Below are 70,951 nucleotides of genomic sequence, written 5' to 3'. Positions count from 1 at the left end.
GACAGAAACCGCGTGATTATCTCAACAGATGCAGAAAAGGCCTTTGACAAAATTCAACAGCCTTTCATGCCAAAAACTCTCAATAAATTAGGTACTGATGGGACATACCTCAAAATAATAAGGGCTATTTAGGGCAAACCCACAGCCAATATCATACTGAATGGGCAAAAAGTGGAAGCATTCCCTTTGCAAACTGCCACAAGACAGGGGTGCCCTCTCTCACCACTCCTATTCAACATAGTGTTGGAACTTCTGGCCAGGGCAATCAGGCAGGAGAAAGAAATAAAGAGTAATCAATTAGGAAAAGAGGAAGTCAAATTGTCCCTGTTTGTAGATGACACGATTGAATATTTAGAAAACCCCATCGTCTCAGCCCAAAATCTCCTTAAGCTGATAAGCAACTTCAGCAAAGTCTCAGGATACAAAATCGATGTGCAAAAATCACAAGCATTCTCATACACCAATAACAGGCAAACAGAGAGCCAAATCATGACTGAGCTCCCATTCACAATTGCTTCAAAGAGAATAAAATACTGAGGAATCCAACTAACAAGGGATGCGATGTGCGAAGGACCTCTTCAAGGAGAACTACAAACCACTGCTCCACGAAATAAAAGAGGACACAAACCAATGGAAGAATATTCCATGCTCACGGTTAGGAAGAATCAGTATCGTGAAAATGGCCATACTGCCCAAGGTATATTATAGATCCAATGCCATCCCCATCAAGCTACCAAGGACTTTCTTCACAGAATTGGAAAAAACTACTTGAAAGTTTACATGGAACCACAAAAGGGCCCCCACTGCCAAGATAATCCTAAGCCAAAAGAACAAAGGTGGAGGCATCAAGCTACCCGACTTCAAACTACACTACAAGCCTACAGTAACCAAACAGCATGCTGTTGGTTGCCTTTTTGGTTACTGTAGACCAATGGAACAGAATAGAGCCCTCAGAAATAATACGACACATCTACAACCGTCGGATCTTTGACAAACCTGACAAAAACAAGAAATGGGGAAAGGATTCCCTATTTAATAAATGGTGCTGGGAAAACTGGCTAGCCATATGTCCGAAGGTGAAATTGGATCCCTTCCTTACACCTTATGCAAAAGTTTATTCAAGACGGATGAAAGACTTAAATGTTACATCTTAAGCCATACAAACCCTAGGAGAAAACCTAGGCAATACCATTCAGGACATAGGCATGGGCAAGGACCTCATGTCTAAAACGCCAAAAGCAAAGGCAACAAAAGCCAATATTGACAAACGGCATCTAATTACACTAAAGAGTTTCTGCACAGCTAAAGAAACTCCCATCAGAGTGAACAGGCATGCTACAGAAAGGGAGAAAATTTTTGCAATCTACTCATCTGACAAAGGGCTAATATCCAGAATCTACTAAGAACTCAAACAGAGTTACAAGAAAATCCAAACAACCCCATCAACAAGTGCGGGAAGGATATGAAGAGACACTTCTAAAAAGAAGACATTTATGCAGCCAACAGACACATGAAAAAATGCTCATCAACACTGGTCATCAGAGAAATGCAAATCAAATCCGCAAAGAGATATCGTCTCACACCAGTTACAATAGCGATCAATAAAAAAGTCAAGAAACAACAGGTGCTGGAGAGGTAGTGGAGAAATAGGGACACTTTTACACTGCTGGTGGGACTGTAAACCAGTTCAGCGGTTGTGGAAGATAGTGTGGCGAATCCTCAAGGATCTAGAATTAGAAATACCATTTGACCCAGCCGTCCCATTACTGGGTATACACCCATAGGACTATAAATCATGCTGCTAAAAGGACACACGCAGACGTATGTTTATTGCGGCACCGTTCACAGTAGCAAAGACTTGGAACCAGCCCAGATGTCCATCAATGATAGACTGGATTAAGGAAACGTGGCACAAATACACCGTGGAATACTATGCAGCCATAAAAAAGCATGTGTTCATGCCCTTCGGAGGGACACGGATGAAGCTGGAAACCATCATTCTTAGCAAACTATCGCAAGGACAAAAAAACCAAACACCGCGTGATCCCACTCATAGGTGGGAATTGAACTAGGAGAACACTTGGACGCAGAAAGGGGAACATCACACACCGGGGCCTGTCATGGGCGGGGGGAGGGGGAGGGATAACATTAAGAGATATACCTAATGTAAATGACTAGTGAATGGGTGCAGCACACCAACATGGCACGTGCTTACATACGTAATAAACCTGCACGTTGTGCACATGTACCCTAGTAATTAAAGTATAATTTAAAAAAAAATGGAAAACGAAAGTGTGATCCTAATGTCATGGTGCGGACTGAATGAAGCAGCACATGGCAAGCCTTAAAACGATCGCACATAGTAGGTGTTCAATTAATGTTAACTATATTTCTTTTCTATAATAGTTTATAAAGGGAATTCATGAACACTATGTGATTAATCCTTGGAACAACCCAACAGGTAGGTAAATAAAGCCTAATTTTATACCTAAAGAAACCATGCGGCTTAACTTGCCCAAAATAATAATGATTGTAATGAGCACTGGCTGTTGGTTTCTTATGTACTTGGTACTTTGCACGTATTAACCCAGTCTGTCCTCCTAACAGTTGTGAGAGAGATAGCATTCTTATCCCCATTTTACAGATGAGGAACCTGAAGCCCAGGTGATAAGTAGTTTATCCAAGGTATCATAGCTAGAAGTCGGGTGCAGGCAGTCTGGCTCCAGAGCCCCTGCTCTGTCCGCTGACCTAGCTGACTTCCCAAGAGTCAAAGTGGATTCTTCCCCAAGACCAACCAATTACAATGACTGAATCAGTCAGTCAACTTCGAACTGGGCTCCAAGAGAGAACGAACCATCATGCCTCTCTAAATCCTCATTTCTAGTTTGAATCTTCAAGGAGAGATAGACACTAAGTAGCTAGTTTTGCTGGAATGGCTGATTTTATCAATGTTTTCGGTGTGTGAGTGTGTGTGTGTGTATATGTATAGAACTAAATTAAACTGATAATTTGAATGCTTACACTTCCATTAGTTCAATTTGTGTATGTGAGCCCTGACACACATACATACACACACACAAACTGTTCCAGAACAGTGACTTAGTGAAAAACTGGATTTCCACTCTGTCAGACAAATTTCGGAAAGCACTGAAGTAGGGCATTTCTGATTGATTTTACCGTTCCCGGAATTTTATTTTCCTTTATCACTTAGACCCTTTCTGTGGGGATTTAATAAATAAACGTCTTTTGTAGTGTATGTTATTTCATTTTATTTTTATAATTTATATGAATTTTAATTTTAACTTGACAAATAAAAATTATATATATTTATGGCATACAACATGATGTTTCATACGTGTATACATTGTGGAATGACAAAATCAAGCTAATTAACACACTCGTTTCCTCACATACTGATTTTAATGTGATGAGGACATGTCTAAAATCTACTCTTATAGCAATTTTCAAGTATACAATACATACTTATACACTGTAGATGCCAGGCTGTTCAATAGATCTCTAGAACCATTCCTCTCTGAAATTTTGTATCATGAGACTATCATCTCTCCAGTCCCTCCCTGACCCCTGCCTCGGGTAACCACCGTTCTGCTCTCTACAGCTATGAGTTGCATTGTTTGAGATTGCACATATAAGTGAGATCATGCAGTATTTGTCTTTTTGTGCTTGCTTTTTAAATTTTATTATGTAATTATTTATTTTTTGAGACAGGGTCTCAGTCTGTCACCCAGGCTGGAGTACAGTGACACAAACACGGCTCACTCACCCACCACGGCCTCCACCTCCCGGGGTCGAGAGTTCCTCCCGCTTCAGCCTCCTGAATAGCTAGGACTACAGGCGTCCAACGCCACACTTGGCTAATTTTTGTGTTTCTTTTAGAGATGGGGTTTCACCATGTTGCCCAGGTTCATCTCCAACTCCTGGGCTCAACGCTTCCACCTGCCTTGGCCTCCCAAAGTACTGGGATTACAGGCATGAGCCACCGTGCCTGGCCTTTGCTTTCTTTCACTCAGTGTACCATCCTCTAGGCTCATTCGTGTTGCCAATGAGATGATTTCTTTCTTTTTTAAGGCTGAATTGTGTTCTATTGGGAATATGTACCGCTTTTCTTTTTATGTTTAATTTTTTTTGGTTTTTTGAGACAGAGTTTCGCTCGCGTCGCCCAGGCTGGAGTGCAGTGGCGTGATTTCGAGTCACTACAACCTCTGCCTCCCAGGTTGAAGTGATTCTCCTGCCTCACCTGAGATTAGAGGCATGTACCGGCATGTCCGGCTAATTTTGTGTTTCTAGTAGAGATGGGGTTTCACCATGTTGGCCAGGCTGGTCTTGAACTCCAACAATTCTAATTCAACTAATTTATTTTATAGAAATATTTATGTGTGAGAAACAATATTTTCAAGAGTCAAAGATTTAAAACTGCTTAATTGTACATCACTAAGTGGCTGGCTAATAAATTATAGTACGTTCATCCTTACGGAAGAATACTTTGCAGCTAAAACAGAACGAAAGAGAGGAAACTCTTCAAAATGTTAACTGGGAATGACGTTCAAGACTTATTGTTAAATAAAACAAATTGAGAAGAAGAGTCGTTTATTGGTACTAAATTTGTGTCAGTAAAAATGGATTCTATACGTGGGATGGTTTATAAGTATGTGGAAAAATTCTTTGATGGTTTTTCCTTGAAAAAGTGAAACCTAAATCCACTCCGTTTGGATGTGGGCCTATTTACGGTTGTTGCTTCCTAAACATAAACTACGTTTAGGCTGATATTTCAGACAATGAAACCTTTCAGTGCCCGTAGCGGGAAGATCTCGGTTGCTGAGTGCAGGGAAGGAGGATGTAATTCCATCATATATACTCTCTGTGCCTACCGCATTTGGAACCATGCGAGTGATACGTATTTATAAAATAACATAAACCAAGCACAAGTACGAACTTAGCAACACTATATTGAGTTAATAGAACGGTATCTTGTATTTCTTCTGTCCAGGTATACTTATAAATGCCTGCAGGGATTTCACCACCTCAGGGTGGAGAGACTCAATGCTTGTGAGGCAATTAGGATGGTGGAATATTGGTGTTACCAGGGAAGGGGGCGGGATGTTTGAAAATGCTATGTTTACTCGTTCTTGGGTTCCAATAAAGGAGAAACAGGGCACAGGAGTCGGAAGGACTAGTGGCAATAGTGATGAAAGGACCTCCTTATCATGCTGGCTATGTTAATTACCCAGGTGTAGGAAGCCATACACTGAGGCGGAAGATCGCAAGTCAGAGTGGCCGGCAGGCACAACCTCCTGGCACACCAGAGGCAGGTCTTCAATACCCACTGGTTTCCCCAACAGGCTGCGTAAGGGACCCTGAGCCACAGTGAGTTGGTCAAATGCTCCTGACAGTGTGGAGAAACCAACAGGCAAAACGTGGGTGCAAAAGTGATGAGACCCCACACTTTACACTCGTGGTGACAATGAAGCTATTAAGTAACAGCTTCTCAACCTATGCTGTTTCCTGTTGGATGCACATAATCCATTTGCACTGCAGACAATTTTAGGATGTGGTTTACAGTAAGGTGGATGGTACCTTATGGCAAAAATCTCTCAGAAATTTATGTGTGGTTTTAAAGTCATTCCAGTCCTAGCACGTTGTGCTTTTCAGAGACGCCATAGCTGTTTTTCCCTTTGTAATATCAAAGCAGTAATATGTTCTCTGGAGGCCTGTTGGGTGAATTTAATGGAATCAAGTTAAGTAGGTGCCAGAACCATTGCTGTTTTCCCTCCATAGCCCTGCCACCCACTGTAAAAAGGTTGATGAGATTACTTAATGATTTCCAATTAAGTTGTATTTCCAAATATCATGATTTCCATTTTAATGTAGTTGGTATGGAGCTCTGTGAGTGTGTGCTTCTTTTATTATGGATCACGTTCAGCTTCTTTTTATTTGCCTCCTAGTCATAATAGTAAAACTCTACTCCTCTACTCCGAGGAGTCCCTACCACCCATCTCATCACTTTCCAGCCCAGCACTCTTCATGCTCATTCATTTAAAGCATTCAACATTGTGTAAATGAATCTTGGAAGGCCAAAGCTACTGAATTTAGCGAATTTGTGGAGGCATTGCCACAAATCAGCCAGGTGAAGTTTCACACAATCGAAGACTGCACAACTCCTAGAAGGCAGCACTATGCTGCAAACCCAGACGGCCACTCTTCTCACCCCTCGTCCGTTTGCTGTTCTGGATAATGAGGTTCAAAAGCAACCTAGGCAACTGCCAAAATAGCTGAAATGGAGAAAGGGCTTCAGGCTGGTGACTAGCAGAGGTCCACCTGACCCCCGTAAGCTGCTGAACAAGTAGGGCTGCCAGAAATGTCCCACTAGGGAATTTGGTAGAGACGAAGACATGCTCACCGGACAAGGGTTCCTCCCAGGATACGCCCGAGCGGAAGAAGCGGGCTCTGAGCCACGCCCTTTCACCCTCCTCTACCCCGCCCTGGGCTGGTGAAGGTGCGCGCCAGGATGTGGACTACTGAGCCCTGAAGAAATAAGTCCTTCCACTTTGACCCCATGGAGGATTGCCTGTGAGGAACTTAAACGAGTCTACCAGTGTCTAGACACGGGGGCAGGTCTGTCCGGCACAGCAGCTCCCTCAAGGAGGAGAAGAGTGAGGAGAAAGGAAACTCAAGTCTCACCATTCTGTCCTGGGAGAGAAGAGGAGGATCTCATCTCTCATCTGTCCAAACAAGGCAAGGAGACTTTCTCTCATCTTTCCAAGCAAGGCAAGGAGACTTTTTATCATTAGGAAACAAAAAGAATTTAGAAGGAATGAAAGCAGCCCGTAAGGTGAATTCCTAAGGACTGCCCATTGAAACTGACAAAATTGCCCTTGTTTGATGAGAGGAATGAGCAGAGCATTGATGTGGTGAACAAGGATCTAGTGAGACTTTCCCAGCATGTTTCTACCAAAGCTTTATCTAAGCTTCTCAGAACACTCTCCTAATAAGCAGATGTTTGGCCTTTCAGAAAGTCAACAAGCAAAATGCCTTGAGTGTCCCAAAACACTGATGCCATGATGTGGGCTCCTGACTGGCCTCCTTTTCCTTTGACTGGACCACTGCCACCTCTTGGTAGCCATCGCTTTCATGATGCTTTGCCTTGGCGATCATATTGGTGAAGCCATGTTCCAACTGCCGCTTACAATTTGTCAGAGGGATGCGTCAGGATCGTGATCCCTCCTGTTTAAAATTTCCACTGATAGCTCTCGTCGTAACTGCAGCTGATCTGGGCACAGTGGTTTTCACAGCCACTGCAGGATTCATCTTCCACATCTTCTCACCTCTTCTTGAAACAAGCTATACATTCGTAAAGAGTTCATTTCTTTGGGGTAGTGTCCTTACAAGCTTTTCTTAAAACGTCAATGATTTCTTCAATCTTCCACCCAAGCTTCACCATAAATTTGATGTTTCCTCTTGCTGCAATTTTCGTGGAATTCATGTTGCTCTGATGGGAGTCCTTTTCAGTGGATGTCTCATCCTTCTTAGTGCCTCAAACTAGATCTAGTTCAGAAAGGTTATCAGAAGTTAGGACAAGTTTATTTTAGTGCAAACCAGTGGAAATCCATGCATAGTTTCTTCACCATGTGCATTTTCTATGAACCTTTGGAAGACCACCTGTGTTGAACATTGCCCAAGTCCTGGGAGAGAAGTGGGTGCGGTCCGCTTCCTGTCCTCAATTTGCCCGCAGCGGCGGAGTGCACAGAGCAGGGAAAGGCAGCCCCAGAGGGATCCCGCCCTCCAGCATGCAGCAGACTGCTGGCCCAGTCCTGGCTCCAAGGAGTGCTGTGTGGGCCCAAGCAAGTTGACCAACCTCCCTGAACCTTAATTTAATCCTAGGTAGCCCAATTCCAGTAGCCATTATAGGACTGCCCTGCAGGGACAGTTACTTAACTCAGGAAAAGCAACCTAGCTCCAAGTTTAGCAACCGGGAGTTCCAGTTGATTCCATTAGCGCACCCCCTGAGGCATTCCCAAGCTGGAGTCTGGTGGAAGATGAGGCTCAGTGTGATTGGACTGAAGCACCAACCTATCAAGGAGAAGTCCCACCCAGTCTGCCCTGTGCCTATATAAAGGCGACAAGTGGCGGCCGCAGCACTCATTGAAGCCGCCAGTTGGGAGAGGAGCAGAGCCAGGCCGGTGCTCCCGAAGGCAGCAAGATGTTGCGAGCCACAGCTCCCTGCTGGTTCCCCCCTGGATACCCAGAAGCTAAGAAGGTGGCCGAGGAGGCGGCCCTGGAGGCAAGCCGCCATTTGGGAGGGGAGCAGAGCCAGGCCGGTGCTCCCGAAGGCAGCAAGATGTTGCGAGCCACAGCTCCCTGCTGGTTCCGCCCTGGATACCCAGAAGCTAAGAAGGTGGCCAAGGAGGCGGCCCCGGAGGCAAGCCGCCATTTGGGAGCGGAGCAGAGCCCGGCCGGTGCTCCCGAAGGCAGCAAGATGTTGCGAGCCACAGCTCCCTGCTGGTTCCCACCTGGATACCCAGAAGCTAAGAAGGTGGCCGAGGAGGCGGCCCTCGAGGCTCCAGAATTCCCACTGCCCTCTCATCAGCCTGCCCAGAGCTTCGGGCTCTGGGTGCCCCAGATGCACAAGCAGGCCTCAGCATTTGTGGACATCCAGGCGGAGCCCCAGAACAGGGGTCCGGCGGTGCCCCCAGCGTGGCCCAAGATGGTGACGGAGTCGTGCTACTTCCCTGCGCAGAGGGGATCGGCCTGCCGCTTGCCAGCCGCCCCAAGGCTGACAGAGAGGCCCTCGGGAGTCCGCATCTCAGCCCCCAGGAAGAGGAAGACGATCGCCCACTCTTCCAGCCCTTGCTTGGTCACAGGTTACACAGATGCCAAGAGAACCCGGGTGGCCAGCAGCAGCCAACGCTCCCGTGGCTCCAAGGTCGGCAGACAGCCAGGGAAGACGCGCAACAGGTCAGGGATGGCATGCAAGACCACCGCCACCACCAGCTCTAAGCGAATCGTCCGTCGTGCATCCTTACCGAGTTTGAGTTTGAAGAAACCCATTATCCTCCGAAGCTCTGGGTGCCAAGTCCCCACCGTCCTCCGCCGAGGCTATCTCCAGCTGTTCACCGAAGAGTGTCTCAAGTTCTGCGCCTCCAAGCAGGAGGCCGAGGAGAAGGCGCTGAACGAGGAGAAGGTGGCCTACGACTGCAGCCCCAACAAGAACAGGTACCTGAACGTGGTCCTGAACACCCTCAAGAGACTGAAGGGCCTGACCCCCAGCTCCATGCCCGGCCTCAGCAGGGCCGCCCTGTACAGCCGCCTCCAGGAGTTCCTGCTCACCCAGGACCAGCTCAAGGAGAACGGCTACCCCTTCCCGCACCCCGAGCGGCCCGGAGGCGCCGTCCTCTTCACTGGCCAGGGGAAGGGGCCCGGCGACTCCTCCTGCAGGGTCTGCTGCCGTTGTGGCACCGAGTACCTGGTGTCCTCCTCGGGCCGCTGTGTACGCGACCAGTTGTGTTATTATCACTGGGGGCGGGTCCGCTCGAGCCAGGTGGCTGGAGGCCGGGTTAGCCAGTACACCTGCTGTGCAGCTGCTCCTGGCTCTGTGGGCTGCCAGGTGGCAAAGCAGCACGTGCGGGACGGCCGCAAGGAGAGCCTCGATGGCTTCGTGGAGACCTTCAAGAAAGAGTTGTCCAGAGACGCTTATCCAGGAATCTACGCCTTGGACTGTGAGATGTGCTACACCACGCATGGCCTAGAGCTGACCCGCGTCACCGTGGTGGACGCCGACATGCGAGTGGTGTACGACACCTTCGTCAAGCCCGACAACGAGATCGTGGACTACAACACCAGGTTTTCCGGAGTCACCGAGGCCGACGTCGCCAAGACGAGCATCACGTTGCCCCAAGTCCAAGCCATCCTGCTGAGCTTTTTCAGCGCCCAAACCATCCTCATCGGGCACAGCCTGGAGAGCGACCTGCTGGCCCTGAAGCTCATCCACAGCACCGTGGTGGACACGGCCGTGCTCTTCCCGCACTACCTGGGTTTCCCCTACAAGCGCTCCCTCAGGAATCTCGCGGCCGACTACCTGGCACAGATCATCCAGGACAGCCAGGACGGCCACAACTCCAGCGAGGACGCAAACGCCTGCCTGCAGCTGGTGATGTGGAAGGTCCGACAGCGCGCCCAGATCCAGCCACGCCACCGGTCCGCCTCTCCCGCCGCCCTGGCCTGTCCTTAGCCCCAGGCCTCTTCCAAAACCGCCATCAGTCCCGAGAGCTCACCCTGCCCACCTCGCCGCAAAGCGAAAGAAACTGGAGCAGCCGGCGGCAGGAGAGGGCAAAAAGCCAAGAGTAACCCCAACCCCCCACTCCCGGTCCCCCGGAATCCCTGCCGCGGCCCCTCGGGCCTGTCCACATCCCTCTGCCCCTCCCAGACCTCTGTCCTTCCACCAATCGCCTCCCGCAGCCCCGAGCCGCCACTCCCAGTCCCCCGAGTCCCTGCCGCGCGCCCTCGCGCCTGTCCACATCCCTCTGCCCATCCGAGACCTCTGTCCTTACACCACTAGCCACCCCACGTGGGACTTCCATGGCTTCTGAGTACAAGGCCAGCCCCCCGGCCCACCAGCTTTCGGAATGCCTGCTTACCTCTTTTTCTGTAGAGGCACCACAGGGAGGTGGGTGAAGCACTTCGGCTCTGGAGTTACAGATCTGGGTTCAAGGCCAAATTCCACCACTTACTAGGTTTGTAATATTGGACAGATAACGTCTTTGCGCTTCTACCTTTTGGTCTTTAAAGTGTGATCAAAAGAGACTTAGACTCCCACATAGTAATAATAATAATAATGGCAAACTTAACACCCCACTGTCAACATTAGACACACCAACGAGACAGAAAGTTAAAAAAGGATATCCGGGAATTGAGCTCAGCTCTGCACCAAGCGGACCTAGGAGACATCTACAGAACGCTCCACCCCAAATCAACAGAATATACATTCTTCTCAGCACCACATCACACTTATTTCCACATTGACCACATAGTTGGAAGTAAAGCACTCCTCAGTAAAAGTAAAATAACAGAAATTATTACAAACGGTCTCTCAGACCACATTGCAATCACACTAGACCTCAGGATTGAGAAACTCACTCAAAACCGCACAACTGCATGGAAACCGGACAAGCTGTTCCTGAATGAGTACTGGGTACATAACGAAATGAAGGCAGAAATAAAGATATTCTCTGAAAGCAATGAGAACAAAGACACAACATACCAGAATCTCTGGGACACATTTAAAGCAGTGTGTAGAGGGAAATTTATAGCACTAAATGCCCACAAGGGAAAGGAGGAAAGATCAAAAATGCATACCCTAACATCACCATTAAAAGGATGAGAGAAGCAAGAGCAAACACATTCAAAAGCTAGCAGAAGGCAAGAAATAACTAAGATCCGAGCAGAATTGAAGGAGATAGAGACCCAAAAAACCCTTCAAAAAATCAATGAATCCAGGAGCGGGTTTTTTGAAACCATCAACAAAATTGATAGACCACTAGCAAGACTATTAAAGAATGAAAGGAAGAAGAATCAAGCAGATGCAATAAAAAATGATAAAGGGGATATCACCACTGATCCCACAGAAGTACAAACTACCATGAGAGAATACTGTCAACACCTCTAGGCAAACAAACTCGGAAATCTAGAAGAAATGAATAAATTCCTGGACACATGCAACCTCCCCAGAGTAAACCAGGAAGAAGTTGAATGCCTGAATAGACCAATAACAGGCTCTGAAATTGAGGCAATAATTAATAGCCTATCAAGCAATAAAACTCCAGGACCAGACGGATTCACAGCCGAATTCTACCAGAAGTACAAGGAGGAGCTGGTACCATTCCTTCGGAAACTATTCCAATCAACAGAAAAAGAGGGAATCCTCCCTATCTCATTTTATGAGGCCAGCATCATCCTGATCCCAAAGGCTGAGAGAGACACAACCAACAAAGAGAATTTTCGGCCCATATCCCTGAGGAACACCGATGGAAAAATCCTCCATAAAATGCTGGCAAACCGAATCCAGCAGCACATCAAAGAGCTTATCCATTATGATCAAGTGGGCTTCATCCCTGACATGCAAGGCTGGTCCAACATATGCAAATCAATAAACATAATCCAGCATATAATCGGAACCAAAGACAGAAACCGCGTGATTATCTCAACAGATGCAGAAAAGGCCTTTGACAAAATTCAACAGCCTTTCATGCCAAAAACTCTCAATAAATTAGGTACTGATGGGACATACCTCAAAATAATAAGGGCTATTTAGGGCAAACCCACAGCCAATATCATACTGAATGGGCAAAAAGTGGAAGCATTCCCTTTGCAAACTGCCACAAGACAGGGGTGCCCTCTCTCACCACTCCTATTCAACATAGTGTTGGAACTTCTGGCCAGGGCAATCAGGCAGGAGAAAGAAATAAAGAGTAATCAATTAGGAAAAGAGGAAGTCAAATTGTCCCTGTTTGTAGATGACATGATTGAATATTTAGAAAAACCCATCGTCTCAGCCCAAAATCTCCTTAAGCTGATAAGCAACTTCAGCAAAGTCTCAGGATACAAAATCGATGTGCAAAAATCACAAGCATTCTTATACACCAATAACAGGCAAACAGAGAGCCAAATCATGACTGAGCTCCCATTCACAATTGCTTCAAAGAGAATAAAATACTGAGGAATCCAACTAACAAGGGATGCGATGTGCGAAGGACCTCTTCAAGGAGAACTACAAACCACTGCTCCACGAAATAAAAGAGGACACAAACCAATGGAAGAATATTCCATGCTCACGGTTAGGAAGAATCAGTATCGTGAAAATGGCCATACTGCCCAAGGTATATTATAGATCCAATGCCATCCCCATCAAGCTACCAAGGACTTTCTTCACAGAATTGGAAAAAACTACTTGAAAGTTTACATGGAACCACAAAAGGGCCCCCACTGCCAAGATAATCCTAAGCCAAAAGAACAAAGTTGGAGGCATCAAGCTACCCGACTTCAAACTACACTACAAGCCTACAGTAACCAAACAGCATGCTGTTGGCTGCCTTTTTGGTTACTGTAGACCAATGGAACAGAATAGAGCCCTCAGAAATAATACGACACATCTACAACCATCGGATCTTTGACAAACCTGACAAAAACAAGAAATGGGGAAAGGATTCCCTATTTAATAAATGGTGCTGGGAAAACTGGCTAGCCATATGTCCGAAGGTGAAATTGGATCCCTTCCTTACACCTTATACAAAAGTTTATTCAAGACGGATGAAAGACTTAAATGTTACATCTTAAGCCATACAAACCCTAGGAGAAAACCTAGGCAATACCATTCAGGACATAGGCATGGGCAAGGACCTCATGTCTAAAACGCCAAAAGCAAAGGCAACAAAAGCCAATATTGACAAACGGCATCTAATTACACTAAAGAGTTTCTGCACAGCTAAAGAAACTCCCATCAGAGTGAACAGGCATGCTACAGAAAGGGAGAAAATTTTTGCAATCTACTCATCTGACAAAGGGCTAATATCCAGAATCTACTAAGAACTCAAACAGAGTTACAAGAAAAACCAAACAACCCCATCAACAAGTGCAGGAAGGATATGAAGAGACACTTCTAAAAAGAAGACATTTATGCAGCCAACAGACACATGAAAAAATGCTCATCAACACTGGTCATCAGAGAAATGCAAATCAAATCCGCAAAGAGATATCGTCTCACACCAGTTAGAATAGCGATCAATAAAAAAGTCAGGAAACAACAGGTGCTGGAGAGGTAGTGGAGAAATAGGGACACTTTTAAACTGCTGGTGGGACTGTAAACCAGTTCAGCGGTTGTGGAAGATAGTGTGGCGAATCCTCAAGGATCTAGAATTAGAAATACCATTTGACCCAGCCGTCCCATTACTGGGTATACACCCATAGGACTATAAATCATGCTGCTAAAAGGACACACGCAGACGTATGTTTATTGCGGCACCGTTCACAGTAGCAAAGACTTGGAACCAGCCCAGATGTCCATCAATGATAGACTGGATTAAGGAAACGTGGCACAAATACACCGTGGAATACTATGCAGCCATAAAAAAGCATGTGTTCATGCCCTTCGGAGGGACACGGATGAAGCTGGAAACCATCATTCTTAGCAAACTATCGCAAGGACAAAAAAACCAAACACCGCGTGATCCCACTCATAGGTGGGAATTGAACTAGGAGAACACTTGGACGCAGAAAGGGGAACATCACACACCGGGGCCTGTCATGGGCGGGGGGAGGGGGAGGGATAACATTAAGAGATATACCTAATGTAAATGACTAGTGAATGGGTGCAGCACACCAACATGGCACGTGCTTACATACGTAATAAACCTGCACGTTGTGCACATGTACCCTAGTAATTAAAGTATAATTTAAAAAAAAATGGAAAACGAAAGTGTGATCCTAATGTCATGGTGCGGACTGAATGAAGCAGCACATGGCAAGCCTTAAAACGATCGCACATAGTAGGTGTTCAATTAATGTTAACTATATTTCTTTTCTATAATAGTTTATAAAGGGAATTCATGAACACTATGTGATTAATCCTTGGAACAACCCAACAGGTAGGTAAATAAAGCCTAATTTTATACCTAAAGAAACCATGCGGCTTAACTTGCCCAAAATAATAATGATTGTAATGAGCACTGGCTGTTGGTTTCTTATGTACTTGGTACTTTGCACGTATTAACCCAGTCAGTCCTCCTAATAGTTGTGAGAGAGATAGCATTCTTATCCCCATTTTACAGATGAGGAACCTGAAGCCCAGGTGATAAGTAGTTTATCCAAGGTATCATAGCTAGAAGTCGGGTGCAGGCAGTCTGGCTCCAGAGCCCCTGCTCTGTCCGCTGACCTAGCTGACTTCCCAAGAGTCAAAGTGGATTCTTCCCCAAGACCAACCAATTACAATGACTGAATCAGTCAGTCAACTTCGAACTGGGCTCCAAGAGAGAACGAACCATCATGCCTCTCTAAATCCTCATTTCTAGTTTGAATCTTCAAGGAGAGATAGACACTAAGTAGCTAGTTTTGCTGGAATGGCTGATTTTATCAATGTTTTCGGTGTGTGAGTGTGTGTGTGTGTATATGTATAGAACTAAATTAAACTGATAATTTGAATGCTTACACTTCCATTAGTTCAATTTGTGTATGTGAGCCCTCACACACATACATACACACACACAAACTGTTCCAGAACAGTGACTTAGTGAAAAACTGGATTTCCACTCTGTCAGACAAATTTCGGAAAGCACTGAAGTAGGGCATTTCTGATTGATTTTACCGTTCCCGGAATTTTATTTTCCTTTATCACTTAGACCCCTTCTGTGGGGATTTAATAAATAAACGTCTTTTGTAGTGTATGTTATTTCATTTTATTTTTATAATTTATATGAATTTTAATTTTAACTTGACAAATAAAAATTATATATATTTATGGCATACAACATGATGTTTCATATGTGTATACATTGTGGAATGACAAAATCAAGCTAATTAACACACTCGTTTCCTCACATACTGATTTTAATGTGATGAGGACATGTCTAAAATCTACTCTTATAGCAATTTTCAAGTATACAATACATACTTATACACTGTAGATGCCAGGCTGTTCAATAGATCTCTAGAACCATTCCTCTCTGAAATTTTGTATCATGAGACTATCATCTCTCCAGTCCCTCCCTGACCCCTGCCTCGGGTAACCACCGTTCTGCTCTCTACAGCTATGAGTTGCATTGTTTGAGATTGCACATATAAGTGAGATCATGCAGTATTTGTCTTTTTGTGCTTGCTTTTTAAATCTTTATTATGTAATTATTTATTTTTTGAGACAGGGTCTCAGTCTGTCACCCAGGCTGGAGTACAGTGACACAAACACGGCTCACTCACCACGGCCTCCACCTCCCGGGGTCGAGAGTTCCTCCCGCTTCAGCCTCCTGAATAGCTAGGACTACAGGCGTCCAACGCCACACTTGGCTAATTTTTGTGTTTCTTTTAGAGATGGGGTTTCACCATGTTGCCCAGGTTCATCTCCAACTCCTGGGCTCAACGCTTCCACCTGCCTTGGCCTCCCAAAGTACTGGGATTACAGGCATGAGCCACCGTGCCTGGCCTTTGCTTTCTTTCACTCAGTGTACCATCCTCTAGGCTCATTCGTGTTGCCAATGAGATGATTTCTTTCTTTTTTAAGGCTGAATTGTGTTCTATTGGGTATATGTACCGCTTTTCTTTTTATGTTTAATTTTTTTTGGTTTTTTGAGACAGAGTTTCGCTCGCGTCGCCCAGGCTGGAGTGCAGTGGCGTGATTTCGAGTCACTACAACCTCTGCCTCCCAGGTTGAAGTGATTCTCCTGCCTCACCTGAGATTAGAGGCATGTACCGGCATGTCCGGCTAATTTTGTGTTTCTAGTAGAGATGGGGTTTCACCATGTTGGCCAGGCTGGTCTTGAACTCCAACAATTCTAATTCAACTAATTTATTTTATAGAAATATTTATGTGTGAGAAACAATATTTTCAAGAGTCAAAGATTTAAAACTGCTTAATTGTACATCACTAAGTGGCTGGCTAATAAATTATAGTACGTTCATCCTTACGGAAGAATACTTTGCAGCTAAAACAGAACGAAAGAGAGGAAACTCTTCAAAATGTTAACTGGGAATGACGTTCAAGACTTATTGTTAAATAAAACAAATTGAGAAGAAGAGTCGTTTATTGGTACTAAATTTGTGTCAGTAAAAATGGATTCTATACGTGGGATGGTTTATAAGTATGTGGAAAAATTCTTTGATGGTTTTTCCTTGAAAAAGTGAAACCTAAATCCACTCCGTTTGGATGTGGGCCCATTTACGGTTGTTGCTTCCTAAACATAAACTACGTTTAGGCTGATATTTCAGACAATGAAACCTTTGAGTGCCTGTAGCGGGAAGATCTCGGTTGCTGAGTGCAGGGAAGGAGGATGTAATTCCATCATATATACTCTCTGTGCCTACCGCATTTGGAACCATGCGAGTGATACCTATTTATAAAATAACATAAACCAAGCAAAAGTACGAACTTAGCAACACTATATTGAGTTAATAGAACGGTATCTTGTATTTCTTCTGTCCAGGTATACTTATAAATGCCTGCAGGGATTTCACCACCTCAGGGTGGAGAGACTGAATGCTTGTGAGGGAATTAGGATGGTGGAATATTGGTGTTACCAGGGAAGGGGGCGGGATGTTTGAAAATGCTATGTTTACTCGTTCTTGGGTTCCAATAAAGGAGAAACAGGGCACAGGAGTCGGAAGGATTAGTGGCAATAGTGATGAAAGGACCTCCTTATCATGCTGGCAATGTTAATTACCCAGGTGTAGGAAGCCATACACTGAGGCGGAAGATCGCAAGTCAGAGTGGCCGGCAGGCACAACCTCCTGGCACACCAGAGGCAGGTCTTCAATACCCACTGGTTTCCCCAACAGGCTGCGTAAGGGACCCTGAGCCACAGTGAGTTGGTCAAATGCTCCTGACAGTGTGGAGAAACCAACAGGCAAAACGTGGGTGCAAAAGTGAGGAGACCCCGCACTTTACACTCGTGGTGACAATGAAGCTATTAAGTAACAGCTTCTCAACCTATGCTGTTTCCTGTTGGATGCACATAATCCATTTGCACTGCAGACAATTTTAGGATGTGGTTTACAGTAAGGTGGATGGTACCTTATGGCAAAAATCTCTCAGAAATTTATGTGTGGTTTTAAAGTCATTCCAGTCCTAGCACGTTGTGCTTTTCAGAGACGCCATAGCTGTTTTTCCCTTTGTAATATCAAAGCAGTAATATGTTCTCTGGAGGCCTGTTGGGTGAATTTAATGGAATCAAGTTAAGTAGGTGCCAGAACCATTGCTGTTTTCCCTCCATAGCCCTGCCACCCACTGTAAAAAGGTTGATGAGATTACTTAATGATTTCCAATTAAGTTGTATTTCCAAATATCATGATTTCCATTTTAATGTAGTTGGTATGGAGCTCTGTGAGTGTGTGCTTCTTTTATTATGGATCACGTTCAGCTTCTTTTTATTTGCCTCCTAGTCATAATAGTAAAACTCTACTCCTCTACTCCGAGGAGTCCCTACCACCCATCTCATCACTTTCCAGCCCAGCACTCTTCATGCTCATTCATTTAAAGCATTCAACATTGTGTAAATGAATCTTGGAAGGCAAAAGCTACTGAATTTAGCGAATTTGTGGAGGCATTGCCACAAATCAGCCAGGTGAAGTTTCACACAATCGAAGACTGCACAACTCCTAGAAGGCAGCACTATGCTGCAAACCCAGACGGCCACTCTTCTCACCCCTCGTCCGTTTGCTGTTCTGGATAATGAGGTTCAAAAGTCACCTAGGCAACTGCCAAAATAGCTGAAATGGAGAAAGGGCTTCAGGCTGGTGACTAGCAGAGGTCCACCTGACCCCCGTAAGCTGCTGAACAAGTAGGGCTGCCAGAAATGTCCCACTAGGGAATTTGGTAGAGACGAAGACATGCTCACCGGACAAGGGTTCCTCCCAGGATACGCCCGAGCGGAAGAAGCGGGCTCTGAGCCACGCCCTTTCACCCTCCTCTACCCCGCCCTGGGCTGGTGAAGGTGCGCGCCAGGATGTGGACTACTGAGCCCTGAAGAAATAAGTCCTTCCACTTTGACCCCATGGAGGATTGCCTGTGAGGAACTTAAACGAGTCTACCAGTGTCTAGACACGGGGGCAGGTCTGTCCGGCACAGCAGCTCCCTCAAGGAGGAGAAGAGTGAGGAGAAAGGAAACTCAAGTCTCACCATTCTGTCCTGGGAGAGAAGAGGAGGATCTCATCTCTCATCTGTCCAAACAAGGCAAGGAGACTTTCTCTCATCTTTCCAAGCAAGGCAAGGAGACTTTTTATCATTAGGAAACAAAAAGAATTTAGAAGGAATGAAAGCAGCCCGTAAGGTGAATTCCTAAGGACTGCCCATTGAAACTGACAAAATTGCCCTTGTTTGATGAGAGGAATGAGCAGAGCATTGATGTGGTGAACAAGGATCTAGTGAGACTTTCCCAGCATGTTTCTACCAAAGCTTTATCTAAGCTTCTCAGAACACTCTCCTAATAAGCAGATGTTTGGCCTTTCAGAAAGTCAACAAGCAAAATGCCTTGAGTGTCCCAAAACACTGATGCCATGATGTGGGCTCCTGACTGGCCTCCTTTTCCTTTGACTGGACCACTGCCACCTCTTGGTAGCCATCGCTTTCATGATGCTTTGCCTTGGCGATCATATTGGTGAAGCCATGTTCCAACTTCCGCTTACAATTTGTCAGAGGGATGCGTCAGGATCGTGATCCCTCCTGTTTAAAATTTCCACTGATAGCTCTCGTCGTAACTGCAGCTGATCTGGGCACAGTGGTTTTCACAGCCACTGCAGGTTGAAGTGATTCTCCTGCCTCACCTGAGATTAGAGGCATGTACCGGCATGTCCGGCTAATTTTGTGTTTCTAGTAGAGATGGGGTTTCACCATGTTGGCCAGGCTGGTCTTGAACTCCAACAATTCTAATTCAACTAATTTATTTTATAGAAATATTTATGTGTGAGAAACAATATTTTCAAGAGTCAAAGATTTAAAACTGCTTAATTGTACATCACTAAGTGGCTGGCTAATAAATTATAGTACGTTCATCCTTACGGAAGAATACTTTGCAGCTAAAACAGAACGAAAGATAGGAAACTCTTCAAAATGTTAACTGGGAATGACGTTCAAGACTTATTGTTAAATAAAACAAATTGAGAAGAAGAGTCGTTTATTGGTACTAAATTTGTGTCAGTAAAAATGGATTCTATACGTGGGATGGTTTATAAGTATGTGGAAAAATTCTTTGATGGTTTTTCCTTGAAAAAGTGAAACCTAAATCCACTCCGTTTGGATGTGGGACTATTTACGGTTGTTGCTTCCTAAACATAAACTACGTTTAGGCTGATATTTCAGACAATGAAACCTTTGAGTGCCCGTAGCGGGATGATCTCGGTTGGTGAGTGCAGGGAAGGAGGATGTAATTCCATCATATATACTCTCTGTGCCTACCGCATTTGGAACCATGCGAGTGATACGTATTTATAAAATAAAATAAAACAAGCACAAGTACGAACTTAGCAACACTATATTGAGTTAATAGAACGGTATCTTGTATTTCTTCTGTCCAGGTATACTTATAAATGCCTGCAGGGATTTCACCACCTCAGGGTGGAGAGACTGAATGCTTGTGAGGGAATTAGGATGGTGGAATATTGGTGTTACCAGGGAAGGGGGCGGGATGTTTGAAAATGCTATGTTTACTCGTTCTTGGGTTCCAATAAAGGAGAAACAGGGCACAGGAGTCGGAAGGACTAGTGGCAATAGTGATGAAAGGACCTCCTTATCATGCTGGCAATGTTAATTACCCAGGTGTAGGAAGCCATACACTGAGGCGGAAGATCACAAGTCAGAGTGGCCGGCAGGCACAACCTCCTGGCACACCAGAGGCAGGTCTTCAATACCCACTGGTTTCCCCAACAGGCTGCGTAAGGGATCCTGAGCCACAGTGAGTTGGTCAAATGCTCCTGACAGTGTGGAGAAACCAACAGGCAAAACGTGGGTGCAAAAGTGATGAGACCCCACACTTTACACTCGTGGTGACAATGAAGCTATTAAGTAACAGCTTCTCAACCTATGCTGTTTCCTGTTGGATGCACATAATCCATTTGCACTGCAGACAATTTTAGGATGTGGTTTACAGTAAGGTGGATGGTACCTTACGGCAAAAATCTCTCAGAAATTTATGTGTGGTTTTAAAGTCATTCCAGTCCTAGCACGTTGTGCTTTTCAGAGACGCCATAGCTGTTTTTCCCTTTGTAATATCAAAGCAGTAATATGTTCTCTGGAGGCCTGTTGGGTGAATTTAATGGAATCAAGTTAAGTAGGTGCCAGAACCATTGCTGTTTTCCCTCCATAGCCCTGCCACCCACTGTAAAAAGGTTGATGAGATTACTTAATGATTTCCAATTAAGTTGTATTTCCAAATATCATGATTTCCATTTTAATGTAGTTGGTATGGAGCTCTGTGAGTGTGTGCTTCTTTTATTATGGATCACGTTCAGCTTCTTTTTATTTGCCTCCTAGTCATAATAGTAAAACTCTACTCCTCTACTCCGAGGAGTCCCTACCACCCATCTCATCACTTTCCAGCCCAGCACTCTTCATGCTCATTCATTTAAAGCATTCAACATTGTGTAAATGAATCTTGGAAGGCAAAAGCTACTGAATTTAGCGAATTTGTGGAGGCATTGCCACAAATCAGCCAGGTGAAGTTTCACACAATCGAAGACTGCACAACTCCTAGAAGGCAGCACTATGCTGCAAACCCAGACGGCCACTCTTCTCACCCCTCGTCCGTTTGCTGTTCTGGATAATGAGGTTCAAAAGTCACCTAGGCAACTGCCAAAATAGCTGAAATGGAGAAAGGGCTTCAGGCTGGTGACTAGCAGAGGTCCACCTGACCCCCGTAAGCTGCTGAACAAGTAGGGCTGCCAGAAATGTCCCACTAGGGAATTTGGTAGAGACGAAGACATGCTCACCGGACAAGGGTTCCTCCCAGGATACGCCCGAGCGGAAGAAGCGGGCTCTGAGCCACGCCCTTTCACCCTCCTCTACCCCGCCCTGGGCTGGTGAAGGTGCGCGCCAGGATGTGGACTACTGAGCCCTGAAGAAATAAGTCCTTCCACTTTGACCCCATGGAGGATTGCCTGTGAGGAACTTAAACGAGTCTACCAGTGTCTAGACACGGGGGCAGGTCTGTCCGGCACAGCAGCTCCCTCAAGGAGGAGAAGAGTGAGGAGAAAGGAAACTCAAGTCTCACCATTCTGTCCTGGGAGAGAAGAGGAGGATCTCATCTCTCATCTGTCCAAACAAGGCAAGGAGACTTTCTCTCATCTTTCCAAGCAAGGCAAGGAGACTTTTTATCATTAGGAAACAAAAAGAATTTAGAAGGAATGAAAGCAGCCCGTAAGGTGAATTCCTAAGGACTGCCCATTGAAACTGACAAAATTGCCCTTGTTTGATGAGAGGAATGAGCAGAGCATTGATGTGGTGAACAAGGATCTAGTGAGACTTTCCCAGCATGTTTCTACCAAAGCTTTATCTAAGCTTCTCAGAACACTCTCCTAATAAGCAGATGTTTGGCCTTTCAGAAAGTCAACAAGCAAAATGCGTTGAGTGTCCCAAAACACTGATGCCATGATGTGGGCTCCTGACTGGCCTCCTTTTCCTTTGACTGGACCACTGCCACCTCTTGGTAGCCATCGCTTTCATGATGCTTTGCCTTGGCGATCATATTGGTGAAGCCATGTTCCAACTGCCGCTTACAATTTGTCAGAGGGATGCGTCAGGATCGTGATCCCTCCTGTTTAAAATTTCCACTGATAGCTCTCGTCGTAACTGCAGCTGATCTGGGCACAGTGGTTTTCACAGCCACTGCAGGATTCATCTTCCACATCTTCTCACCTCTTCTTGAAACAAGCTATACATTCGTAAAGAGTTCATTTCTTTGGGGTAGTGTCCTTACAAGCTTTTCTTAAAACGTCAATGATTTCTTCAATCTTCCACCCAAGCTTCACCATAAATTTGATGTTTCCTCTTGCTGCAATTTTCGTGGAATTCATGTTGCTCTGATGGGAGTCCTTTTCAGTGGATGTCTCATCCTTCTTAGTGCCTCAAACTAGATCTAGTTCAGAAAGGTTATCAGAAGTTAGGACAAGTTTATTTTAGTGCAAACCAGTGGAAATCCATGCATAGTTTCTTCACCATGTGCATTTTCTATGAACCTTTGGAAGACCACCTGTGTTGAACATTGCCCAAGTCCTGGGAGAGAAGTGGGTGCGGTCCGCTTCCTGTCCTCAATTTGCCCGCAGCGGCGGAGTGCACAGAGCAGGGAAAGGCAGCCCCAGAGGGATCCCGCCCTCCAGCATGCAGCAGACTGCTGGCCCAGTCCTGGCTCCAAGGAGTGCTGTGTGGGCCCAAGCAAGTTGACCAACCTCCCTGAACCTTAATTTAATCCTAGGTAGCCCAATTCCAGTAGCCATTATAGGACTGCCCTGCAGGGACAGTTACTTAACTCAGGAAAAGCAACCTAGCTCCAAGTTTAGCAACCGGGAGTTCCAGTTGATTCCATTAGCGCACCCCCTGAGGCATTCCCAAGCTGGAGTCTGGTGGAAGATGAGGCTCAGTGTGATTGGACTGAAGCACCAACCTATCAAGGAGAAGTCCCACCCAGTCTGCCCTGTGCCTATATAAAGGCGACAAGTGGCGGCCGCAGCACTCATTGAAGCCGCCAGTTGGGAGAGGAGCAGAGCCAGGCCGGTGCTCCCGAAGGCAGCAAGATGTTGCGAGCCACAGCTCCCTGCTGGTTCCCCCCTGGATACCCAGAAGCTAAGAAGGTGGCCGAGGAGGCGGCCCTGGAGGCAAGCCGCCATTTGGGAGGGGAGCAGAGCCAGGCCGGTGCTCCCGAAGGCAGCAAGATGTTGCGAGCCACAGCTCCCTGCTGGTTCCGCCCTGGATACCCAGAAGCTAAGAAGGTGGCCAAGGAGGCGGCCCCGGAGGCAAGCCGCCATTTGGGAGCGGAGCAGAGCCCGGCCGGTGCTCCCGAAGGCAGCAAGATGTTGCGAGCCACAGCTCCCTGCTGGTTCCCACCTGGATACCCAGAAGCTAAGAAGGTGGCCGAGGAGGCGGCCCTCGAGGCTCCAGAATTCCCACTGCCCTCTCATCAGCCTGCCCAGAGCTTCGGGCTCTGGGTGCCCCAGATGCACAAGCAGGCCTCAGCATTTGTGGACATCCAGGCGGAGCCCCAGAACAGGGGTCCGGCGGTGCCCCCAGCGTGGCCCAAGATGGTGACGGAGTCGTGCTACTTCCCTGCGCAGAGGGGATCGGCCTGCCGCTTGCCAGCCGCCCCAAGGCTGACAGAGAGGCCCTCGGGAGTCCGCATCTCAGCCCCCAGGAAGAGGAAGACGATCGCCCACTCTTCCAGCCCTTGCTTGGTCACAGGTTACACAGATGCCAAGAGAACCCGGGTGGCCAGCAGCAGCCAACGCTCCCGTGGCTCCAAGGTCGGCAGACAGCCAGGGAAGACGCGCAACAGGTCAGGGATGGCATGCAAGACCACCGCCACCACCAGCTCTAAGCGAATCGTCCGTCGTGCATCCTTACCGAGTTTGAGTTTGAAGAAACCCATTATCCTCCGAAGCTCTGGGTGCCAAGTCCCCACCGTCCTCCGCCGAGGCTATCTCCAACTGTTCACCGAAGAGTGTCTCAAGTTCTGCGCCTCCAAGCAGGAGGCCGAGGAGAAGGCGCTGAACGAGGAGAAGGTGGCCTACGACTGCAGCCCCAACAAGAACAGGTACCTGAACGTGGTCCTGAACACCCTCAAGAGACTGAAGGGCCTGACCCCCAGCTCCATGCCCGGCCTCAGCAGGGCCGCCCTGTACAGCCGCCTCCAGGAGTTCCTGCTCACCCAGGACCAGCTCAAGGAGAACGGCTACCCCTTCCCGCACCCCGAGCGGCCCGGAGGCGCCGTCCTCTTCACTGGCCAGGGGAAGGGGCCCGGCGACTCCTCCTGCAGGGTCTGCTGCCGTTGTGGCACCGAGTACCTGGTGTCCTCCTCGGGCCGCTGTGTACGCGACCAGTTGTGTTATTATCACTGGGGGCGGGTCCGCTCGAGCCAGGTGGCTGGAGGCCGGGTTAGCCAGTACACCTGCTGTGCAGCTGCTCCTGGCTCTGTGGGCTGCCAGGTGGCAAAGCAGCACGTGCGGGACGGCCGCAAGGAGAGCCTCGATGGCTTCGTGGAGACCTTCAAGAAAGAGTTGTCCAGAGACGCTTATCCAGGAATCTACGCCTTGGACTGTGAGATGTGCTACACCACGCATGGCCTAGAGCTGACCCGCGTCACCGTGGTGGACGCCGACATGCGAGTGGTGTACGACACCTTCGTCAAGCCCGACAACGAGATCGTGGACTACAACACCAGGTTTTCCGGAGTCACCGAGGCCGACGTCGCCAAGACGAGCATCACGTTGCCCCAAGTCCAAGCCATCCTGCTGAGCTTTTTCAGCGCCCAAACCATCCTCATCGGGCACAGCCTGGAGAGCGACCTGCTGGCCCTGAAGCTCATCCACAGCACCGTGGTGGACACGGCCGTGCTCTTCCCGCACTACCTGGGTTTCCCCTACAAGCGCTCCCTCAGGAATCTCGCGGCCGACTACCTGGCACAGATCATCCAGGACAGCCAGGACGGCCACAACTCCAGCGAGGACGCAAACGCCTGCCTGCAGCTGGTGATGTGGAAGGTCCGACAGCGCGCCCAGATCCAGCCACGCCACCGGTCCGCCTCTCCCGCCGCCCTGGCCTGTCCTTAGCCCCAGGCCTCTTCCAAAACCGCCATCAGTCCCGAGAGCTCACCCTGCCCACCTCGCCGCAAAGCGAAAGAAACTGGAGCAGCCGGCGGCAGGAGAGGGCAAAAAGCCAAGAGTAACCCCAACCCCCCACTCCCGGTCCCCCGGAATCCCTGCCGCGGCCCCTCGGGCCTGTCCACATCCCTCTGCCCCTCCCAGACCTCTGTCCTTCCACCAATCGCCTCCCGCAGCCCCGAGCCGCCACTCCCAGTCCCCCGAGTCCCTGCCGCGCGCCCTCGCGCCTGTCCACATCCCTCTGCCCATCCGAGACCTCTGTCCTTACACCACTAGCCACCCCACGTGGGACTTCCATGGCTTCTGAGTACAAGGCCAGCCCCCCGGCCCACCAGCTTTCGGAATGCCTGCTTACCTCTTTTTCTGTAGAGGCACCACAGGGAGGTGGGTGAAGCACTTCGGCTCTGGAGTTACAGATCTGGGTTCAAGGCCAAATTCCACCACTTACTAGGTTTGTAATATTGGACAGATAACGTCTTTGCGCTTCTACCTTTTGGTCTTTAAAGTGTGATCAAAAGAGACTTAGACTCCCACATAATAATAATAATAATAATGGCAAACTTAACACCCCACTGTCAACATTAGACACACCAACGAGACAGAAAGTTAAAAAAGGATATCCGGGAATTGAGCTCAGCTCTGCACCAAGCGGACCTAGGAGACATGTACAGAACGCTCCACCCCAAATCAACAGAATATACATTCTTCTCAGCACCACATCACACTTATTTCCACATTGACCACATAGTTGGAAGTAAAGCACTCCTCAGTAAAAGTAAAATTACAGAAATTATTACAAACGGTCTCTCAGACCACATTGCAATCACACTAGACCTCAGGATTGAGAAACTCACTCAAAACCGCTCAACTGCATGGAAACCGGACAAGCTGCTCCTGAATGAGTACTGGGTACATAACGAAATGAAGGCAGAAATAAAGATATTCTCTGAAAGCAATGAGAACAAAGACACAACATACCAGAATCTCTGGGACACATTTAAAGCAGTGTGTAGAGGGAAATTTATAGCACTAAATGCCCACAAGGGAAAGCAGGAAAGATCAAAAATGCATACCCTAACATCACCATTAAAAGGATGAGAGAAGCAAGAGCAAACACATTCAAAAGCTAGCAGAAGGCAAGAAATAACTAAGATCCGAGCAGAACTGAAGGAGATAGAGACCCAAAAAACCCTTCAAAAAATCAATGAATCCAGGAGCGGGTTTTTTGAAACCATCAACAAAATTGATAGACCACTAGCAAGACTATTAAAGAATGAAAGAAAGAAGAATCAAGCAGATGCAATAAAAAATGATAAAGGGGATATCACCACTGATCCCACAGAAGTACAAACTACCATGAGAGAATACTGTCAACACCTCTAGGCAAACAAACTCGGAAATCTAGAAGAAATGAATAAATTCCTGGACACATGCAACCTCCCCAGAGTAAACCAGGAAGAAGTTGAATGCCTGAATAGACCAATAACAGGCTCTGAAATTGAGGCAATAATTAATAGCCTATCAAGCAATAAAACTCCAGGACCAGACGGATTCACAGCCGAATTCTACCAGAAGTACAAGGAGGAGCTGGTACCATTCCTTCGGAAACTATTCCAATCAACAGAAAAAGAGGGAATCCTCCCTATCTCATTTTATGAGGCCAGCATCATCCTGATCCCAAAGGCTGAGAGAGACACAACCAACAAAGAGAATTTTCGGCCCATATCCCTGAGGAACACCGATGGAAAAATCCTCCATAAAATGCTGGCAAACCGAATCCAGCAGCACATCAAAGAGCTTATCCATTATGATCAAGTGGGCTTCATCCCTGACATGCAAGGCTGGTCCAACATATGCAAATCAATAAACATAATCCAGCATATAATCGGAACCAAAGACAGAAACCGCGTGATTATCTCAACAGATGCAGAAAAGGCCTTTGACAAAATTCAACAGCCTTTCATGCCAAAAACTCTCAATAAATTAGGTACTGATGGGACATACCTCAAAATAATAAGGGCTATTTAGGGCAAACCCACAGCCAATATCATACTGAATGGGCAAAAAGTGGAAGCATTCCCTTTGCAAACTGCCACAAGACAGGGGTGCCCTCTCTCACCACTCCTATTCAACATAGTGTTGGAACTTCTGGCCAGGGCAATCAGGCAGGAGAAAGAAATAAAGAGTAATCAATTAGGAAAAGAGGAAGTCAAATTGTCCCTGTTTGTAGATGACATGATTGAATATTTAGAAAAACCCATCGTCTCAGCCCAAAATCTCCTTAAGCTGATAAGCAACTTCAGCAAAGTCTCAGGATACAAAATCGATGTGCAAAAATCACAAGCATTCTTATACACCAATAACAGGCAAACAGAGAGCCAAATCATGACTGAGCTCCCATTCACAATTGCTTCAAAGAGAATAAAATACTGAGGAATCCAACTAACAAGGGATGCGATGTGCGAAGGACCTCTTCAAGGAGAACTACAAACCACTGCTCCACGAAATAAAAGAGGACACAAACCAATGGAAGAATATTCCATGCTCACGGTTAGGAAGAATCAGTATCGTGAAAATGGCCATACTGCCCAAGGTATATTATAGATCCAATGCCATCCCCATCAAGCTACCAAGGACTTTCTTCACAGAATTGGAAAAAACTACTTGAAAGTTTACATGGAACCACAAAAGGGCCCCCACTGCCAAGATAATCCTAAGCCAAAAGAACAAAGTTGGAGGCATCAAGCTACCCGACTTCAAACTACACTACAAGCCTACAGTAACCAAACAGCATGCTGTTGGTTGCCTTTTTGGTTACTGTAGACCAATGGAACAGAATAGAGCCCTCAGAAATAATACGACACATCTACAACCATCGGATCTTTGACAAACCTGACAAAAACAAGAAATGGGGAAAGGATTCCCTATTTAATAAATGGTGCTGGGAAAACTGGCTAGCCATATGTCCGAAGGTGAAATTGGATCCCTTCCTTACACCTTATACAAAAGTTTATTCAAGACGGATGAAAGACTTAAATGTTACATCTTAAGCCATACGAACCCTAGGAGAAAACCTAGGCAATACCATTCAGGACATAGGCATGGGCAAGGACCTCATGTCTAAAACGCCAAAAGCAAAGACAACAAAAGCCTATATTGACAAACGGCATCTAATTACACTAAAGAGTTTCTGCACAGCTAAAGAAACTCCCATCAGAGTGAACAGGCATGCTACAGAAAGGGAGAAAATTTTTGCAATCTACTCATCTGACAAAGGGCTAATATCCAGAATCTACTAAGAACTCAAACAGAGTTACAAGAAAAACCAAACAACCCCATCAACAAGTGCGGGAAGGATATGAAGAGACACTTTTAAAAAGAAGACATTTATGCAGCCAACAGACACATGAAAAAATGCTCATCAACACTGGTCATCAGAGAAATGCAAATCAAATCCGCAAAGAGATATCGTCTCACACCAGTTACAATAGCGATCAATAAAAAAGTCAGGAAACAACAGGTGCTGGAGAGGTAGTGGAGAAATAGGGACACTTTTACACTGCTGGTGGGACTGTAAACCAGTTCAGCGGTTGTGGAAGATAGTGTGGCGAATCCTCAAGGATCTAGAGTTAGAAATACCATTTGACCCAGCCGTCCCATTACTGGGTATACACCCATAGGACTATAAATCATGCTGCTAAAAGGACACACGCAGACGTATGTTTATTGCGGCACCGTTCACAGTAGCAAAGACTTGGAACCAGCCCAGATGTCCATCAATGATAGACTGGATTAAGGAAACGTGGCACAAATACACCGTGGAATACTATGCAGCCATAAAAAAGCATGTGTTCATGCCCTTCGGAGGGACACGGATGAAGCTGGAAACCATCATTCTTAGCAAACTATCGCAAGGACAAAAAAACCAAACACCGCGTGATCCCACTCATAGGTGGGAATTGAACTAGGAGAACACTTGGACGCAGAAAGGGGAACATCACACACCGGGGCCTGTCATGGGCGGGGGGAGGGGGAGGGATAACATTAAGAGATATACCTAATGTAAATGACTAGTGAATGGGTGCAGCACACCAACATGGCACGTGCTTACATACGTAATAAACCTGCACGTTGTGCACATGTACCCTAGTAATTAAAGTATAATTTAAAAAAAAATGGAAAACGAAAGTGTGATCCTAATGTCATGGTGCGGACTGAATGAAGCAGCACATGGCAAGCCTTAAAACGATCGCACATAGTAGGTGTTCAATTAATGTTAACTATATTTCTTTTCTATAATAGTTTATAAAGGGAATTCATGAACACTATGTGATTAATCCTTGGAACAACCCAACAGGTAGGTAAATAAAGCCTAATTTTATACCTAAAGAAACCATGCGGCTTAACTTGCCCAAAATAATAATGATTGTAATGAGCACTGGCTGTTGGTTTCTTATGTACTTGGTACTTTGCACGTATTAACCCAGTCAGTCCTCCTAATAGTTGTGAGAGAGATAGCATTCTTATCCCCATTTTACAGATGAGGAACCTGAAGCCCAGGTGATAAGTAGTTTATCCAAGGTATCATAGCTAGAAGTCGGGTGCAGGCAGTCTGGCTCCAGAGCCCCTGCTCTGTCCGCTGACCTAGCTGACTTCCCAAGAGTCAAAGTGGATTCTTCCCCAAGACCAACCAATTACAATGACTGAATCAGTCAGTCAACTTCGAACTGGGCTCCAAGAGAGAACGAACCATCATGCCTCTCTAAATCCTCATTTCTAGTTTGAATCTTCAAGGAGAGATAGACACTAAGTAGCTAGTTTTGCTGGAATGGCTGATTTTATCAATGTTTTCGGTGTGTGAGTGTGTGTGTGTGTATATGTATAGAACTAAATTAAACTGATAATTTGAATGCTTACACTTCCATTAGTTCAATTTGTGTATGTGAGCCCTCACACACATACATACACACACACAAACTGTTCCAGAACAGTGACTTAGTGAAAAACTGGATTTCCACTCTGTCAGACAAATTTCGGAAAGCACTGAAGTAGGGCATTTCTGATTGATTTTACCGTTCCCGGAATTTTATTTTCCTTTATCACTTAGACCCCTTCTGTGGGGATTTAATAAATAAACGTCTTTTGTAGTGTATGTTATTTCATTTTATTTTTATAATTTATATGAATTTTAATTTTAACTTGACAAATAAAAATTATATATATTTATGGCATACAACATGATGTTTCATACGTGTATACATTGTGGAATGACAAAATCAAGCTAATTAACACACTCGTTTCCTCACATACTGATTTTAATGTGATGAGGACATGTCTAAAATCTACTCTTATAGCAATTTTCAAGTATACAATACATAGTTATACACTGTAGATGCCAGGCTGTTCAATAGATCTCTAGAACCATTCCTCTCTGAAATTTTGTATCATGAGACTATCATCTCTCCAGTCCCTCCCTGACCCCTGCCTCGGGTAACCACCGTTCTGCTCTCTACAGCTATGAGTTGCATTGTTTGAGATTGCACATATAAGTGAGATCATGCAGTATTTGTCTTTTTGTGCTTGCTTTTTAAATTTTATTATGTAATTATTTATTTTTTGAGACAGGGTCTCAGTCTGTCACCCAGGCTGGAGTACAGTGACACAAACACGGCTCACTCACCCACCACGGCCTCCACCTCCCGGGGTCGAGAGTTCCTCCCGCTTCAGCCTCCTGAATAGCTAGGACTACAGGCGTCCAACGCCACACTTGGCTAATTTTTGTGTTTCTTTTAGAGATGGGGTTTCACCATGTTGCCCAGGTTCATCTCCAACTCCTGGGCTCAACGCTTCCACCTGCCTTGGCCTCCCAAAGTACTGGGATTACAGGCATGAGCCACCGTGCCTGGCCTTTGCTTTCTTTCACTCAGTGTACCATCCTCTAGGCTCATTCGTGTTGCCAATGAGATGATTTCTTTCTTTTTTAAGGCTGAATTGTGTTCTATTGGGAATATGTACCGCTTTTCTTTTTATGTTTAATTTTTTTTGGTTTTTTGAGACAGAGTTTCGCTCGCGTCGCCCAGGCTGGAGTGCAGTGGCGTGATTTCGAGTCACTACAACCTCTGCCTCCCAGGTTGAAGTGATTCTCCTGCCTCACCTGAGATTAGAGGCATGTACCGGCATGTCCGGCTAATTTTGTGTTTCTAGTAGAGATGGGGTTTCACCATGTTGGCCAGGCTGGTCTTGAACTCCAACAATTCTAATTCAACTAATTTATTTTATAGAAATATTTATGTGTGAGAAACAATATTTTCAAGAGTCAAAGATTTAAAACTGCTTAATTGTACATCACTAAGTGGCTGGCTAATAAATTATAGTACGTTCATCCTTACGGAAGAATACTTTGCAGCTAAAACAGAACGAAAGAGAGGAAACTCTTCAAAATGTTAACTGGGAATGACGTTCAAGACTTATTGTTAAATAAAACAAATTGAGAAGAAGAGTCGTTTATTGGTACTAAATTTGTGTCAGTAAAAATGGATTCTATACGTGGGATGCTTTATAAGTATGTGGAAAAATTCTTTGATGGTTTTTCCTTGAAAAAGTGAAACCTAAATCCACTCCGTTTGGATGTGGGCCTATTTACGGTTGTTGCTTCCTAAACATAAACTACGTTTAGGCTGATATTTCAGACAATGAAACCTTTGAGTGCCCGTAGCGGGAAGATCTCGGTTGCTGAGTGCAGGGAAGGAGGATGTAATTCCATCATATATACTCTCTGTGCCTACCGCATTTGGAACCATGCGAGTGATACGTATTTATAAAATAACATAAACCAAGCACAAGTACGAACTTAGCAACACTATATTGAGTTAATAGAACGGTATCTTGTATTTCTTCTGTCCAGGTATACTTATAAATGCCTGCAGGGATTTCACCACCTCAGGGTGGAGAGACTGAATGCTTGTGAGGGAATTAGGATGGTGGAATATTGGTGTTACCAGGGAAGGGGGCGGGATGTTTGAAAATGCTATGTTTACTCGTTCTTGGGTTCCAATAAAGGAGAAACAGGGCACAGGAGTCGGAAGGATTAGTGGCAATAGTGATGAAAGGACCTCCTTATCATGCTGGCAATGTTAATTACCCAGGTGTAGGAAGCCATACACTGAGGCGGAAGATCGCAAGTCAGAGTGGCCGGCAGGCACAACCTCCTGGCACACCAGAGGCAGGTCTTCAATACCCACTGGTTTCCCCAACAGGCTGCGTAAGGGACCCTGAGCCACAGTGAGTTGGTCAAATGCTCCTGACAGTGTGGAGAAACCAACAGGCAAAACGTGGGTGCAAAAGTGAGGAGACCCCGCACTTTACACTCGTGGTGACAATGAAGCTATTAAGTAACAGCTTCTCAACCTATGCTGTTTCCTGTTGGATGCACATAATCCATTTGCACTGCAGACAATTTTAGGATGTGGTTTACAGTAAGGTGGATGGTACCTTATGGCAAAAATCTCTCAGAAATTTATGTGTGGTTTTAAAGTCATTCCAGTCCTAGCACGTTGTGCTTTTCAGAGACGCCATAGCTGTTTTTCCCTTTGTAATATCAAAGCAGTAATATGTTCTCTGGAGGCCTGTTGGGTGAATTTAATGGAATCAAGTTAAGTAGGTGCCAGAACCATTGCTGTTTTCCCTCCATAGCCCTGCCACCCACTGTAAAAAGGTTGATGAGATTACTTAATGATTTCCAATTAAGTTGTATTTCCAAATATCATGATTTCCATTTTAATGTAGTTGGTATGGAGCTCTGTGAGTGTGTGCTTCTTTTATTATGGATCACGTTCAGCTTCTTTTTATTTGCCTCCTAGTCATAATAGTAAAACTCTACTCCTCTACTCCGAGGAGTCCCTACCACCCATCTCATCACTTTCCAGCCCAGCACTCTTCATGCTCATTCATTTAAAGCATTCAACATTGTGTAAATGAATCTTGGAAGGCAAAAGCTACTGAATTTAGCGAATTTGTGGAGGCATTGCCACAAATCAGCCAGGTGAAGTTTCACACAATCGAAGACTGCACAACTCCTAGAAGGCAGCACTATGCTGCAAACCCAGACGGCCACTCTTCTCACCCCTCGTCCGTTTGCTGTTCTGGATAATGAGGTTCAAAAGTCACCTAGGCAACTGCCAAAATAGCTGAAATGGAGAAAGGGCTTCAGGCTGGTGACTAGCAGAGGTCCACCTGACCCCCGTAAGCTGCTGAAGAAGTAGGGCTGCCAGAAATGTCCCACTAGGGAATTTGGTAGAGACGAAGACATGCTCACCGGACAAGGGTTCCTCCCAGGATACGCCCGAGCGGAAGAAGCGGGCTCTGAGCCACGCCCTTTCACCCTCCTCTACCCCGCCCTGGGCTGGTGAAGGTGCACGCCAGGATGTGGACTACTGAGCCCTCAAGAAATAAGTCCTTCCACTTTGACCCCATGGAGGATTGCCTGTGAGGAACTTAAACGAGTCTACCAGTGTCTAGACACGGGGGCAGGTCTGTCCGGCACAGCAGCTCCCTCAAGGAGGAGAAGAGTGAGGAGAAAGGAAACTCAAGTCTCACCATTCTGTCCTGGGAGAGAAGAGGAGGATCTCATCTCTCATCTGTCCAAACAAGGCAAGGAGACTTTCTCTCATCTTTCCAAGCAAGGCAAGGAGACTTTTTATCATTAGGAAACAAAAAGAATTTAGAAGGAATGAAAGCAGCCCGTAAGGTGAATTCCTAAGGACTGCCCATTGAAACTGACAAAATTGCCCTTGTTTGATGAGAGGAATGAGCAGAGAATTGATGTGGTGAACAAGGATCTAGTGAGACTTTCCCAGCATGTTTCTACCAAAGCTTTATCTAAGCTTCTCAGAACACTCTCCTAATAAGCAGATGTTTGGCCTTTCAGAAAGTCAACAAGCAAAATGCCTTGAGTGTCCCAAAACACTGATGCCATGATGTGGGCTCCTGACTGGCCTCCTTTTCCTTTGACTGGACCACTGCCACCTCTTGGTAGCCATCGCTTTCATGATGCTTTGCCTTCGAGATCATATTGGTGAAGCCATGTTCCAACTGCCGCTTACAATTTGTCAGAGGGATGCGTCAGGATCGTGATCCCTCCTGCTTAAAATTTCCACTGATAGCTCTCGTCGTAACTGCAGCTGATCTGGGCACAGTGGTTTTCACAGCCACTGAAGGATTCATCTTCCACATCTTCTCACCTCTTCTTGAAACAAGCTATACATTCGTAAAGAGTTCATTTCTTTGGGGTAGTGTCCTTACAAGCTTTTCTTAAAACGTCAATGATTTCTTCAATCTTCCACCCAAGCTTCACCATAAATTTGATGTTTCCTCTTGCTGCAATTTTCGTGGAATTCATGTTGCTCTGATGGGAGTCCTTTTCAGTGGATGTCTCATCCTTCTTAGTGCCTCAAACTAGATCTAGTTCAGAAAGGTTATCAGAAGTTAGGACAAGTTTATTTTAGTGCAAACCAGTGGAAATCCATGCATAGTTTCTTCACCATGTGCATTTTCTATGAACCTTTGGAAGACCACCTGTGTTGAACATTGCCCAAGTCCTGGGAGAGAAGTGGGTGCGGTCCGCTTCCTGTCCTCAATTTGCCCGCAGCGGCGGAGTGCACAGAGCAGGGAAAGGCAGCCCCAGAGGGATCCCGCCCTCCAGCATGCAGCAGACTGCTGGCCCAGTCCTGGCTCCAAGGGGTGCTGTGTGGGCCCAAGCAAGTTGACCAACCTCCCTGAACCTTAATTTAATCCTAGGTAGCCCAATTCCAGTAGCCATTATAGGACTGCCTTGCAGGGACAGTTACTTAACTCAGGAAAAGCAACCTAGCTCCAAGTTTAGCAACCGGGAGTTCCAGTTGATTCCATTAGCGCACCCCCTGAGGCATTCCCAAGCTGGAGTCTGGTGGAAGATGAGGCTCAGTGTGATTGGACTGAAGCACCAACCTATCAAGGAGAAGTCCCACCCAGTCTGCCCTGTGCCTATATAAAGGCGACAAGTGGCGGCCGCAGCACTCATTGAAGCCGCCAGTTGGGAGAGGAGCAGAGCCAGGCCGGTGCTCCCGAAGGCAGCAAGATGTTGCGAGCCACAGCTCCCTGCTGGTTCCCCCCTGGATACCCAGAAGCTAAGAAGGTGGCCGAGGAGGCGGCCCTGGAGGCAAGCCGCCATTTGGGAGGGGAGCAGAGCCAGGCCGGTGCTCCCGAAGGCAGCAAGATGTTGCGAGCCACAGCTCCCTGCTGGTTCCGCCCTGGATACCCAGAAGCTAAGAAGGTGGCCAAGGAGGCGGCCCCGGAGGCAAGCCGCCATTTGGGAGCGGAGCAGAGCCCGGCCGGTGCTCCCGAAGGCAGCAAGATGTTGCGAGCCACAGCTCCCTGCTGGTTCCCACCTGGATACCCAGAAGCTAAGAAGGTGGCCGAGGAGGCGGCCCTCGAGGCTCCAGAATTCCCACTGCCCTCTCATCAGCCTGCCCAGAGCTTCGGGCTCTGGGTGCCCCAGATGCACAAGCAGGCCTCAGCATTTGTGGACATCCAGGCGGAGCCCCAGAACAGGGGTCCGGCGGTGCCCCCAGCGTGGCCCAAGATGGTGACGGAGTCGTGCTACTTCCCTGCACAGAGGGGATCGGCCTGCCGCTTGCCAGCCACCCCAAGGCTGACAGAGAGGCCCTCGGGAGTCCGCATCTCAGCCCCCAGGAAGAGGAAGACGATCGCCCACTCCTTCCAGCCCTTGCTTGGTCACAGGTTACACAGATGCCAAGAGAACCCGGGTGGCCAGCAGCAGCCAACGGTCCCGTGGCTCCAAGGTCGGCAGACAGCCAGGGAAGACGCGCAACAGGTCAGGGATGGCATGCAAGACCACCGCCACCACCAGCTCTAAGCGAATCGTCCGTCGTGCATCCTTACCGAGTTTGAGTTTGAAGAAACCCATTATCCTCCGAAGCTCTGGGTGCCAAGTCCCCACCGTCCTCCGCCGAGGCTATCTCCAGCTGTTCACCGAAGAGTGTCTCAAGTTCTGCGCCTCCAAGCAGGAGGCCGAGGAGAAGGCGCTGAACGAGGAGAAGGTGGCCTACGACTGCAGCCCCAACAAGAACAGGTACCTGAACGTGGTCCTGAACACCCTCAAGAGACTGAAGGGCCTGACCCCCAGCTCCATGCCCGGCCTCAGCAGGGCCGCCCTGTACAGCCGCCTCCAGGAGTTCCTGCTCACCCAGGACCAGCTCAAGGAGAACGGCTACCCCTTCCCGCACCCCGAGCGGCCCGGAGGCGCCGTCCTCTTCACTGGCCAGGGGAAGGGGCCCGGCGACTCCTCCTGCAGGGTCTGCTGCCGTTGTGGCACCGAGTACCTGGTGTCCTCCTCGGGCCGCTGTGTACGCGACCAGTTGTGTTATTATCACTGGGGGCGGGTCCGCTCGAGCCAGGTGGCTGGAGGCCGGGTTAGCCAGTACACCTGCTGTGCAGCTGCTCCTGGCTCTGTGGGCTGCCAGGTGGCAAAGCAGCACGTGCGGGACGGCCCGCAAGGAGAGCCTCGATGGCTTCGTGGAGACCTTCAAGAAAGAGTTGTCCAGAGACGCTTATCCAGGAATCTACGCCTTGGACTGTGAGATGTGCTACACCACGCATGGCCTAGAGCTGACCCGCGTCACCGTGGTGGACGCCGACATGCGAGTGGTGTACGACACCTTCGTCAAGCCCGACAACGAGATCGTGGACTACAACACCAGGTTTTCCGGAGTCACCGAGGCCGACGTCGCCAAGACGAGCATCACGTTGCCCCAAGTCCAAGCCATCCTGCTGAGCTTTTTCAGCGCCCAAACCATCCTCATCGGGCACAGCCTGGAGAGCGACCTGCTGGCCCTGAAGCTCATCCACAGCACCGTGGTGGACACGGCCGTGCTCTTCCCGCACTACCTGGGTTTCCCCTACAAGCGCTCCCTCAGGAATCTCGCGGCCGACTACCTGGCACAGATCATCCAGGACAGCCAGGACGGCCACAACTCCAGCGAGGACGCAAACGCCTGCCTGCAGCTGGTGATGTGGAAGGTCCGACAGCGCGCCCAGATCCAGCCACGCCACCGGTCCGCCTCTCCCGCCGCCCTGGCCTGTCCTTAGCCCCAGGCCTCTTCCAAAACCGCCATCAGTCCCGAGAGCTCACCCTGCCCACCTCGCCGCAAGCGAAAGAAACTGGAGCAGCCGGCGGCAGGAGAGGGCAAAAAGCCAAGAGTAACCCCAACCCCCCACTCCCGGTCCCCCGGAATCCCTGCCGCGGCCCCTCGGGCCTGTCCACATCCCTCTGCCCCTCCCAGACCTCTGTCCTTCCACCAATCGCCTCCCGCAGCCCCGAGCCGCCACTCCCAGTCCCCCGAGTCCCTGCCGCGCGCCCTCGCGCCTGTCCACATCCCTCTGCCCATCCGAGACCTCTGTCCTTACACCACTAGCCACCCCACGTGGGACTTCCATGGCTTCTGAGTACAAGGCCAGCCCCCCGGCCCACCAGCTTTCGGAATGCCTGCTTACCTCTTTTTCTGTAGAGGCACCACAGGGAGGTGGGTGAAGCACTTCGGCTCTGGAGTTACAGATCTGGGTTCAAGGCCAAATTCCACCACTTACTAGGTTTGTAATATTGGACAGATAACGTCTTTGCGCTTCTACCTTTTGGTCTTTAAAGTGTGATCAAAAGAGACTTAGACTCCCACATAGTAATAATAATAATAATGGCAAACTTAACACCCCACTGTCAACATTAGACACACCAACGAGACAGAAAGTTAAAAAAGGATATCCGGGAATTGAGCTCAGCTCTGCACCAAGCGGACCTAGGAGACATCTACAGAACGCTCCACCCCAAATCAACAGAATATACATTCTTCTCAGCACCACATCACACTTATTTCCACATTGACCACATAGTTGGAAGTAAAGCACTCCTCAGTAAAAGTAAAATAACAGAAATTATTACAAACGGTCTCTCAGACCACATTGCAATCACACTAGACCTCAGGATTGAGAAACTCACTCAAAACCGCACAACTGCATGGAAACCGGACAAGCTGTTCCTGAATGAGTACTGGGTACATAACGAAATGAAGGCAGAAATAAAGATATTCTCTGAAAGCAATGAGAACAAAGACACAACATACCAGAATCTCTGGGACACATTTAAAGCAGTGTGTAGAGGGAAATTTATAGCACTAAATGCCCACAAGGGAAAGGAGGAAAGATCAAAAATGCATACCCTAACATCACCATTAAAAGGATGAGAGAAGCAAGAGCAAACACATTCAAAAGCTAGCAGAAGGCAAGAAATAACTAAGATCCGAGCAGAATTGAAGGAGATAGAGACCCAAAAAACCCTTCAAAAAATCAATGAATCCAGGAGCGGGTTTTTTGAAACCATCAACAAAATTGATAGACCACTAGCAAGACTATTAAAGAATGAAAGGAAGAAGAATCAAGCAGATGCAATAAAAAATGATAAAGGGGATATCACCACTGATCCCACAGAAGTACAAACTACCATGAGAGAATACTGTCAACACCTCTAGGCAAACAAACTCGGAAATCTAGAAGAAATGAATAAATTCCTGGACACATGCAACCTCCCCAGAGTAAACCAGGAAGAAGTTGAATGCCTGAATAGACCAATAACAGGCTCTGAAATTGAGGCAATAATTAATAGCCTATCAAGCAATAAAACTCCAGGACCAGACGGATTCACAGCCGAATTCTACCAGAAGTACAAGGAGGAGCTGGTACCATTCCTTCGGAAACTATTCCAATCAACAGAAAAAGAGGGAATCCTCCCTATCTCATTTTATGAGGCCAGCATCATCCTGATCCCAAAGGCTGAGAGAGACACAACCAACAAAGAGAATTTTCGGCCCATATCCCTGAGGAACACCGATGGAAAAATCCTCCATAAAATGCTGGCAAACCGAATCCAGCAGCACATCAAAGAGCTTATCCATTATGATCAAGTGGGCTTCATCCCTGACATGCAAGGCTGGTCCAACATATGCAAATCAATAAACATAATCCAGCATATAATCGGAACCAAAGACAGAAACCGCGTGATTATCTCAACAGATGCAGAAAAGGCCTTTGACAAAATTCAACAGCCTTTCATGCCAAAAACTCTCAATAAATTAGGTACTGATGGGACATACCTCAAAATAATAAGGGCTATTTAGGGCAAACCCACAGCCAATATCATACTGAATGGGCAAAAAGTGGAAGCATTCCCTTTGCAAACTGCCACAAGACAGGGGTGCCCTCTCTCACCACTCCTATTCAACATAGTGTTGGAACTTCTGGCCAGGGCAATCAGGCAGGAGAAAGAAATAAAGAGTAATCAATTAGGAAAAGAGGAAGTCAAATTGTCCCTGTTTGTAGATGACATGATTGAATATTTAGAAAAACCCATCGTCTCAGCCCAAAATCTCCTTAAGCTGATAAGCAACTTCAGCAAAGTCTCAGGATACAAAATCGATGTGCAAAAATCACAAGCATTCTTATACACCAATAACAGGCAAACAGAGAGCCAAATCATGACTGAGCTCCCATTCACAATTGCTTCAAAGAGAATAAAATACTGAGGAATCCAACTAACAAGGGATGCGATGTGCGAAGGACCTCTTCAAGGAGAACTACAAACCACTGCTCCACGAAATAAAAGAGGACACAAACCAATGGAAGAATATTCCATGCTCACGGTTAGGAAGAATCAGTATCGTGAAAATGGCCATACTGCCCAAGGTATATTATAGATCCAATGCCATCCCCATCAAGCTACCAAGGACTTTCTTCACAGAATTGGAAAAAACTACTTGAAAGTTTACATGGAACCACAAAAGGGCCCCCACTGCCAAGATAATCCTAAGCCAAAAGAACAAAGTTGGAGGCATCAAGCTACCCGACTTCAAACTACACTACAAGCCTACAGTAACCAAACAGCATGCTGTTGGCTGCCTTTTTGGTTACTGTAGACCAATGGAACAGAATAGAGCCCTCAGAAATAATACGACACATCTACAACCATCGGATCTTTGACAAACCTGACAAAAACAAGAAATGGGGAAAGGATTCCCTATTTAATAAATGGTGCTGGGAAAACTGGCTAGCCATATGTCCGAAGGTGAAATTGGATCCCTTCCTTACACCTTATACAAAAGTTTATTCAAGACGGATGAAAGACTTAAATGTTACATCTTAAGCCATACAAACCCTAGGAGAAAACCTAGGCAATACCATTCAGGACATAGGCATGGGCAAGGACCTCATGTCTAAAACGCCAAAAGCAAAGGCAACAAAAGCCAATATTGACAAACGGCATCTAATTACACTAAAGAGTTTCTGCACAGCTAAAGAAACTCCCATCAGAGTGAACAGGCATGCTACAGAAAGGGAGAAAATTTTTGCAATCTACTCATCTGACAAAGGGCTAATATCCAGAATCTACTAAGAACTCAAACAGAGTTACAAGAAAAACCAAACAACCCCATCAACAAGTGCAGGAAGGATATGAAGAGACACTTCTAAAAAGAAGACATTTATGCAGCCAACAGACACATGAAAAAATGCTCATCAACACTGGTCATCAGAGAAATGCAAATCAAATCCGCAAAGAGATATCGTCTCACACCAGTTAGAATAGCGATCAATAAAAAAGTCAGGAAACAACAGGTGCTGGAGAGGTAGTGGAGAAATAGGGACACTTTTAAACTGCTGGTGGGACTGTAAACCAGTTCAGCGGTTGTGGAAGATAGTGTGGCGAATCCTCAAGGATCTAGAATTAGAAATACCATTTGACCCAGCCGTCCCATTACTGGGTATACACCCATAGGACTATAAATCATGCTGCTAAAAGGACACACGCAGACGTATGTTTATTGCGGCACCGTTCACAGTAGCAAAGACTTGGAACCAGCCCAGATGTCCATCAATGATAGACTGGATTAAGGAAACGTGGCACAAATACACCGTGGAATACTATGCAGCCATAAAAAAGCATGTGTTCATGCCCTTCGGAGGGACACGGATGAAGCTGGAAACCATCATTCTTAGCAAACTATCGCAAGGACAAAAAAACCAAACACCGCGTGATCCCACTCATAGGTGGGAATTGAACTAGGAGAACACTTGGACGCAGAAAGGGGAACATCACACACCGGGGCCTGTCATGGGCGGGGGGAGGGGGAGGGATAACATTAAGAGATATACCTAATGTAAATGACTAGTGAATGGGTGCAGCACACCAACATGGCACGTGCTTACATACGTAATAAACCTGCACGTTGTGCACATGTACCCTAGTAATTAAAGTATAATTTTAAAAAAAATGGAAAACGAAAGTGTGATCCTAATGTCATGGTGCGGACTGAATGAAGCAGCACATGGCAAGCCTTAAAACGATCGCACATAGTAGGTGTTCAATTAATGTTAACTATATTTCTTTTCTATAATAGTTTATAAAGGGAATTCATGAACACTATGTGATTAATCCTTGGAACAACCCAACAGGTAGGTAAATAAAGCCTAATTTTATACCTAAAGAAACCATGCAGCTTAACTTGCCCAAAATAATAATGATTGTAATGAGCACTGGCTGTTGGTTTCTTATGTACTTGGTACTTTGCACGTATTAACCCAGTCAGTCCTCCTAATAGTTGTGAGAGAGATAGCATTCTTATCCCCATTTTACAGATGAGGAACCTGAAGCCCAGGTGATAAGTAGTTTATCCAAGGTATCATAGCTAGAAGTCGGGTGCAGGCAGTCTGGCTCCAGAGCCCCTGCTCTGTCCGCTGACCTAGCTGACTTCCCAAGAGTCAAAGTGGATTCTTCCCCAAGACCAACCAATTACAATGACTGAATCAGTCAGTCAACTTCGAACTGGGCTCCAAGAGAGAACGAACCATCATGCCTCTCTAAATCCTCATTTCTAGTTTGAATCTTCAAGGAGAGATAGACACTAAGTAGCTAGTTTTGCTGGAATGGCTGATTTTATCAATGTTTTCGGTGTGTGAGTGTGTGTGTGTGTATATGTATAGAACTAAATTAAACTGATAATTTGAATGCTTACACTTCCATTAGTTCAATTTGTGTATGTGAGCCCTCACACACATACATACACACACACAAACTGTTCCAGAACAGTGACTTAGTGAAAAACTGGATTTCCACTCTGTCAGACAAATTTCGGAAAGCACTGAAGTAGGGCATTTCTGATTGATTTTACCGTTCCCGGAATTTTATTTTCCTTTATCACTTAGACCCCTTCTGTGGGGATTTAATAAATAAACGTCTTTTGTAGTGTATGTTATTTCATTTTACTTTTATAATTTATATGAATTTTAATTTTAACTTGACAAATAAAAATTATATATATTTATGGCATACAACATGATGTTTCATACGTGTATACATTGTGGAATGACAAAATCAAGCTAATTAACACACTCGTTTCCTCACATACTGATTTTAATGTGATGAGGACATGTCTAAAATCTACTCTTATAGCAATTTTCAAGTATACAATACATACTTATACACTGTAGATGCCAGGCTGTTCAATAGATCTCTAGAACCATTCCTCTCTGAAATTTTGTATCATGAGACTATCATCTCTCCAGTCCCTCCCTGACCCCTGCCTCGGGTAACCACCGTTCTGCTCTCTGCAGCTATGAGTTGCATTGTTTGAGATTGCACATATAAGTGAGATCATGCAGTATTTGTCTTTTTGTGCTTGCTTTTTAAATCTTTATTATGTAATTATTTATTTTTTGAGACAGGGTCTCAGTCTGTCACCCAGGCTGGAGTACAGTGACACAAACACGGCTCACTCACCCACCACGGCCTCCACCTCCCGGGGTCGAGAGTTCCTCCCGCTTCAGCCTCCTGAATAGCTAGGACTACAGGCGTCCAACGCCACACTTGGCTAATTTTTGTGTTTCTTTTAGAGATGGGGTTTCACCATGTTGCCCAGGTTCATCTCCAACTCCTGGGCTCAACGCTTCCACCTGCCTTGGCCTCCCAAAGTACTGGGATTACAGGCATGAGCCACCGTGCCTGGCCTTTGCTTTCTTTCACTCAGTGTACCATCCTCTAGGCTCATTCGTGTTGCCAATGAGATGATTTCTTTCTTTTTTAAGGCTGAATTGTGTTCTATTGGGTATATGTACCGCTTTTCTTTTTATGTTTAATTTTTTTTGGTTTTTTGAGACAGAGTTTCGCTCGCGTCGCCCAGGCTGGAGTGCAGTGGCGTGATTTCGAGTCACTACAACCTCTGCCTCCCAGGTTGAAGTGATTCTCCTGCCTCACCTGAGATTAGAGGCATGTACCGGCATGTCCGGCTAATTTTGTGTTTCTAGTAGAGATGGGGTTTCACCATGTTGGCCAGGCTGGTCTTGAACTCCAACAATTCTAATTCAACTAATTTATTTTATAGAAATATTTATGTGTGAGAAACAATATTTTCAAGAGTCAAAGATTTAAAACTGCTTAATTGTACATCACTAAGTGGCTGGCTAATAAATTATAGTACGTTCATCCTTACGGAAGAATACTTTGCAGCTAAAACAGAACGAAAGAGAGGAAACTCTTCAAAATGTTAACTGGGAATGACGTTCAAGACTTATTGTTAAATAAAACAAATTGAGAAGAAGAGTCGTTTATTGGTACTAAATTTGTGTCAGTAAAAATGGATTCTATACGTGGGATGGTTTATAAGTATGTGGAAAAATTCTTTGATGGTTTTTCCTTGAAAAAGTGAAACCTAAATCCACTCCGTTTGGATGTGGGCCCATTTACGGTTGTTGCTTCCTAAACATAAACTACGTTTAGGCTGATATTTCAGACAATGAAACCTTTGAGTGCCTGTAGCGGGAAGATCTCGGTTGCTGAGTGCAGGGAAGGAGGATGTAATTCCATCATATATACTCTCTGTGCCTACCGCATTTGGAACCATGCGAGTGATACCTATTTATAAAATAACATAAACCAAGCAAAAGTACGAACTTAGCAACACTATATTGAGTTAATAGAACGGTATCTTGTATTTCTTCTGTCCAGGTATACTTATAAATGCCTGCAGGGATTTCACCACCTCAGGGTGGAGAGACTGAATGCTTGTGAGGGAATTAGGATGGTGGAATATTGGTGTTACCAGGGAAGGGGGCGGGATGTTTGAAAATGCTATGTTTACTCGTTCTTGGGTTCCAATAAAGGAGAAACAGGGCACAGGAGTCGGAAGGACTAGTGGCAATAGTGATGAAAGGACCTCCTTATCATGCTGGCAATGTTAATTACCCAGGTGTAGGAAGCCATACACTGAGGCGGAAGATCGCAAGTCAGAGTGGCCGGCAGGCACAACCTCCTGGCACACCAGAGGCAGGTCTTCAATACCCACTGGTTTCCCCAACAGGCTGCGTAAGGGACCCTGAGCCACAGTGAGTTGGTCAAATGCTCCTGACAGTGTGGAGAAACCAACAGGCAAAACGTGGGTGCAAAAGTGAGGAGACCCCGCACTTTACACTCGTGGTGACAATGAAGCTATTAAGTAACAGCTTCTCAACCTATGCTGTTTCCTGTTGGATGCACATAATCCATTTGCACTGCAGACAATTTTAGGATGTGGTTTACAGTAAGGTGGATGGTACCTTATGGCAAAAATCTCTCAGAAATTTATGTGTGGTTTTAAAGTCATTCCAGTCCTAGCACGTTGTGCTTTTCAGAGACGCCATAGCTGTTTTTCCCTTTGTAATATCAAAGCAGTAATATGTTCTCTGGAGGCCTGTTGGGTGAATTTAATGGAATCAAGTTAAGTAGGTGCCAGAACCATTGCTGTTTTCCCTCCATAGCCCTGCCACCCACTGTAAAAAGGTTGATGAGATTACTTAATGATTTCCAATTAAGTTGTATTTCCAAATATCATGATTTCCATTTTAATGTAGTTGGTATGGAGCTCTGTGAGTGTGTGCTTCTTTTATTATGGATCACGTTCAGCTTCTTTTTATTTGCCTCCTAGTCATAATAGTAAAACTCTACTCCTCTACTCCGAGGAGTCCCTACCACCCATCTCATCACTTTCCAGCCCAGCACTCTTCATGCTCATTCATTTAAAGCATTCAACATTGTGTAAATGAATCTTGGAAGGCAAAAGCTACTGAATTTAGCGAATTTGTGGAGGCATTGCCACAAATCAGCCAGGTGAAGTTTCACACAATCGAAGACTGCACAACTCCTAGAAGGCAGCACTATGCTGCAAACCCAGACGGCCACTCTTCTCACCCCTCGTCCGTTTGCTGTTCTGGATAATGAGGTTCAAAAGTCACCTAGGCAACTGCCAAAATAGCTGAAATGGAGAAAGGGCTTCAGGCTGGTGACTAGCAGAGGTCCACCTGACCCCCGTAAGCTGCTGAACAAGTAGGGCTGCCAGAAATGTCCCACTAGGGAATTTGGTAGAGACGAAGACATGCTCACCGGACAAGGGTTCCTCCCAGGATACGCCCGAGCGGAAGAAGCGGGCTCTGAGCCACGCCCTTTCACCCTCCTCTACCCCGCCCTGGGCTGGTGAAGGTGCGCGCCAGGATGTGGACTACTGAGCCCTGAAGAAATAAGTCCTTCCACTTTGACCCCATGGAGGATTGCCTGTGAGGAACTTAAACGAGTCTACCAGTGTCTAGACACGGGGGCAGGTCTGTCCGGCACAGCAGCTCCCTCAAGGAGGAGAAGAGTGAGGAGAAAGGAAACTCAAGTCTCACCATTCTGTCCTGGGAGAGAAGAGGAGGATCTCATCTCTCATCTGTCCAAACAAGGCAAGGAGACTTTCTCTCATCTTTCCAAGCAAGGCAAGGAGACTTTTTATCATTAGGAAACAAAAAGAATTTAGAAGGAATGAAAGCAGCCCGTAAGGTGAATTCCTAAGGACTGCCCATTGAAACTGACAAAATTGCCCTTGTTTGATGAGAGGAATGAGCAGAGCATTGATGTGGTGAACAAGGATCTAGTGAGACTTTCCCAGCATGTTTCTACCAAAGCTTTATCTAAGCTTCTCAGAACACTCTCCTAATAAGCAGATGTTTGGCCTTTCAGAAAGTCAACAAGCAAAATGCCTTGAGTGTCCCAAAACACTGATGCCATGATGTGGGCTCCTGACTGGCCTCCTTTTCCTTTGACTGGACCACTGCCACCTCTTGGTAGCCATCGCTTTCATGATGCTTTGCCTTGGCGATCATATTGGTGAAGCCATGTTCCAACTTCCGCTTACAATTTGTCAGAGGGATGCGTCAGGATCGTGATCCCTCCTGTTTAAAATTTCCACTGATAGCTCTCGTCGTAACTGCAGCTGATCTGGGCACAGTGGTTTTCACAGCCACTGCAGGTTGAAGTGATTCTCCTGCCTCACCTGAGATTAGAGGCATGTACCGGCATGTCCGGCTAATTTTGTGTTTCTAGTAGAGATGGGGTTTCACCATGTTGGCCAGGCTGGTCTTGAACTCCAACAATTCTAATTCAACTAATTTATTTTATAGAAATATTTATGTGTGAGAAACAATATTTTCAAGAGTCAAAGATTTAAAACTGCTTAATTGTACATCACTAAGTGGCTGGCTAATAAATTATAGTACGTTCATCCTTACGGAAGAATACTTTGCAGCTAAAACAGAACGAAAGATAGGAAACTCTTCAAAATGTTAACTGGGAATGACGTTCAAGACTTATTGTTAAATAAAACAAATTGAGAAGAAGAGTCGTTTATTGGTACTAAATTTGTGTCAGTAAAAATGGATTCTATACGTGGGATGGTTTATAAGTATGTGGAAAAATTCTTTGATGGTTTTTCCTTGAAAAAGTGAAACCTAAATCCACTCCGTTTGGATGTGGGACTATTTACGGTTGTTGCTTCCTAAACATAAACTACGTTTAGGCTGATATTTCAGACAATGAAACCTTTGAGTGCCCGTAGCGGGATGATCTCGGTTGGTGAGTGCAGGGAAGGAGGATGTAATTCCATCATATATACTCTCTGTGCCTACCGCATTTGGAACCATGCGAGTGATACGTATTTATAAAATAAAATAAACCAAGCACAAGTACGAACTTAGCAACACTATATTGAGTTAATAGAACGGTATCTTGTATTTCTTCTGTCCAGGTATACTTATAAATGCCTGCAGGGATTTCACCACCTCAGGGTGGAGAGACTGAATGCTTGTGAGGGAATTAGGATGGTGGAATATTGGTGTTACCAGGGAAGGGGGCGGGATGTTTGAAAATGCTATGTTTACTCGTTCTTGGGTTCCAATAAAGGAGAAACAGGGCACAGGAGTCGGAAGGACTAGTGGCAATAGTGATGAAAGGACCTCCTTATCATGCTGGCAATGTTAATTACCCAGGTGTAGGAAGCCATACACTGAGGCGGAAGATCACAAGTCAGAGTGGCCGGCAGGCACAACCTCCTGGCACACCAGAGGCAGGTCTTCAATACCCACTGGTTTCCCCAACAGGCTGCGTAAGGGATCCTGAGCCACAGTGAGTTGGTCAAATGCTCCTGACAGTGTGGAGAAACCAACAGGCAAAACGTGGGTGCAAAAGTGATGAGACCCCACACTTTACACTCGTGGTGACAATGAAGCTATTAAGTAACAGCTTCTCAACCTATGCTGTTTCCTGTTGGATGCACATAATCCATTTGCACTGCAGACAATTTTAGGATGTGGTTTACAGTAAGGTGGATGGTACCTTACGGCAAAAATCTCTCAGAAATTTATGTGTGGTTTTAAAGTCATTCCAGTCCTAGCACGTTGTGCTTTTCAGAGACGCCATAGCTGTTTTTCCCTTTGTAATATCAAAGCAGTAATATGTTCTCTGGAGGCCTGTTGGGTGAATTTAATGGAATCAAGTTAAGTAGGTGCCAGAACCATTGCTGTTTTCCCTCCATAGCCCTGCCACCCACTGTAAAAAGGTTGATGAGATTACTTAATGATTTCCAATTAAGTTGTATTTCCAAATATCATGATTTCCATTTTAATGTAGTTGGTATGGAGCTCTGTGAGTGTGTGCTTCTTTTATTATGGATCACGTTCAGCTTCTTTTTATTTGCCTCCTAGTCATAATAGTAAAACTCTACTCCTCTACTCCGAGGAGTCCCTACCACCCATCTCATCACTTTCCAGCCCAGCACTCTTCATGCTCATTCATTTAAAGCATTCAACATTGTGTAAATGAATCTTGGAAGGCAAAAGCTACTGAATTTAGCGAATTTGTGGAGGCATTGCCACAAATCAGCCAGGTGAAGTTTCACACAATCGAAGACTGCACAACTCCTAGAAGGCAGCACTATGCTGCAAACCCAGACGGCCACTCTTCTCACCCCTCGTCCGTTTGCTGTTCTGGATAATGAGGTTCAAAAGTCACCTAGGCAACTGCCAAAATAGCTGAAATGGAGAAAGGGCTTCAGGCTGGTGACTAGCAGAGGTCCACCTGACCCCCGTAAGCTGCTGAACAAGTAGGGCTGCCAGAAATGTCCCACTAGGGAATTTGGTAGAGACGAAGACATGCTCACCGGACAAGGGTTCCTCCCAGGATACGCCCGAGCGGAAGAAGCGGGCTCTGAGCCACGCCCTTTCACCCTCCTCTACCCCGCCCTGGGCTGGTGAAGGTGCGCGCCAGGATGTGGACTACTGAGCCCTGAAGAAATAAGTCCTTCCACTTTGACCCCATGGAGGATTGCCTGTGAGGAACTTAAACGAGTCTACCAGTGTCTAGACACGGGGGCAGGTCTGTCCGGCACAGCAGCTCCCTCAAGGAGGAGAAGAGTGAGGAGAAAGGAAACTCAAGTCTCACCATTCTGTCCTGGGAGAGAAGAGGAGGATCTCATCTCTCATCTGTCCAAACAAGGCAAGGAGACTTTCTCTCATCTTTCCAAGCAAGGCAAGGAGACTTTTTATCATTAGGAAACAAAAAGAATTTAGAAGGAATGAAAGCAGCCCGTAAGGTGAATTCCTAAGGACTGCCCATTGAAACTGACAAAATTGCCCTTGTTTGATGAGAGGAATGAGCAGAGCATTGATGTGGTGAACAAGGATCTAGTGAGACTTTCCCAGCATGTTTCTACCAAAGCTTTATCTAAGCTTCTCAGAACACTCTCCTAATAAGCAGATGTTTGGCCTTTCAGAAAGTCAACAAGCAAAATGCCTTGAGTGTCCCAAAACACTGATGCCATGATGTGGGCTCCTGACTGGCCTCCTTTTCCTTTGACTGGACCACTGCCACCTCTTGGTAGCCATCGCTTTCATGATGCTTTGCCTTGGCGATCATATTGGTGAAGCCATGTTCCAACTTCCGCTTACAATTTGTCAGAGGGATGCGTCAGGATCGTGATCCCTCCTGTTTAAAATTTCCACTGATAGCTCTCGTCGTAACTGCAGCTGATCTGGGCACAGTGGTTTTCACAGCCACTGCAGGTTGAAGTGATTCTCCTGCCTCACCTGAGATTAGAGGCATGTACCGGCATGTCCGGCTAATTTTGTGTTTCTAGTAGAGATGGGGTTTCACCATGTTGGCCAGGCTGGTCTTGAACTCCAACAATTCTAATTCAACTAATTTATTTTATAGAAATATTTATGTGTGAGAAACAATATTTTCAAGAGTCAAAGATTTAAAACTGCTTAATTGTACATCACTAAGTGGCTGGCTAATAAATTATAGTACGTTCATCCTTACGGAAGAATACTTTGCAGCTAAAACAGAACGAAAGATAGGAAACTCTTCAAAATGTTAACTGGGAATGACGTTCAAGACTTATTGTTAAATAAAACAAATTGAGAAGAAGAGTCGTTTATTGGTACTAAATTTGTGTCAGTAAAAATGGATTCTATACGTGGGATGGTTTATAAGTATGTGGAAAAATTCTTTGATGGTTTTTCCTTGAAAAAGTGAAACCTAAATCCACTCCGTTTGGATGTGGGACTATTTACGGTTGTTGCTTCCTAAACATAAACTACGTTTAGGCTGATATTTCAGACAATGAAACCTTTGAGTGCCCGTAGCGGGATGATCTCGGTTGGTGAGTGCAGGGAAGGAGGATGTAATTCCATCATATATACTCTCTGTGCCTACCGCATTTGGAACCATGCGAGTGATACGTATTTATAAAATAAAATAAACCAAGCACAAGTACGAACTTAGCAACACTATATTGAGTTAATAGAACGGTATCTTGTATTTCTTCTGTCCAGGTATACTTATAAATGCCTGCAGGGATTTCACCACCTCAGGGTGGAGAGACTGAATGCTTGTGAGGGAATTAGGATGGTGGAATATTGGTGTTACCAGGGAAGGGGGCGGGATGTTTGAAAATGCTATGTTTACTCGTTCTTGGGTTCCAATAAAGGAGAAACAGGGCACAGGAGTCGGAAGGACTAGTGGCAATAGTGATGAAAGGACCTCCTTATCATGCTGGCAATGTTAATTACCCAGGTGTAGGAAGCCATACACTGAGGCGGAAGATCACAAGTCAGAGTGGCCGGCAGGCACAACCTCCTGGCACACCAGAGGCAGGTCTTCAATACCCACTGGTTTCCCCAACAGGCTGCGTAAGGGATCCTGAGCCACAGTGAGTTGGTCAAATGCTCCTGACAGTGTGGAGAAACCAACAGGCAAAACGTGGGTGCAAAAGTGATGAGACCCCACACTTTACACTCGTGGTGACAATGAAGCTATTAAGTAACAGCTTCTCAACCTATGCTGTTTCCTGTTGGATGCACATAATCCATTTGCACTGCAGACAATTTTAGGATGTGGTTTACAGTAAGGTGGATGGTACCTTTACGGCAAAAATCTCTCAGAAATTTATGTGTGGTTTTTAAAGTCATTTCCAGTCCTAGCACGTTGTGCTTTTCAGAGACGCCATAGCTGTTTTTCCCTTTGTAATATCAAAGCAGTAATATGTTCTCTGGAGGCCTGTTGGGTGAATTTAATGGAATCAAGTTAAGTAGGTGCCAGAACCATTGCTGTTTTCCCTCCATAGCCCTGCCACCCACTGTAAAAAGGTTGATGAGATTACTTAATGATTTCCAATTAAGTTGTATTTCCAAATATCATGATTTCCATTTTAATGTAGTTGGTATGGAGCTCTGTGAGTGTGTGCTTCTTTTATTATGGATCACGTTCAGCTTCTTTTTATTTGCCTCCTAGTCATAATAGTAAAACTCTACTCCTCTACTCCGAGGAGTCCCTACCACCCATCTCATCACTTTCCAGCCCAGCACTCTTCATGCTCATTCATTTAAAGCATTCAACATTGTGTAAATGAATCTTGGAAGGCAAAAGCTACTGAATTTAGCGAATTTGTGGAGGCATTGCCACAAATCAGCCAGGTGAAGTTTCACACAATCGAAGACTGCACAACTCCTAGAAGGCAGCACTATGCTGCAAACCCAGACGGCCACTCTTCTCACCCCTCGTCCGTTTGCTGTTCTGGATAATGAGGTTCAAAAGTCACCTAGGCAACTGCCAAAATAGCTGAAATGGAGAAAGGGCTTCAGGCTGGTGACTAGCAGAGGTCCACCTGACCCCCGTAAGCTGCTGAACAAGTAGGGCTGCCAGAAATGTCCCACTAGGGAATTTGGTAGAGACGAAGACATGCTCACCGGACAAGGGTTCCTCCCAGGATACGCCCGAGCGGAAGAAGCGGGCTCTGAGCCACGCCCTTTCACCCTCCTCTACCCCGCCCTGGGCTGGTGAAGGTGCGCGCCAGGATGTGGACTACTGAGCCCTGAAGAAATAAGTCCTTCCACTTTGACCCCATGGAGGATTGCCTGTGAGGAACTTAAACGAGTCTACCAGTGTCTAGACACGGGGGCAGGTCTGTCCGGCACAGCAGCTCCCTCAAGGAGGAGAAGAGTGAGGAGAAAGGAAACTCAAGTCTCACCATTCTGTCCTGGGAGAGAAGAGGAGGATCTCATCTCTCATCTGTCCAAACAAGGCAAGGAGACTTTCTCTCATCTTTCCAAGCAAGGCAAGGAGACTTTTTATCATTAGGAAACAAAAAGAATTTAGAAGGAATGAAAGCAGCCCGTAAGGTGAATTCCTAAGGACTGCCCATTGAAACTGACAAAATTGCCCTTGTTTGATGAGAGGAATGAGCAGAGCATTGATGTGGTGAACAAGGATCTAGTGAGACTTTCCCAGCATGTTTCTACCAAAGCTTTATCTAAGCTTCTCAGAACACTCTCCTAATAAGCAGATGTTTGGCCTTTCAGAAAGTCAACAAGCAAAATGCCTTGAGTGTCCCAAAACACTGATGCCATGATGTGGGCTCCTGACTGGCCTCCTTTTCCTTTGACTGGACCACTGCCACCTCTTGGTAGCCATCGCTTTCATGATGCTTTGCCTTGGCGATCATATTGGTGAAGCCATGTTCCAACTGCCGCTTACAATTTGTCAGAGGGATGCGTCAGGATCGTGATCCCTCCTGTTTAAAATTTCCACTGATAGCTCTCGTCGTAACTGCAGCTGATCTGGGCACAGTGGTTTTCACAGCCACTGCAGGATTCATCTTCCACATCTTCTCACCTCTTCTTGAAACAAGCTATACATTCGTAAAGAGTTCATTTCTTTGGGGTAGTGTCCTTACAAGCTTTTCTTAAAACGTCAATGATTTCTTCAATCTTCCACCCAAGCTTCACCATAAATTTGATGTTTCCTCTTGCTGCAATTTTCGTGGAATTCATGTTGCTCTGATGGGAGTCCTTTTCAGTGGATGTCTCATCCTTCTTAGTGCCTCAAACTAGATCTAGTTCAGAAAGGTTATCAGAAGTTAGGACAAGTTTATTTTAGTGCAAACCAGTGGAAATCCATGCATAGTTTCTTCACCATGTGCATTTTCTATGAACCTTTGGAAGACCACCTGTGTTGAACATTGCCCAAGTCCTGGGAGAGAAGTGGGTGCGGTCCGCTTCCTGTCCTCAATTTGCCCGCAGCGGCGGAGTGCACAGAGCAGGGAAAGGCAGCCCCAGAGGGATCCCGCCCTCCAGCATGCAGCAGACTGCTGGCCCAGTCCTGGCTCCAAGGAGTGCTGTGTGGGCCCAAGCAAGTTGACCAACCTCCCTGAACCTTAATTTAATCCTAGGTAGCCCAATTCCAGTAGCCATTATAGGACTGCCCTGCAGGGACAGTTACTTAACTCAGGAAAAGCAACCTAGCTCCAAGTTTAGCAACCGGGAGTTCCAGTTGATTCCATTAGCGCACCCCCTGAGGCATTCCCAAGCTGGAGTCTGGTGGAAGATGAGGCTCAGTGTGATTGGACTGAAGCACCAACCTATCAAGGAGAAGTCCCACCCAGTCTGCCCTGTGCCTATATAAAGGCGACAAGTGGCGGCCGCAGCACTCATTGAAGCCGCCAGTTGGGAGAGGAGCAGAGCCAGGCCGGTGCTCCCGAAGGCAGCAAGATGTTGCGAGCCACAGCTCCCTGCTGGTTCCCCCCTGGATACCCAGAAGCTAAGAAGGTGGCCGAGGAGGCGGCCCTGGAGGCAAGCCGCCATTTGGGAGGGGAGCAGAGCCAGGCCGGTGCTCCCGAAGGCAGCAAGATGTTGCGAGCCACAGCTCCCTGCTGGTTCCGCCCTGGATACCCAGAAGCTAAGAAGGTGGCCAAGGAGGCGGCCCCGGAGGCAAGCCGCCATTTGGGAGCGGAGCAGAGCCCGGCCGGTGCTCCCGAAGGCAGCAAGATGTTGCGAGCCACAGCTCCCTGCTGGTTCCCACCTGGATACCCAGAAGCTAAGAAGGTGGCCGAGGAGGCGGCCCTCGAGGCTCCAGAATTCCCACTGCCCTCTCATCAGCCTGCCCAGAGCTTCGGGCTCTGGGTGCCCCAGATGCACAAGCAGGCCTCAGCATTTGTGGACATCCAGGCGGAGCCCCAGAACAGGGGTCCGGCGGTGCCCCCAGCGTGGCCCAAGATGGTGACGGAGTCGTGCTACTTCCCTGCGCAGAGGGGATCGGCCTGCCGCTTGCCAGCCGCCCCAAGGCTGACAGAGAGGCCCTCGGGAGTCCGCATCTCAGCCCCCAGGAAGAGGAAGACGATCGCCCACTCTTCCAGCCCTTGCTTGGTCACAGGTTACACAGATGCCAAGAGAACCCGGGTGGCCAGCAGCAGCCAACGCTCCCGTGGCTCCAAGGTCGGCAGACAGCCAGGGAAGACGCGCAACAGGTCAGGGATGGCATGCAAGACCACCGCCACCACCAGCTCTAAGCGAATCGTCCGTCGTGCATCCTTACCGAGTTTGAGTTTGAAGAAACCCATTATCCTCCGAAGCTCTGGGTGCCAAGTCCCCACCGTCCTCCGCCGAGGCTATCTCCAGCTGTTCACCGAAGAGTGTCTCAAGTTCTGCGCCTCCAAGCAGGAGGCCGAGGAGAAGGCGCTGAACGAGGAGAAGGTGGCCTACGACTGCAGCCCCAACAAGAACAGGTACCTGAACGTGGTCCTGAACACCCTCAAGAGACTGAAGGGCCTGACCCCCAGCTCCATGCCCGGCCTCAGCAGGGCCGCCCTGTACAGCCGCCTCCAGGAGTTCCTGCTCACCCAGGACCAGCTCAAGGAGAACGGCTACCCCTTCCCGCACCCCGAGCGGCCCGGAGGCGCCGTCCTCTTCACTGGCCAGGGGAAGGGGCCCGGCGACTCCTCCTGCAGGGTCTGCTGCCGTTGTGGCACCGAGTACCTGGTGTCCTCCTCGGGCCGCTGTGTACGCGACCAGTTGTGTTATTATCACTGGGGGCGGGTCCGCTCGAGCCAGGTGGCTGGAGGCCGGGTTAGCCAGTACACCTGCTGTGCAGCTGCTCCTGGCTCTGTGGGCTGCCAGGTGGCAAAGCAGCACGTGCGGGACGGCCGCAAGGAGAGCCTCGATGGCTTCGTGGAGACCTTCAAGAAAGAGTTGTCCAGAGACGCTTATCCAGGAATCTACGCCTTGGACTGTGAGATGTGCTACACCACGCATGGCCTAGAGCTGACCCGCGTCACCGTGGTGGACGCCGACATGCGAGTGGTGTACGACACCTTCGTCAAGCCCGACAACGAGATCGTGGACTACAACACCAGGTTTTCCGGAGTCACCGAGGCCGACGTCGCCAAGACGAGCATCACGTTGCCCCAAGTCCAAGCCATCCTGCTGAGCTTTTTCAGCGCCCAAACCATCCTCATCGGGCACAGCCTGGAGAGCGACCTGCTGGCCCTGAAGCTCATCCACAGCACCGTGGTGGACACGGCCGTGCTCTTCCCGCACTACCTGGGTTTCCCCTACAAGCGCTCCCTCAGGAATCTCGCGGCCGACTACCTGGCACAGATCATCCAGGACAGCCAGGACGGCCACAACTCCAGCGAGGACGCAAACGCCTGCCTGCAGCTGGTGATGTGGAAGGTCCGACAGCGCGCCCAGATCCAGCCACGCCACCGGTCCGCCTCTCCCGCCGCCCTGGCCTGTCCTTAGCCCCAGGCCTCTTCCAAAACCGCCATCAGTCCCGAGAGCTCACCCTGCCCACCTCGCCGCAAAGCGAAAGAAACTGGAGCAGCCGGCGGCAGGAGAGGGCAAAAAGCCAAGAGTAACCCCAACCCCCCACTCCCGGTCCCCCGGAATCCCTGCCGCGGCCCCTCGGGCCTGTCCACATCCCTCTGCCCCTCCCAGACCTCTGTCCTTCCACCAATCGCCTCCCGCAGCCCCGAGCCGCCACTCCCAGTCCCCCGAGTCCCTGCCGCGCGCCCTCGCGCCTGTCCACATCCCTCTGCCCATCCGAGACCTCTGTCCTTACACCACTAGCCACCCCACGTGGGACTTCCATGGCTTCTGAGTACAAGGCCAGCCCCCCGGCCCACCAGCTTTCGGAATGCCTGCTTACCTCTTTTTCTGTAGAGGCACCACAGGGAGGTGGGTGAAGCACTTCGGCTCTGGAGTTACAGATCTGGGTTCAAGGCCAAATTCCACCACTTACTAGGTTTGTAATATTGGACAGATAACGTCTTTGCGCTTCTACCTTTTGGTCTTTAAAGTGTGATCAAAAGAGACTTAGACTCCCACATAGTAATAATAATAATAATGGCAAACTTAACACCCCACTGTCAACATTAGACACACCAACGAGACAGAAAGTTAAAAAAGGATATCCGGGAATTGAGCTCAGCTCTGCACCAAGCGGACCTAGGAGACATCTACAGAACGCTCCACCCCAAATCAACAGAATATACATTCTTCTCAGCACCACATCACACTTATTTCCACATTGACCACATAGTTGGAAGTAAAGCACTCCTCAGTAAAAGTAAAATAACAGAAATTATTACAAACGGTCTCTCAGACCACATTGCAATCACACTAGACCTCAGGATTGAGAAACTCACTCAAAACCGCACAACTGCATGGAAACCGGACAAGCTGTTCCTGAATGAGTACTGGGTACATAACGAAATGAAGGCAGAAATAGAGATATTCTCTGAAAGCAATGAGAACAAAGACACAACATACCAGAATCTCTGGGACACATTTAAAGCAGTGTGTAGAGGGAAATTTATAGCACTAAATGCCCACAAGGGAAAGGAGGAAAGATCAAAAATGCATACCCTAACATCACCATTAAAAGGATGAGAGAAGCAAGAGCAAACACATTCAAAAGCTAGCAGAAGGCAAGAAATAACTAAGATCCGAGCAGAACTGAAGGAGATAGAGACCCAAAAAACCCTTCAAAAAATCAATGAATCCAGGAGCGGGTTTTTTGAAACCATCAACAAAATTGATAGACCACTAGCAAGACTATTAAAGAATGAAAGGAAGAAGAATCAAGCAGATGCAATAAAAAATGATAAAGGGGATATCACCACTGATCCCACAGAAGTACAAACTACCATGAGAGAATACTGTCAACACCTCTAGGCAAACAAACTCGAAAATCTAGAAGAAATGAATAAATTCCTGGACACATGCAACCTCCCCAGAGTAAACCAGGAAGAAGTTGAATGCCTGAATAGACCAATAACAGGCTCTGAAATTGAGGCAATAATTAATAGCCTATCAAGCAATAAAACTCCAGGACCAGACGGATTCACAGCCGAATTCTACCAGAAGTACAAGGAGGAGCTGGTACCATTCCTTCGGAAACTATTCCAATCAACAGAAAAAGAGGGAATCCTCCCTATCTCATTTTATGAGGCCAGCATCATCCTGATCCCAAAGGCTGAGAGAGACACAACCAACAAAGAGAATTTTCGGCCCATATCCCTGAGGAACACCGATGGAAAAATCCTCCATAAAATGCTGGCAAACCGAATCCAGCAGCACATCAAAGAGCTTATCCATTATGATCAAGTGGGCTTCATCCCTGACATGCAAGGCTGGTCCAACATATGCAAATCAATAAACATAATCCAGCATATAATCGGAACCAAAGACAGAAACCGCGTGATTATCTCAACAGATGCAGAAAAGGCCTTTGACAAAATTCAACAGCCTTTCATGCCAAAAACTCTCAATAAATTAGGTACTGATGGGACATACCTCAAAATAATAAGGGCTATTTAGGGCAAATCCAGTTTTTCACTAAGTCACTGTTCTGGAACAGTTTGTGTGTGTGTATGTATGTGTGTGAGGGCTCACATACACAAATTGAACTAATGGAAGTGTAAGCATTCAAATTATCAGTTTAATTTAGTTCTATACATATACACACACACACACTCACACACCGAAAACATTGATAAAATCAGCCATTCCAGCAAAACTAGCTACTTAGTGTCTATCTCTCCTTGAAGATTCAAACTAGAAATGAGGATTTAGAGAGGCATGATGGTTCGTTCTCTCTTGGAGCCCAGTTCGAAGTTGACTGACTGATTCAGTCATTGTAATTGGTTGGTCTTGGGGAAGAATCCACTTTGACTCTTGGGAAGTCAGCTAGGTCAGCGGACAGAGCAGGGGCTCTGGAGCCAGACTGCCTGCACCCGACTTCTAGCTATGATAACTTGGATAACCTACTTATCACCTGGGCTTCAGGTTCCTCATCTGTAAAATGGGGATAAGAATGCTATCTCTCTCACAACTGTTAGGAGGACTGACTGGGTTAATACGTGCAAAGTACCAAGTACATAAGAAACCAACAGCCAGTGCTCATTACAATCATTATTATTTTGGGCAAGTTAAGCCGCATGGTTTCTTTAGGTATAAAATTAGGCTTTATTTACCTACCTGTTGGGTTGTTCCAAGGATTAATCACATAGTGTTCATGAATTCCCTTTATAAACTATTATACAAAAGAAATATAGTTAACATTAATTGAACACCTACTATGTGCGATCGTTTTAAGGCTTGCCATGTGCTGCTTCATTCAGTCCGCACCATGACATTAGGATCACACTTTCGTTTTCCATTTTTTTTTAAATTATACTTTAATTACTAGGGTACATGTGCACAACGTGCAGGTTTATTACGTATGTAAGCACGTGCCATGTTGGTGTGCTGCACCCATTCACTAGTCATTTACATTAGGTATATCTCTTAATGTTATCCCTCCCCCTCCCCCCGCCCATGACAGGCCCCGGTGTGTGATGTTCCCCTTTCTGCGTCCAAGTGTTCTCCTAGTTCAATTCCCACCTATGAGTGGGATCACGCGGTGTTTGGTTTTTTTGTCCTTGCGATAGTTTGCTAAGAATGATGGTTTCCAGCTTCATCCGTGTCCCTCCGAAGGGCATGAACACATGCTTTTTTATGGCTGCATAGTATTCCACGGTGTATTTGTGCCACGTTTCCTTAATCCAGTCTATCATTGATGGACATCTGGGCTGGTTCCAAGTCTTTGCTACTGTGAACGGTGCCGCAATAAACATGCGTCTGCGTGTGTCCTTTTAGCAGCATGATTTATAGTCGTATGGGTGTATACCCAGTAATGGGACGGCTGGGTCAAATGGTATTTCTAATTCTAGATCCTTGAGGATTCGCCACACTATCTTCCACAACCGCTGAACTGGTTTACAGTCCCACCAGCAGTGTAAAAGTGTTCCTATTTCTCCACTACCTCTCCAGCACCTGTTGTTTCCTGACTTTTTTATTGATCGCTATTCTAACTGGTGTGAGACGATATCTCTTTGCGGATTTGATTTGCATTTCTCTGATGATCAGTGTTGATGGGCATTTTTTCATGTGTCTGTTGGCTGCATAAATGTCTTCTTTTTAGAAGTGTCTCTTCATATCCTTCCCGCACTTGTTGATGGGGTTGTTTGGTTTTTCTTGTAACTCTGTTTGAGTTCTTAGTAGATTCTGGATATTAGCCCTTTGTCAGATGAGTAGATTGCAAAAATTTTCTCCCTTTCTGTAGCATGCCTGTTCACTCTGATGGGAGTTTCTTTAGCTGTGCAGAAACTCTTTAGTGTAATTAGATGCCGTTTGTCAATATTGGCTTTTGTTGCCTTTGCTTTTGGCGTTTTAGACATGAGGTCCTTGCTCATACCTATGTCCTGAATGGTATTGCCTAGGTTTTCTCCTAGGGTTTGTATGGCTTAAGATGTAACATTTAAGTCTTTCATCCGTCTTGAATAAACTTTTGCATAAGGTGTAAGGAAGGGATCCAATTTCACCTTTGGACATATGGCTAGCCAGTTTTCCCAGCACCATTTATTAAATAGGGAATCCTTTCCCCATTTCTTGTTTTTGTCAGGTTTGTCAAAGATCCGACGGTTGTAGATGTGTCGTATTATTTCTGAGGGCTCTATTCTGTTCCATTGGTCTACAGTAACCAAAAAGGCAACCAACAGCATGCTGTTTGGTTACTGTAGGCTTGTAGTGTAGTTTGAAGTCGGGTAGCTTGATGCCTCCACCTTTGTTCTTTTGGCTTAGGATTATCTTGGCAGTGGGGGCCCTTTTGTGGTTCCATGTAAACTTTCAAGTAGTTTTTTCCAATTCTGTGAAGAAAGTCCTTGGTAGCTTGATGGGGATGGCATTGGATCTATAATATACCTTGGGCAGTATGGCCATTTTCACGATACTGATTCTTCCTAACCGTGAGCATGGAATATTCTTCCATTGGTTTGTGTCCTCTTTTATTTCGTGGAGCAGTGGTTTGTAGTTCTCCTTGAAGAGGTCCTTCGCACATCGCATCCCTTGTTAGTTGGATTCCTCAGTATTTTATTCTCTTTGAAGCAATTGTGAATGGGAGCTCAGTCATGATTTGGCTCTCTGTTTGCCTGTTATTGGTGTATAAGAATGCTTGTGATTTTTGCACATCGATTTTGTATCCTGAGACTTTGCTGAAGTTGCTTATCAGCTTAAGGAGATTTTGGGCTGAGACGATGGGTTTTTCTAAATATTCAATCGTGTCATCTACAAACAGGGACAATTTGACTTCCTCTTTTCCTAATTGATTACTCTTTATTTCTTTCTCCTGCCTGATTGCCCTGGCCAGAAGTTCCAACACTATGTTGAATAGGAGTGGTGAGAGAGGGCACCCCTGTCTTGTGGCAGTTTGCAAAGGGAATGCTTCCACTTTTTGCCCATTCAGTATGATATTGGCTGTGGGTTTGCCCTAAATAGCCCTTATTATTTTGAGGTATGTCCCATCAGTACCTAATTTATTGAGAGTTTTTGGCATGAAAGGCTGTTGAATTTTGTCAAAGGCCTTTTCTGCATCTGTTGAGATAATCACGCGGTTTCTGTCTTTGGTTCCGATTATATGCTGGATTATGTTTATTGATTTGCATATGTTGGACCAGCCTTGCATGTCAGGGATGAAGCCCACTTGATCATAATGGATAAGCTCTTTGATGTGCTGCTGGATTCGGTTTGCCAGCATTTTATGGAGGATTTTTCCATCGGTGTTCCTCAGGGATATGGGCCGAAAATTCTCTTTGTTGGTTGTGTCTCTCTCAGCCTTTGGGATCAGGATGATGCTGGCCTCATAAAATGAGATAGGGAGGATTCCCTCTTTTTCTGTTGATTGGAATAGTTTCCGAAGGAATGGTACCAGCTCCTCCTTGTACTTCTGGTAGAATTCGGCTGTGAATCCGTCTGGTCCTGGAGTTTTATTGCTTGATAGGCTATTAATTATTGCCTCAATTTCAGAGCCTGTTATTGGTCTATTCAGGCATTCAACTTCTTCCTGGTTTACTCTGGGGAGGTTGCATGTGTCCAGGAATTTATTCATTTCTTCTAGATTTCCGAGTTTGTTTGCCTAGAGGTGTTGACAGTATTCTCTCATGGTAGTTTGTACTTCTGTGGGATCAGTGGTGATATCCCCTTTATCATTTTTTATTGCATCTGCTTGATTCTTCTTCCTTTCATTCTTTAATAGTCTTGCTAGTGGTCTATCAATTTTGTTGATGGTTTCAAAAAACCCGCTCCTGGATTCATTGATTTTTTGAAGGGTTTTTTGGGTCTCTATCTCCTTCAATTCTGCTCGGATCTTAGTTATTTCTTGCCTTCTGCTAGCTTTTGAATGTGTTTGCTCTTGCTTCTCTCATCCTTTTAATGGTGATGTTAGGGTATGCATTTTTGATCTTTCCTCCTTTCCCTTGTGGGCATTTAGTGCTATAAATTTCCCTCTACACACTGCTTTAAATGTGTCCCAGAGATTCTGGTATGTTGTGTCTTTGTTCTCATTGCTTTCAGAGAATATCTTTATTTCTGCCTTCATTTCGTTATGTACCCAGTACTCATTCAGGAACAGCTTGTCCGGTTTCCATGCAGTTGTGCGGTTTTGAGTGAGTTTCTCAATCCTGAGGTCTAGTGTGATTGCAATGTGGTCTGAGAGACCGTTTGTAATAATTTCTGTTATTTTACTTTTACTGAGGAGTGCTTTACTTCCAACTATGTGGTCAATGTGGAAATAAGTGTGATGTGGTGCTGAGAAGAATGTATATTCTGTTGATTTGGGGTGGAGCGTTCTGTAGATGTCTCCTAGGTCCGCTTGGTGCAGAGCTGAGCTCAATTCCCGGATATCCTTTTTTAACTTTCTGTCTCGTTGGTGTGTCTAATGTTGACAGTGGGGTGTTAAGTTTGCCATTATTATTATTATTACTATGTGGGAGTCTAAGTCTCTTTTGATCACACTTTAAAGACCAAAAGGTAGAAGCGCAAAGACGTTATCTGTCCAATATTACAAACCTAGTAAGTGGTGGAATTTGGCCTTGAACCCAGATCTGTAACTCCAGAGCCGAAGTGCTTCACCCACCTCCCTGTGGTGCCTCTACAGAAAAAGAGGTAAGCAGGCATTCCGAAAGCTGGTGGGCCGGGGGGCTGGCCTTGTACTCAGAAGCCATGGAAGTCCCACGTGGGGTGGCTAGTGGTGTAAGGACAGAGGTCTCGGATGGGCAGAGGGATGTGGACAGGCGCGAGGGCGCGCGGCAGGGACTCGGGGGACTGGGAGTGGCGGCTCGGGGCTGCGGGAGGCGATTGGTGGAAGGACAGAGGTCTGGGAGGGGCAGAGGGATGTGGACAGGCCCGAGGGGCCGCGGCAGGGATTCCGGGGGACCGGGAGTGGGGGGTTGGGGTTACTCTTGGCTTTTTGCCCTCTCCTGCCGCCGGCTGCTCCAGTTTCTTTCGCTTTGCGGCGAGGTGGGCAGGGTGAGCTCTCGGGACTGATGGCGGTTTTGGAAGAGGCCTGGGGCTAAGGACAGGCCAGGGCGGCGGGAGAGGCGGACCGGTGGCGTGGCTGGATCTGGGCGCGCTGTCGGACCTTCCACATCACCAGCTGCAGGCAGGCGTTTGCGTCCTCGCTGGAGTTGTGGCCGTCCTGGCTGTCCTGGATGATCTGTGCCAGGTAGTCGGCCGCGAGATTCCTGAGGGAGCGCTTGTAGGGGAAACCCAGGTAGTGCGGGAAGAGCACGGCCGTGTCCACCACGGTGCTGTGGATGAGCTTCAGGGCCAGCAGGTCGCTCTCCAGGCTGTGCCCGATGAGGATGGTTTGGGCGCTGAAAAAGCTCAGCAGGATGGCTTGGACTTGGGGCAACGTGATGCTCGTCTTGGCGACGTCGGCCTCGGTGACTCCGGAAAACCTGGTGTTGTAGTCCACGATCTCGTTGTCGGGCTTGACGAAGGTGTCGTACACCACTCGCATGTCGGCGTCCACCACGGTGACGCGGGTCAGCTCTAGGCCATGCGTGGTGTAGCACATCTCACAGTCCAAGGCGTAGATTCCTGGATAAGCGTCTCTGGACAACTCTTTCTTGAAGGTCTCCACGAAGCCATCGAGGCTCTCCTTGCGGCCGTCCCGCACGTGCTGCTTTGCCACCTGGCAGCCCACAGAGCCAGGAGCAGCTGCACAGCAGGTGTACTGGCTAACCCGGCCTCCAGCCACCTGGCTCGAGCGGACCCGCCCCCAGTGATAATAACACAACTGGTCGCGTACACAGCGGCCCGAGGAGGACACCAGGTACTCGGTGCCACAACGGCAGCAGACCCTGCAGGAGGAGTCGCCGGGCCCCTTCCCCTGGCCAGTGAAGAGGACGGCGCCTCCGGGCCGCTCGGGGTGCGGGAAGGGGTAGCCGTTCTCCTTGAGCTGGTCCTGGGTGAGCAGGAACTCCTGGAGGCGGCTGTACAGGGCGGCCCTGCTGAGGCCGGGCATGGAGCTGGGGGTCAGGCCCTTCAGTCTCTTGAGGGTGTTCAGGACCACGTTCAGGTACCTGTTCTTGTTGGGGCTGCAGTCGTAGGCCACCTTCTCCTCGTTCAGCGCCTTCTCCTCGGCCTCCTGCTTGGAGGCGCAGAACTTGAGACACTCTTCGGTGAACAGCTGGAGATAGCCTCGGCGGAGGACGGTGGGGACTTGGCACCCAGAGCTTCGGAGGATAATGGGTTTCTTCAAACTCAAACTCGGTAAGGATGCACGACGGACGATTCGCTTAGAGCTGGTGGTGGCGGTGGTCTTGCATGCCATCCCTGACCTGTTGCGCGTCTTCCCTGGCTGTCTGCCGACCTTGGAGCCACGGGAGCGTTGGCTGCTGCTGGCCACCCGGGTTCTCTTGGCATCTGTGTAACCTGTGACCAAGCAAGGGCTGGAAGAGTGGGCGATCGTCTTCCTCTTCCTGGGGGCTGAGATGCGGACTCCCGAGGGCCTCTCTGTCAGCCTTGGGGCGGCTGGCAAGCGGCAGGCCGATCCCCTCTGCGCAGGGAAGTAGCACGACTCCGTCACCATCTTGGGCCACGCTGGGGGCACCGCCGGACCCCTGTTCTGGGGCTCCGCCTGGATGTCCACAAATGCTGAGGCCTGCTTGTGCATCTGGGGCACCCAGAGCCCGAAGCTCTGGGCAGGCTGATGAGAGGGCAGTGGGAATTCTGGAGCCTCGAGGGCCGCCTCCTCGGCCACCTTCTTAGCTTCTGGGTATCCAGGTGGGAACCAGCAGGGAGCTGTGGCTCGCAACATCTTGCTGCCTTCGGGAGCACCGGCCGGGCTCTGCTCCGCTCCCAAATGGCGGCTTGCCTCCGGGGCCGCCTCCTTGGCCACCTTCTTAGCTTCTGGGTATCCAGGGCGGAACCAGCAGGGAGCTGTGGCTCGCAACATCTTGCTGCCTTCGGGAGCACCGGCCTGGCTCTGCTCCCCTCCCAAATGGCGGCTTGCCTCCAGGGCCGCCTCCTCGGCCACCTTCTTAGCTTCTGGGTATCCAGGGGGGAACCAGCAGGGAGCTGTGGCTCGCAACATCTTGCTGCCTTCGGGAGCACCGGCCTGGCTCTGCTCCTCTCCCAACTGGCGGCTTCAATGAGTGCTGCGGCCGCCACTTGTCGCCTTTATATAGGCACAGGGCAGACTGGGTGGGACTTCTCCTTGATAGGTTGGTGCTTCAGTCCAATCACACTGAGCCTCATCTTCCACCAGACTCCAGCTTGGGAATGCCTCGGGGGGTGCGCTAATGGAATCAACTGGAACTCCCGGTTGCTAAACTTGGAGCTAGGTTGCTTTTCCTGAGTTAAGTAACTGTCCCTGCAGGGCAGTCCTATAATGGCTACTGGAATTGGGCTACCTAGGATTAAATTAAGGTTCAGGGAGGTTGGTCAACTTGCTTGGGCCCACACAGCACCCCTTGGAGCCAGGACTGGGCCAGCAGTCTGCTGCATGCTGGAGGGCGGGATCCCTCTGGGGCTGCCTTTCCCTGCTCTGTGCACTCCGCCGCTGCGGGCAAATTGAGGACAGGAAGCGGACCGCACCCACTTCTCTCCCAGGACTTGGGCAATGTTCAACACAGGTGGTCTTCCAAAGGTTCATAGAAAATGCACATGGTGAAGAAACTATGCATGGATTTCCACTGGTTTGCACTAAAATAAACTTGTCCTAACTTCTGATAACCTTTCTGAACTAGATCTAGTTTGAGGCACTAAGAAGGATGAGACATCCACTGAAAAGGACTCCCGTCAGAGCAACATGAATTCCACGAAAATTGCAGCAAGAGGAAACATCAAATTTATGGTGAAGCTTGGGTGGAAGATTGAAGAAATCATTGACGTTTTAAGAAAAGCTTGTAAGGACACTACCCCAAAGAAATGAACTCTTTACGAATGTATAGCTTGTTTCAAGAAGAGGTGAGAAGATGTGGAAGATGAATCCTGCAGTGGCTGTGAAAACCACTGTGCCCAGATCAGCTGCAGTTACGACGAGAGCTATCAGTGGAAATTTTAAACAGGAGGGATCACGATCCTGACGCATCCCTCTGACAAATTGTAAGCGGCAGTTGGAACATGGCTTCACCAATATGATCGCCAAGGCAAAGCATCATGAAAGCGATGGCTACCAAGAGGTGGCAGTGGTCCAGTCAAAGGAAAAGGAGGCCAGTCAGGAGCCCACATCATGGCATCAGTGTTTTGGGACACTCAAGGCATTTTGCTTGTTGACTTTCTGAAAGGCCAAACATCTGCTTATTAGGAGAGTGTTCTGAGAAGCTTAGATAAAGCTTTGGTAGAAACATGCTGGGAAAGTCTCACTAGATCCTTGTTCACCACATCAATGCTCTGCTCATTCCTCTCATCAAACAAGGGCAATTTTGTCAGTTTCAATGGGCAGTCCTTAGGAATTCACCTTACGGGCTGCTTTCATTCCTTCTAAATTCTTTTTGTTTCCTAATGATAAAAAGTCTCCTTGCCTTGCTTGGAAAGATGAGAGAAAGTCTCCTTGCCTTGTTTGGACAGATGAGAGATGAGATCCTCCTCTTCTCTCCCAGGACAGAATGGTGAGACTTGAGTTTCCTTTCTCCTCACTCTTCTCCTCCTTGAGGGAGCTGCTGTGCCGGACAGACCTGCCCCCGTGTCTAGACACTGGTAGACTCGTTTAAGTTCCTCACAGGCAATCCTCCATGGGGTCAAAGTGGAAGGACTTATTTCTTCAGGGCTCAGTAGTCCACATCCTGGCGCGCACCTTCACCAGCCCAGGGCGGGGTAGAGGAGGGTGAAAGGGCGTGGCTCAGAGCCCGCTTCTTCCGCTCGGGCGTATCCTGGGAGGAACCCTTGTCCGGTGAGCATGTCTTCGTCTCTACCAAATTCCCTAGTGGGACATTTCTGGCAGCCCTACTTCTTCAGCAGCTTACGGGGGTCAGGTGGACCTCTGCTAGTCACCAGCCTGAAGCCCTTTCTCCATTTCAGCTATTTTGGCAGTTGCCTAGGTGACTTTTGAACCTCATTATCCAGAACAGCAAACGGACGAGGGGTGAGAAGAGTGGCCGTCTGGGTTTGCAGCATAGTGCTGCCTTCTAGGAGTTGTGCAGTCTTCGATTGTGTGAAACTTCACCTGGCTGATTTGTGGCAATGCCTCCACAAATTCGCTAAATTCAGTAGCTTTTGCCTTCCAAGATTCATTTACACAATGTTGAATGCTTTAAATGAATGAGCATGAAGAGTGCTGGGCTGGAAAGTGATGAGATGGGTGGTAGGGACTCCTCGGAGTAGAGGAGTAGAGTTTTACTATTATGACTAGGAGGCAAATAAAAAGAAGCTGAACGTGATCCATAATAAAAGAAGCACACACTCACAGAGCTCCATACCAACTACATTAAAATGGAAATCATGATATTTGGAAATACAACTTAATTGGAAATCATTAAGTAATCTCATCAACCTTTTTACAGTGGGTGGCAGGGCTATGGAGGGAAAACAGCAATGGTTCTGGCACCTACTTAACTTGATTCCATTAAATTCACCCAACAGGCCTCCAGAGAACATATTACTGCTTTGATATTACAAAGGGAAAAACAGCTATGGCGTCTCTGAAAAGCACAACGTGCTAGGACTGGAATGACTTTAAAACCACACATAAATTTCTGAGAGATTTTTGCCGTAAGGTACCATCCACCTTACTGTAAACCACATCCTAAAATTGTCTGCAGTGCAAATGGATTATGTGCATCCAACAGGAAACAGCATAGGTTGAGAAGCTGTTACTTAATAGCTTCATTGTCACCACGAGTGTAAAGTGTGGGGTCTCATCACTTTTGCACCCACGTTTTGCCTGTTGGTTTCTCCACACTGTCAGGAGCATTTGACCAACTCACTGTGGCTCAGGATCCCTTACGCAGCCTGTTGGGGAAACCAGTGGGTATTGAAGACCTGCCTCTGGTGTGCCAGGAGGTTGTGCCTGCCGGCCACTCTGACTTGTGATCTTCCGCCTCAGTGTATGGCTTCCTACACCTGGGTAATTAACATTGCCAGCATGATAAGGAGGTCCTTTCATCACTATTGCCACTAGTCCTTCCGACTCCTGTGCCCTGTTTCTCCTTTATTGGAACCCAAGAACGAGTAAACATAGCATTTTCAAACATCCCGCCCCCTTCCCTGGTAACACCAATATTCCACCATCCTAATTCCCTCACAAGCATTCAGTCTCTCCACCCTGAGGTGGTGAAATCCCTGCAGGCATTTATAAGTATACCTGGACAGAAGAAATACAAGATACCGTTCTATTAACTCAATATAGTGTTGCTAAGTTCGTACTTGTGCTTGGTTTATTTTATTTTATAAATACGTATCACTCGCATGGTTCCAAATGCGGTAGGCACAGAGAGTATATATGATGGAATTACATCCTCCTTCCCTGCACTCACCAACCGAGATCATCCCGCTACGGGCACTCAAAGGTTTCATTGTCTGAAATATCAGCCTAAACGTAGTTTATGTTTAGGAAGCAACAACCGTAAATAGTCCCACATCCAAACGGAGTGGATTTAGGTTTCACTTTTTCAAGGAAAAACCATCAAAGAATTTTTCCACATACTTATAAACCATCCCACGTATAGAATCCATTTTTACTGACACAAATTTAGTACCAATAAACGACTCTTCTTCTCAATTTGTTTTATTTAACAATAAGTCTTGAACGTCATTCCCAGTTAACATTTTGAAGAGTTTCCTATCTTTCGTTCTGTTTTAGCTGCAAAGTATTCTTCCGTAAGGATGAACGTACTATAATTTATTAGCCAGCCACTTAGTGATGTACAATTAAGCAGTTTTAAATCTTTGACTCTTGAAAATATTGTTTCTCACACATAAATATTTCTATAAAATAAATTAGTTGAATTAGAATTGTTGGAGTTCAAGACCAGCCTGGCCAACATGGTGAAACCCCATCTCTACTAGAAACACAAAATTAGCCGGACATGCCGGTACATGCCTCTAATCTCAGGTGAGGCAGGAGAATCACTTCAACCTGCAGTGGCTGTGAAAACCACTGTGCCCAGATCAGCTGCAGTTACGACGAGAGCTATCAGTGGAAATTTTAAACAGGAGGGATCACGATCCTGACGCATCCCTCTGACAAATTGTAAGCGGAAGTTGGAACATGGCTTCACCAATATGATCGCCAAGGCAAAGCATCATGAAAGCGATGGCTACCAAGAGGTGGCAGTGGTCCAGTCAAAGGAAAAGGAGGCCAGTCAGGAGCCCACATCATGGCATCAGTGTTTTGGGACACTCAAGGCATTTTGCTTGTTGACTTTCTGAAAGGCCAAACATCTGCTTATTAGGAGAGTGTTCTGAGAAGCTTAGATAAAGCTTTGGTAGAAACATGCTGGGAAAGTCTCACTAGATCCTTGTTCACCACATCAATGCTCTGCTCATTCCTCTCATCAAACAAGGGCAATTTTGTCAGTTTCAATGGGCAGTCCTTAGGAATTCACCTTACGGGCTGCTTTCATTCCTTCTAAATTCTTTTTGTTTCCTAATGATAAAAAGTCTCCTTGCCTTGCTTGGAAAGATGAGAGAAAGTCTCCTTGCCTTGTTTGGACAGATGAGAGATGAGATCCTCCTCTTCTCTCCCAGGACAGAATGGTGAGACTTGAGTTTCCTTTCTCCTCACTCTTCTCCTCCTTGAGGGAGCTGCTGTGCCGGACAGACCTGCCCCCGTGTCTAGACACTGGTAGACTCGTTTAAGTTCCTCACAGGCAATCCTCCATGGGGTCAAAGTGGAAGGACTTATTTCTTCAGGGCTCAGTAGTCCACATCCTGGCGCGCACCTTCACCAGCCCAGGGCGGGGTAGAGGAGGGTGAAAGGGCGTGGCTCAGAGCCCGCTTCTTCCGCTCGGGCGTATCCTGGGAGGAACCCTTGTCCGGTGAGCATGTCTTCGTCTCTACCAAATTCCCTAGTGGGACATTTCTGGCAGCCCTACTTGTTCAGCAGCTTACGGGGGTCAGGTGGACCTCTGCTAGTCACCAGCCTGAAGCCCTTTCTCCATTTCAGCTATTTTGGCAGTTGCCTAGGTGACTTTTGAACCTCATTATCCAGAACAGCAAACGGACGAGGGGTGAGAAGAGTGGCCGTCTGGGTTTGCAGCATAGTGCTGCCTTCTAGGAGTTGTGCAGTCTTCGATTGTGTGAAACTTCACCTGGCTGATTTGTGGCAATGCCTCCACAAATTCGCTAAATTCAGTAGCTTTTGCCTTCCAAGATTCATTTACACAATGTTGAATGCTTTAAATGAATGAGCATGAAGAGTGCTGGGCTGGAAAGTGATGAGATGGGTGGTAGGGACTCCTCGGAGTAGAGGAGTAGAGTTTTACTATTATGACTAGGAGGCAAATAAAAAGAAGCTGAACGTGATCCATAATAAAAGAAGCACACACTCACAGAGCTCCATACCAACTACATTAAAATGGAAATCATGATATTTGGAAATACAACTTAATTGGAAATCATTAAGTAATCTCATCAACCTTTTTACAGTGGGTGGCAGGGCTATGGAGGGAAAACAGCAATGGTTCTGGCACCTACTTAACTTGATTCCATTAAATTCACCCAACAGGCCTCCAGAGAACATATTACTGCTTTGATATTACAAAGGGAAAAACAGCTATGGCGTCTCTGAAAAGCACAACGTGCTAGGACTGGAATGACTTTAAAACCACACATAAATTTCTGAGAG

General features: G+C 47.0%; 3 protein-coding genes and 4 pseudogenes across 4 annotated transcripts, besides 4 other annotated features; 5 read left to right on the top strand and 2 right to left on the bottom strand.

Moving 5' to 3' along the window:
- The first annotated feature begins 8,218 nt into the window (after positions 1-8,218).
- Positions 8,219-10,246, top strand: LOC124902048 (putative exonuclease GOR). Its single transcript, XM_047422536.1, has one exon. It carries the CDS (start codon positions 8,219-8,221, stop codon positions 10,244-10,246), a length of 2,028 nt encoding a protein of 675 aa, XP_047278492.1.
- Positions 9,442-10,227: an enhancer, noted in NCBI's record as "OCT4-H3K27ac-H3K4me1 hESC enhancer chr8:86802573-86803358 (GRCh37/hg19 assembly coordinates)". NCBI's record gives its function as "activates a minimal SCP1, AML or CMV promoter by ChIP-STARR-seq in naive and primed H9 embryonic stem cells {active_cell/tissue: H9 hESC(naive and primed)}" and the evidence as "EXISTENCE:reporter gene assay evidence [ECO:0000049][PMID:30033119]".
- REXO1L2P (REXO1 like 2, pseudogene) lies at positions 24,478-25,555 on the top strand (annotated as a pseudogene). Its single transcript, NR_003594.1, has one exon. The product of NR_003594.1 is annotated as an REXO1 like 2, pseudogene (transcript).
- Positions 29,125-29,626: an enhancer, noted in NCBI's record as "OCT4 hESC enhancer chr8:86783174-86783675 (GRCh37/hg19 assembly coordinates)". NCBI's record gives its function as "activates a minimal SCP1, AML or CMV promoter by ChIP-STARR-seq in naive H9 embryonic stem cells {active_cell/tissue: H9 hESC(naive)}" and the evidence as "EXISTENCE:reporter gene assay evidence [ECO:0000049][PMID:30033119]".
- Positions 36,775-37,910, top strand: REXO1L9P (REXO1 like 9, pseudogene; annotated as a pseudogene).
- Positions 41,327-41,828: an enhancer, noted in NCBI's record as "OCT4 hESC enhancer chr8:86770972-86771473 (GRCh37/hg19 assembly coordinates)". NCBI's record gives its function as "activates a minimal SCP1, AML or CMV promoter by ChIP-STARR-seq in primed H9 embryonic stem cells {active_cell/tissue: H9 hESC(primed)}" and the evidence as "EXISTENCE:reporter gene assay evidence [ECO:0000049][PMID:30033119]".
- Positions 44,647-45,148: an enhancer, noted in NCBI's record as "OCT4 hESC enhancer chr8:86767652-86768153 (GRCh37/hg19 assembly coordinates)". NCBI's record gives its function as "activates a minimal SCP1, AML or CMV promoter by ChIP-STARR-seq in naive H9 embryonic stem cells {active_cell/tissue: H9 hESC(naive)}" and the evidence as "EXISTENCE:reporter gene assay evidence [ECO:0000049][PMID:30033119]".
- On the top strand, positions 54,055-54,249 carry REXO1L10P (REXO1 like 10, pseudogene; annotated as a pseudogene).
- Positions 54,055-56,082, top strand: LOC101929627 (putative exonuclease GOR). Its single transcript, XM_005251122.3, has one exon. The coding sequence runs from the start codon at positions 54,055-54,057 to the stop codon at positions 56,080-56,082; it is 2,028 nt and encodes a 675-aa protein (XP_005251179.1).
- A 7,091-nt stretch (positions 56,083-63,173) lies between these two features.
- On the bottom strand, positions 63,174-65,257 carry LOC101929601 (putative exonuclease GOR). The gene has a single exon (XM_005251121.2). The coding sequence runs from the start codon at positions 65,255-65,257 to the stop codon at positions 63,230-63,232; it is 2,028 nt and encodes a 675-aa protein (XP_005251178.1). The 3' UTR covers positions 63,174-63,229.
- REXO1L11P (REXO1 like 11, pseudogene) lies at positions 65,063-65,257 on the bottom strand (annotated as a pseudogene).

The sequence above is a fragment of the Homo sapiens genome, chromosome 8 (assembly GCF_000001405.40).
Source record: "Homo sapiens chromosome 8, GRCh38.p14 Primary Assembly".
Lineage (NCBI taxonomy): Eukaryota > Metazoa > Chordata > Mammalia > Primates > Hominidae > Homo > Homo sapiens.
Note: the sequence above shows the minus strand (reverse complement) of the source record. Positions and strands in the feature narration are given on the sequence as shown.

Bases quoted from the DNA above. Each gene is read 5' to 3' on its own strand.
- LOC124902048 (XM_047422536.1), top strand. From the start codon at position 8,219: ATGTTGCGAGCCACAGCTCCCTGCTGGTTCCCCCCTGGATACCCAGAA.
- LOC101929627 (XM_005251122.3), top strand. From the start codon at position 54,055: ATGTTGCGAGCCACAGCTCCCTGCTGGTTCCCCCCTGGATACCCAGAA.
- LOC101929601 (XM_005251121.2), bottom strand. From the start codon at position 65,257: ATGTTGCGAGCCACAGCTCCCTGCTGGTTCCCCCCTGGATACCCAGAA.